Consider the following 72,089-nt stretch of genomic DNA (forward strand, 5'->3'; position numbering starts at 1 on the left):
TGCTGCCATACCCCTAACCTTACACCTTGAGGTGCTCCTGCCACTCTGGGTAGGGGGGGGGGGGCAGGGAATTGCATTACACTGTTCATGTTGATTTGGTGTGTTGATGCTACTCTTTGTGCTGCTTTGCCCCTTTATCAGTGCCTTAGGGCTTTTCTTGCCACCTTTTCTGCTTCATTCCTCCTTCATGTTACCTTAGTATGATGATGCCACTCTTAGTGCCACTTTGCCTCTAATGTTGTCTTTAAGGGTTCATTCCACTATTGTTGGTGCCCTCTTTTAAAGCCTTGGGATGTTCTACATTTTTGACTCCTACTAAACACGGAGCTGAGGATTTCAAATTATTGTCCACAAGGATTCCGTAATCCTTTTCCTGGATGGTGATTTCTAATATAGAATCCAGTTTTGTATACCTTTAGTAAGGAGTATTTTTCCCTATGTGCATCACTTTGCAGTTTTTCACATTAAATAATTTAATCTGCCATTTTGATGCCCAGTCAGAGTCCTGCAAGGTCTTCCTGCAATTTCTCACAATCCACTGCTGTTTTAACAACTTTCAATAATTTAGTGTCATCTTCAAATTTGATCACCTAACTCATTGCTCCCTTTTCCAGATCATTAATGAATATATTAAAAAGCACAGGTCACAGTACAGATCCCTGAGGTACTACATTATTGACCTGTGTCCATTTGGAAAACTGACCATTTAGTCTCTGTTTCCTGTATTTACCAATCCACAATAAGACACTACCTCCAATCCCACGTTTTTCCCCTCTTGTTGCTTTTTTTGCTCGACAATGACTTGGAGAGCTCCTGTCACTGCTGATACCCCTTTGCCCCTTCATGGAGCCTTAGGCTATTCATGCCACTTTGCCAAAGTCTAGGTACAGTGGAGTTCCTTCTTTCCCCCTTCTTCCCACAAGTTTCATGAAAATTGATAAGAAAAATCAAATTCTGGAGTCCAAAATAGACTGCCCTGCTTCCCCCATTGACTTTAATGGCAAACAAATTAAATGAATAAATGAATAATTTTTGGGGTTTGAACCTATAAAACTAATTGAGGTCTCCACAAAATAAATGAAAAACAAATGATATTTTTTTCTTCTGCTCGTCCATAGTAGAGGCTGATGAGGAGAAAGTGTTATCTGTTCAGAGTATTCGCTGAAAAAGGACTTGGAGTAGGACCTCAGAATGCAACTATAAATAGGAATAGAAGTGAGTTGGACATCAAACAATTTTCAGAAGACTGTTAGCAAGGAGCGTGCAAAAGTAAAAGTAGATATAGTGATGTGGCCAGATATGGTACATTCAAGCATATTAAGGTAACTTAGAGAAGTTCTGACAGAGCTCCTGTCTGACCTTATCCAATTTTTTTTTTTTAGAGTCAGTAGTAGTTGCAAAGAACTGGAGACAGGTATAGGTGGTTCTTCTTCACAAAAGAGCAAGTAAGGAAGAGTCTGAAAACTACAGGCTGGCTAGTCTGACCTCAGTGGTTAGTAAATTAATTGAATTATTGCTAAAATAGAGTTTAGTGCAGTTTCTGTAATCCAGTAGGATTCACGGCAGCATGGTTTTACCAAAGGCAGATCTTGTCAGACAAATCTAATCATTTTATTTGATTGGGTGACCAATGAGCTAGATAAAGGGAGAGCACTAGATGTAGTGTACATGGATTTCAGCAAGGCCTTTGACACAGTTCTGCATTGGCAATTTAAAAACAAACTAGGCCCTGTATTGATTTTCTGGGTTAGAAACTGGTTGAGTAGGAAGCAACAAAGGGTAATAGTAAACATAATTCACTCCAATAATTTAACATAGAAACATGATGGCAGAAAAGGACCAAATGAGGCATCCAGTCTGCCCAGCAAGCTTATGTGGATAAGTGCAAGGTGATGCATATAGGGAAAAATAACCCATGCTGTAGATACATGATGTTAGGTTCCATATTAAGAGCTATCACCAGGGAAAGATATCTAGGCATCATAGTGGATAACAGATTGAAATCATTGGCTCAGTGTGCTGTGGCATTCAAAAAAGCAAACAGAATGTTAGGAATTATTAGGAAGGGAATGGTGAATAAAACGGAAAATGTCTTAATGCCTCTATATCACTCCTTGAGTACTGTGTACAATTCTGGTCGCTGCATCTCAAAAAATACATAGTTGCACTGGAGAAGTTACAGAGAAGGGTGACCAAAATGATAAAGGGGATGGAACAGCTCCCCACCCCCTATGAGGAAAGGCTAAAGAGGCTAGGGCTATTCAGCTTGGAGAAGAGACAGCTGGGGTGGGGGTATAATAGAGGTCTATAAAATCATGAGTATCTAGAACAGGTAAATGTGAATCGGTTATTTACTCTTTCAAATAATAAAAGGACTAAAGGGCATTCCATGAAGTTAGCAAATAGCATATTTAAAACTAATTGGAGAAAAATTATTTTTCACTTAATGCACAATTAAGCTCTGGAATTTGTTGCCAGATGATGTGGTTAGGGCAGTTATTGTACCTGGGTTTAAAAAAGATTTGGATAAGTTCTTGGAGAAGTCTATTAACTGCTATTAATCAAGTTGACTTAAGGAATAGGCACTACTATTACTGGCATTAGTAGCATGGAATCTATTTAATGTTTTGGGTACTTGCCAGGAACTTGTAACCTGGATTGGCCACTGTTGGAAAAAGGAGGTTGGGCATGATGGACCCTTTGTCTGGCCCAGTATGGGAACCTATGTTATCTGCCACACTGTGCAGGTTACCTCTATGCTTATCAGTTTCCCAGATCGTAACAGTCAGGGCCCTCATTGGATGCTGTTTGAATCCAATTTCCCTTTACCCATGCTGTACAAGCTGAGAACAATGTTGGGGTTGCATCAAAAGTATCAGGCTTATTGTCTCTTTGAATTCCTTCACTGTTTTTGTCTTCACTCCCTCCTCTGGAAGGTCATTCCAGGCATTTACTACCCTCTCCATGAAGAAATATTTCCTCACATTTGTTCTGAGTCATCCTCCTTGGAGTTTCATTTCATAACCACTAGCACTAATGATTTCTTTCCAATGGAAAAGATGTAACAATTGGGTTGTGAAAAGAAAAAAAAGAAGAATAGAATAAAAGAGAAAAAGTTGATGGGATGAGTGGACTTTGAAACAACTGTGGAACAACATGAAGAAAATGTGTGGATGAGAGGAGCACCGTGAAAACAATGCTGGGGGTGCGGTCAGCGCCTCAAGAGGTAGCTCCAGCTGGTATAAGAACAGAGTAAAGACTGCTTGGGAACTTTATGTGTTTTGCAATAACTTATAAACAGCATGGTGGATGAGCACCGTGATTATTTGCAAACAACATCGGGGGCGCGGATAGCCCTTAAGAGTTAGTTACAGCTGGTGTTTAAAAAGAAGAAAAGACCATTTTGGAACAACGCGGGGTTTACAACAATTCATAAATATTGTGACATATAGCTGTTAAAGCAAAGATTTTGACTTTTACTAAACAGATCTATGAATAATTGATAAAACAGGGAAGCGGAGAATTAAAACACTGGCTACATGGTTGTAGTAAGGATAGAAATGTTTTAATTGTTTAAGATTGTGTATTTTGGGAGGGGTGTTGGTATAGTGAATGAAGGAATGTGGTGAGAAATATGTGAGTGTGGTTAGAGTGAATGTGTGGGTTACAAGGGGTGGGTTTGAGATATAAAAAAGTGCACTTTAATGATATAAAATTTGAATGAGCAATTTCAGTATAGTTAAACAGTACAGTTTGAGATGGTATAGTTATTCAACGATAAAGGAATAAAGCAATTGTGATATGAAAAACATTTTTTGGGAGTAGTTGCTGATGTAGACTGTTTACTTATAAAGGGAAGTGGTTTATTAGAGACATCATTAAAACCTTTCAGGTATCTGAAGATCTGTATCATAACTCCCCTACAACTCCTCTCTTCCAGGGTATACATTTCAGATCCTTCAGCCTCTCCTCATAAATCTTCTGATGCTGACCCCACACCATTTTGGTTGCTCTTCTCTGGACCGCCTCTATCCTGTCTTTATCCTTTTTGAGATACAGGCACCAGTACTGAAAGAAGTACTCCAAGTGAAGCCTCACTCAGGATAAGGGCATTATCACCTCTTTTTTTTCTTACTGGTTATTCCTCTCTAAGGGTAGCCCAGCATTCTTTGGCTTTAACTATAACCTTGTCACATTGTTTCACTGCCTTTAGATCACCAGACACTATCACACCAAGCTCCCTCTCCTAGTCTGTGTAAATTAATCTTTCATTACCCATCACATACAGCTCTTTTGGATTACTGCTCCCCAGATGCAATACCCTGCACTTCTTGGCACTTAATCCCAGCTGCCAAATTCTCAACCAGTCTTCAAGCTTTCTTAAATCATGTTTCATTTTCTCTAATCCTTCAGAAGGGTCCTCTCTGTGTTGCAGGTCTTAGTATCATCTGCAAATAGATAAACTTTACCTGCTACCCCTCTGTAATGTCGCTCACAAAGATATTGAACGGAATTGGTCCCAAAACAGATACCTGTGGCACTCCACTTAACACCATTCATTCTTTGGAGTAGATTCAATTTACCATTACATGCTGTCTCCTGTCAGTCAACCAGTTTGCAATCCATGCCACTACCTTGGGACCCACTACCAAGCTTCTCATTTTGTTCACGAGTCTCCTATGTGGGACCGTATCAAAAGCTTTACTAAAATCCAAGGAAATCACATTGAATGTTCTTCCATGATACAATTCTCTAGTCTCCCAATCAAAAAAGTCAATTAGATTTGTCTTACCAGACCTTCCCCCTGGTGAATCCATGCTGCCTCAAGTTGAGCAACCCACCAGATTGCAGATAGTTCACTATCCTTTCCTTTAGCAGAGTCTCTATTCATTTTCCCACCAACGTGATGATGAGGCTAACCGGCCTGTAGTTTCCAGCTCCCCTTTGCTCCCACACTGGTGAAGAGGGACCGCTACCGCTTTCCTCCAATCTCACGGCACCACTTCCGTTTCTGTGGATCTATTGAACAGGTCTTTCAGAGGACCTGCCAGCACATCTTTGAGCTCCTTTAGTGTCCTAGGATGTACCTCATCCGGCCCCATGGCCTTGTCCACTTTCAATTTTCCCGAACTCTTCCCATACTTTCTCATTTGTAAAAGGAGTTTCATCTAGTCCACCCCCATCCACAGCCTTGTAACTTTTTATTGATGTACCTAGGTTTGCTTTTTACAGTGTTGCTTAAGCTACTAGTAACATATTAATAAACACATTGTTGAAAATATGACATTATGGTTGTGTTATTGGCCATGGAAACCATCATCCCTGATCTTGCCAGTAGTTTAGCCCTATTTTGCTTAGGACAGCAAATTATCTTAATTAATAGTGTTTGGCCTCAGTGTGTTTAAATCTACACACTATAGATGAGAGAATGTACTGTATATACGTATGTATGATGTATAGGTTTGATTAAATGGAAATTTGAAAATCACTGATGTTTGCAACTGGAGCTCAGCAGTAAAGATGTGCAAACTGAAGCAAGAGAATTGCCTGATTATGAGATCAAACAAGTTTCTAATGAGCTCTTGAGTCCAGTGCTTCAATTTGCTTTAGGAAGTAAGAAGCAACTGGCAGTCTGGCACTGAAAGAAGTCTGATATTGGAACACCACATGAATGATTACAGGCTTCCTCACACAAAACTTTGTCAACACTTCTTAATATTACACTTGTAACTTTTGCTGATCCAGTAGCAGTTTCCTTGCACTTTTGCCAATATATTTCAATCTTGTCCTGCAGTGCTTTCTGCTATTTCAGAACTCGGAGCACCGTGCCAATGCATCTTAATCCTACCCTTGTTAATCCAATGTTGCGCTTACCGGCCAAAGAGCCCTGCGGCTGGCCTCACTCACCCGACGTCACGTCCAGACCAGATCCAGGCTCTGTCTTGGCAGCAGAGACCCTCCACCGATGCCGCACCTCCTCTTCGTGGCCTGGAGCTGCCGACCATGCTGCCAACGTCTGGTCCCTGCCGGCATTTCCTTAGGCATGCGCCTCTCTGCTTTATTTTAAGGGCTTGCGGCAGGAAATGACATCATTGCTCAGGGACTACTTAAGGCTGGTCCCTGCCTTCAGTCCTTGCCTCAGCAACAGGTCAAACTCCTAGAGAGTAGCACGGAGAAAGGCCAGATAAAGAGTGGTTGTTAAGACTGTGTCTTAGACACAGAAATGATGTATTTCTAGGTTGCAATGTCAGAGTATTCCCAGAGGCACTCCAAGAGAGTGCCTTTCTCCGTGCTCCTGACTCCGTGTTTCTGTCTCCTGGGCTTTGTCTTGTCTTCCCCTGGATTGCTTCTTGGCCTTGACCTCGGACCTCCTCTAGACTTTAATTGATTGCCGCCTGCCTCGACCCTTGGTACATCTTCTAGACTCTGCTGTTGGCTGCCTGCTCCGGCCCTTGGAATGTCTTGAATCTTTTTCCACCTAATGTCCATCTTGGGATTCCTCATCATCGGAGACCTGTGCCTGAGTCCAGCCAGCTCCAGCACTCAAGAGATCAAACTGTGAGGAATGAGGGCTGTTAGATCTCCACACCGGCCAGTTCTGCCTGCCGATGGAGTCAACCTCGTCTCGGTCCAAGGGTCCACCCTTACAACACCAGTAGTGGCACCCACAATACAGCTCTGTCAATGCTCCTCAATCCTTCCCTCCAGCACTCCCTGCAATTCTAAAGCTAACTAGACGAAGCCAATATCTCTGCTAATGAACCTCAATCCGCAACCAGCAGGATCACCTGATTTTTCCCTGCTATACCCCCAGAGAACTTTGCCAGTACACTCCATTACTAAACTTGAACACTCCCATAATGTTCGTCTACCAGGAGAAATATCACTGTTGTCCCCATAGTTCTTTCTTCCCATCTATTCATCTTAATCACCTAAAACAATTGCAACCTGTATAGTTAATAATGTTCATCAGAATAAAAAATCTGTTCCATGATCAGAAACGGAACAAAAACAGGCTCAGTTTGAGGGGATTTTTTCATGTTAGCATTCCGTATCACATGAGAGAAGAAACATGCTGTCTGTAAAACAGTTAGCAATATTATTTTTCAATTATATTGCCCATTCCCTTATGTGAACACTGGCTGCAGAGCACCAGAAAAGTAATAAATATTTAAACTGTACTGAAATGAAACGCAAACAAAAGACAATGTTCATACTCCAGACTCTCTTCCTGCTACTGCAGAATTAAGATGTCATTTTTTTTTCAATTGCCAGGAGTGGAAATCACAGTATTAAAATGGGTTTCAGCACCGACAAAGTTCCTTATTATTTCATTACTACAAGCAGATATCAGGAAGCCATGCATTCTGGTCTGCAGTGAGCCTTCACTGTCAGCAGAGGGCTGAAATTATTTTTTAAGGAAACCAGAATATTGTTGCTACCGTGGCTATTAAATATTCTCCTGAAAATGAACCGAATGCTGCTGCAGGGACTCATGGGCAGTCTCTCTATTTGCATACAAGGAGCATCTTTTAGAAGCCTCAGATTCCTTCTCAAAGAACGATATCCTGTTATGAAAACATTCTGAGGATGAGCCACATAACATTATTAATCAATCATTACCCAATATGTGTTCTCCTTTGTAATGTTTCTTTTCAGCTGCACTTTATCAGTGTAAAACACCAATAGCTGTCACTATGCCTATCCATCTGTATACTTGTATCAAGACATCTTATCCATGATGGACATAGCTGAAATTTAGTAGGTCTCTTACAGCCAAATCTGTCTATGAAGAATGCCCTTGCAAAATGTGCTGGGATACAGTGTCATGTCTGAATTGTCAGGAGTGAAAACAAACCTTTGTGCCATGCACTAGGCCTGCACTTTTTCACTTGTTGGGTTCTATTATGACCAGAACCTGTGGGAGCACTAGGTGGAATTAGGCAGCTGCCTAGAGCAGTGGTTCTCAACCTTTTTTCTATCAGGACACACCTGAGAAATGATACTCACATGTGTGTGACACACTGAACACATGACCATCATGGGACTAAATATAAGCATATGCTCTGCATCCACAGGACTCCCTTGCTTCCTAACAATGGGTGCAGAGCAGAACCAAGATATTTCCCTGTACAGCTCACCATACAAAAAAAGATATTCTGAGTTTGATGTCATCTTAACAACAGCATCACAAAATCCCTCTATTACCAGACTCATTGTAAAATAATACAAACAAACCTCACTCTATACATGTCCATCAAACCTGCCATACCTCAGCAGCACTAACTCCAAGAAATGAAACAGCAATAGTTCTACCTATGAAAAGACAGCAGTTCACCACCAGTGCAATAGCATATTGAGAAAATACAACAATTGAGACTGATACAAACCTCTAGTAAAGTACCTCATCTCAGTCATATACACACAGAGCACAGACAGACCTGCCTTCACCAAATATAGAATAGATGCCCACAAATTACAAATGGAATGGAAACCCCAAACCCAAAGACTAAAAACAAAAATATATTTATTTCCTTCTACACTAAACAAAGTTGAAAGAGAGAAGAAATGCATATTATCAAAACTGACATAGTATGGCCCTTGTACCCAGTCACTCCCCTCCATGTCCCCATCACCCCTCAATTATCCCAACTACTCAATCATCTCTTCACATGCTCATATCCCTGTCCAACATTCCTGACACCCCCACCCCTTACTGAATAAGGGGTAAAGCTAGCGAGTCGAAAACGCACGTCCAAATGCCACCTAGCACCCACCCCAGGAATGCCTCTGACATATCTGGCTAAATTCTAGCCAGATAAAGAGTTATCCGGCTAGAATTTAGCCAGTTAAGTCAACGAATATCATGGCTAAACTATTTAGACAGATAATTTTTCAGTTATCCATCTAAATGGCTTTTGAATATCAACCCCGCATAATCTGATTTTTTATTATTTTCCAGCTTTTCCATTTAACAGTTAGAGCACATTTATTTAAGCTGGTAGCTTTGGCTTAAATTTTCTTTGGCATTTAAAACTACCAACTATTTCTTTTTTTAGTTTCAGGAGTGGTAAGACTCCACTGATCACTATTATTAGGAGCTCAATTTAATTTGACTCTTAGGTTTTTTATCAGTATATTCGTTTCAGTATATTCTTACACTCTACTGTCACTTTTGTAAAATAAACAGATCATTACTTGTGTGCATTTCTGCATTTAATTAATTATGACTACACTGTTGCCTTACCTTTTATAGAAAAAATAAAACTTTCAAATCTTTTTTTGTGCACTAAAAATACATTCAGATTCCATAATTCTTTCAAAAGCATTTAAATTCCCTAACTTTGCCTTAATTTTTTGTGCTTTACACTCATTCACTAATGTTTGCCGCTGAAAAGTATTGGGGCAGATTTTAAAAGCCTTGCGCGCCGAGCCAGATTTGCATAGGCCCGGCGACGCGCACATGTCCCGCGGCTTGAAAAAAGGGGCAGGTCCTGGGCGGGGCCAGAGGTCTCCATAGGTCCTCTAGGTCAGGAGATCGCACGCCGGCCAAGTGCCAGAGGCAGGCGCAACTTTAAAAAAAGGTCAGGGGGTTTTAGGTAGGGCTGGGGGGGGGGAAGAAAAGTTCCCTGTTCCCTCCGGAGCGGCCTCGGAGGCAACAGGGAAAGCCATCGGTGCAAGGTGCACAAGTGTACATCCCCTTGCGCGTGCCAACTCTGGATTTTATAACATGTTATAAAATCGGGCGTAGATTTGTGCATGCCGGGTTGCGCGCACAAATCTACGCCCATGTGTACCTCTTAAAATCCGGCCCATTATGTTTTGAGTTCTCTGAGAAAGCTAACAAGCTCCCTCATTCCCTCCAAATATAACTGCAACTTTTGCAGCACATAGTCTATCACAGGTGACAGCAACAAAGCAGTTCTTAATTTAGACATCCCAAAATAGTTTTAAATAGGATCTCTCACAGACTCGCTATATCCTTCCCAACATGATGGTGATTAATAAAATTATTGTAATCATTTTATATAGAATCTAAATTAATTCAAAATCCCCAAATCATCATTCAATTATTCCTCCAAAGTCCTTCCAATCCCAGCATCTTATAAACAAGAATATTTTCCAATGCACAAGCCTCCCCTCAAGCTGAAACTATTTTTTATTTTAATATTTAAATTAGCCATGATCAGGGGAACCAAAATGAACATAGAATCCTAGAGGTCTAGAATCAGAAGCATTTAGGAAGGTAACTCAGACGTTCTCTTGCTAAAAGAATATTAGGGCACTTAGGGGGTCATTTATCAAGGCTTATCGCACGCGATACGGCTGTATCGTGTGCGATAAGCCTCTGTCGCACACGAAAAGGCCCTTTCCGCGTGTGATAGCATGTAAATTAGGGGGAGGAGAGGAGTCGGGGCAGGGAGGAGGTGGAGTTGGCTTCGCTGCCAGCAATGTTACTAACATTATTGTCGGCAGTAGCACATCGAATAGCACCACCTTTCACGGTGGTGCTATTTGTTGCGAAAGCTGGCAACCAAGCCGGCAACCAAGCAATTTCTCAAATTTTCTCTGAATAGAGTCCACAAATTGGAGGAGGAAATACATAACCTAAAGAAATATTGTTATACAAACAAGGAAATCCACAGTAGAATTTCAGAGACCAATTACTTTACGAGGCACTTGATACATCTAAACTGGTTCCTGCAGGCATCACAGGGGTCTTCCCTATTATAAATTGTGTCAGTTGGGGAGAGTCATAGAAAATATATGTATTAGCATGCTTCACCATGCATTTACATGGAAATTTCAGGAAAAAGACCCCCCCCCCCCCAATCTGCAATACCTATGGCCTCAATAGGAAAGTTTTCTTCCTCTTTTGAGTCTCACGTGAGACATAGACTGGGAATACTCTGACATTGCAACCTAGAAATACATCATTTCTGTGTCTAAGACACAGTCTTAACAACCACTCTTTATCTGGCCCACGTGCAAGAGTCACTATCAGCGTTGCTGGTACTGCTAATTCCGTGTCCGATGTTTCCAAGATCGCCGAGATATTTAAAGACTGTTCAGCAGCAGGTACTAAAGGTGTTATTCCTTCATTTTGTTCTGCAGATCATCTTAATTTAGGGAGGTAGAAAATCTTTGAAACTAGTGATATAGCACTATCTGCTATTTGCAACATTTTCCATTAGATATTTCTTAAATATCTCTCTAGGAGAACTTAGGGGAATTTGTGGAAAAGTTATAAATCTCAAATTTCTGTTTTTGATCATATTTCTGTTTTTGATCATATTTTCCAAATTCTCCACCTTCATAGACATATTTTTTCTCTCTCTTATCATTGCAGACTGAACCGGTTGAATTCCATTAGTTGTTCTCTGTTTAATGATATTTGTTGTTCCAGGTCACTGTTAGTATTCACCACCACTTTAACCTTATCTTCCAACTCTTTGACTTTTGCATTTATAGGTAGCATTTGTTGTAATATAGACATTTTCATCTCCACAATAGTCTCCCAGATAGTTTCTAGTGAGAAAACTGTTGGACTTACCACCGTCGGTAATCTCACTTCAGGGAAATCTCCAACGGCGCTTGGAGGCACTCCCAGTGCTGTATCACTTTCAACACCAGTCTGCCCTGATGAAACTCCTGGGCTTATTGCCATGCTTGCATCTCCGTCAGACCCTGCTTGGGTCCGCCCTTCGACTCCTCGGTCTGGCGGTATCCCCCTCAACTCAGGGGTGCTTCTCCCAGCAGCAGGATCGATCGGTGGCATTCCTTCTGTGGGGCTAAAGGGAGATAATGAGCCAGGGAGAGGGGGAGCTCCATTTCCCCTCCTCCACTCTCCAACGGCTGCGGTTCCGCTCTCAAGTCTCCACGCATGGGCCAGAAACGGGTGTCGTGGGGGGAGGGTCACAGGGTAAGGTTCCCCCCTCTGCTTTTGCTTCCTCCCCATCAAGGATAGTTGAAGCAAGAAATAAAAATGCTTAATCTGCCCAATAGAGCTCAACGCCAAGCTGAACTACTGTGCGGCCATCTTGGATCCACCCCCTGGGTGGTAACTCCTAAGGTGGAACCCAACATCATGTAACTACAGCAAGGGTTATTTTTCCCTATATGTATCACCTTGCACTTGTCCACATTAAATTTCATCTGATATTTGGAAGCCCAATATTCCAGTCTCATAAGGTCCTCCTGCAATTTATCACAATCCACTTGAGATTTAACTACACTACATAATTTTGTATCATCCGCAAATTTGATCACCTCACTCATTGTACCCCTTTCCAGATCATTTATAAATATATTAAAAAGCACAAGTCCAAGTACAGATCCTTGAGGCACTCCACTGTTTACTTTTTTCCCCACTGTGAAACAATTTAATCCTACTCTCTGTTTTATCTCTTTTAATCAGTTTATAGTCCACAAAAGGACATCACCTCTTATCCCGTGACTTTTTAGTTTTCTTAGAAGCCTCTCATGAAGGACTTTGTCAAATGCCTTCTGAAAATAAAAAATATACTACATCTACTGATTCACCTTTGTCCATATGTTTATTCACCCCTTCAAAAAATCTAGGAGATTTGTGAGGTAAGATTTCCCTTGGGTTATTCCATGCTGGCTGTTTCTCATTAAACCATGTCTATCTAAATGTTCTGTGATTTTATTCTTTATAACAGTTTCCACAAATTTTCCCAGCACTGAAGTCAGGCTCACCAGTTCTTAGTTTTCTGGATCACCCCTGGAGCCCTTTTTAAATATCAGGGTTACATTAGCCACTTTCAGTCTTCAGGTACATCAGATGATTTTAATGGTAGGTAACAAATTAATTGTAATAGGTCTGAAATTTCATTTTTTAGTTCTTTCAGAACCCTGGGGTGTATACCATCTGGTCCAGGAGATTTACTACTCTTTAGTTTGTCAATCTGGCTACTACAATTTCCAGGTTCACTGTGATTTAGTTCATTTCAACTGAATCATCACCCTTGAAAACTGTCTCCGGAACGGGTATCTCCTCAACATTCTCTTCAGTAAACACCAAAGCAAAGAATTTGTTTAGTCTTTCTGCGATGGCCTTATCTCCTCTAAGTGCCCCTTTAACCCCTCGATCATCTAATAGTGCAATTGACTCCCTTACAGGCTTTCTGATTCGGATATATTTTTAAAAGTTTTTATTATGAATTTTTGCCTCTACAGCCAACTTTTCAAATTCTCTCTTAGCCTGTCTTATCAATGTCTTACATTTAACTTGCCAATGCTTATGCTTTATACTATTTTCTTCTGATGGATCCTTCTTCCAATTTTTGAATGAAGATCTTTTGGTTAAAATAGCCTCTTTCACCTCACTTTTTAACCATGCCGGCAATCATTTTGCTTTCCTTCCACCTTTCTTAATGTGTGGAATACAACTGGACTGTGCTTCTAAGATGGTATTTTTTTTAACAATGTTCACATCTGTTGTACACTCTTAACCTTTGTAGCTGCACCTTTAAGTTGGTTTTTTTTTTAACTGTTTTTCTCATTTATCAAAGTTTTCCTTTTGAAAGTTTAGTACTAGAGCGTTGATTTACCTACTGTCCCCCTTCCAATCATTAATTCAAATTTGATCATATTATGATCACTATTGCCAAGCAGCCCCACCACCATTACTTCTCTCACCAAATCCTGCGCTCGACTGTGATTAGATCTAAAATTGCTCCCTCTCTCATTGGTTCCTGAACCAATTGCTCCATAAAACTGTCATTTATTCCATCCAGGAACATTCTTTCTCTAGCATGTTCTGATGTTACCCTTACCTAGTCAATATTGGGCTAACTGAAATCTCCCATTATTACTGCACTACCAATTTGGTTAGTTTCCCTAATTTCTCTTAGTATTTCACTGTCTCATCATTTTGGCCAGGTGGATGGTAGTATACTCCTGTCACTCTACTCTTCCCCAACACACAAGGGATTTCTACCCATAAAGATTCAATTGTGCATTTAGGGGTAGATTTTATAATGTGCGTGCACTTCCCGTCATGCATACATGGATGCATGTGTGTTATAAAATCCGTTGGCTGCACGTATGTGTGGGCGACGCATGCAAGGGGGGGGACTTTTGCAATTTCCATGTAGTGACGCATTCGGGCCTTCCCCAGCTCCCTCCCAGTCTACAGCAATTAAGGAGTGGACAGAGAGGGAACTTCCTTACCCTCCTACCTATACTCCCTCCCTTCTCCTCCCCACCCCCTAAACCCTATTTTTTTTTTTTGGTTGTTGTTTCATCACTTACATCAGCTCTCAAGTTGAAGTAAGTTGTGTGCACCGGCTGGCTGCCGGTGCACGAGTCTTCGGGAAGCGATCAATGGCCCTCCCCCTGTCCAGACCCTGCTCCCCGGCCCACCCTTTTGAAGAGGCCCAGCATTTGTGCGTGTACTGGGGTTTACGCGGTGGCCAGGCCTCTTTGAAAATTTGCCCGGTGCGCGCAAGACCCAGCCATGCACATAAACCCCAGGATTTACATGTGTGGGCCTTCTAAAATCTACCCATTAGTCTCTTACAGGATCTTTATTCTGTTGGATTCTATGCCATCCCGGATATAAAATGCCACTCTGCCACCAAGCTGTTCCTCTCTATCATTGTTTCATAATTTCTTCCCTGGTCTAGCACTATCCCATTGGTTATCCTCTTTGTACCATGTCTCTGAGGTGTCAATTAAGTCTGTCATCATTCACTGCTATACATTTTAACTCTTCCTTCTTACTTCTTAGACTGCTGGCATTAGCTTACAAACATTTCAAAGTGTGGTTTTTTGTTTTTTTTTAATTAACATTCTGCTTTTCAGTTGACAGGGATAAATTGGTATCTTTTAGCTCAGGTGATTCTTTACTTATAGGCATATGGACTATTTTTCTTATTATTGGAACCTCTCTGTTGGGATGCCTTAACTCTAATGCTTCATTAGTATCCTTCGAAGATACCTCCCTACGAACCATGCGCTGCTGAGTGACTGTCAGCTTTCCCCTTTGATTTAGTTTAAAAGCTGCTCTCTCTCTTTTTTAAAAGTTAGCGCCAGCAGCCTGGTTCCACCCTAGTTAAGGTGGAGACCATCCCTTCAGATAAGACTCCCCCCTCCCCAAAAGCTTCCCAAGTTCCTTACAAATCCCTCTTCTTCGACCTTCATCTCATCCACCCATTGAGACTCTGGAGCTCTGTCTGCCACTGGGGACCTGCACGTGGACCTCAGGGGAAGTGTCTAACCTGTTCTGTTCAGACTGTACGACTGTCTCTCTGAGACAAGGTCTAGTTATATGTAAATGTGACCTAAGTTCCAATTGGACTCAGGTTTTTGTTGTTATTTTGTCTGTATAATGTATACTTAAAATCTACCTTTATAACTACAGGTGGTTGTGTAGCACCATTAATCAGAGTACAGATTCAGGCTTGACTATGGAAGAAATCTTGCATAAACCTCTTTATTAGTGACAAAAAAACAAACAAAAAAAACTCAGCTATTCTACAAAATTCAACTATACAAAGATAGTACTAGAAAATACAACTGCACTGTAAGTTATTTCTCTAGGCTTCCTTCTCTCCCCTGGACCTCCTGATCCCTCCTGGGCCTGGCTAGTTATACATCTTCCCAGCACTGTTCCCTCTAAGCCATGTGCATGTGTGTGCAAAAACAGATCATGACCCCCCCACACACACAGCAAAACATAGGAGTAGATTTTAAAAGGTTGCGCGCAGACGTACATGTGTGCATGCTACCTGGCGCGTGCACAAGTACACCCGATTTTATAACTTGCGCGCACAGGCGCACGCGAGTTATAAAATCAAGGGTCGGCGTGCGCAAAGGGGTGCAAATTGTGCACCTTGCGCGCGTCGAGTCGCGCTGCATTCCCTCATTCCCTCCCAGGCCACTCCGAAATCAGAGCAGCCTGTGAGGGAACTTCCCTTCCCCCTAACCTGACCACCCCCTAGCTCTACTCTAACACCCCCCAAATTTTTGTTTTTCCTTTTGCGCCTGCCTCTGGGCAGGTGCAAGTTGCGCGCGCCGGCCAACTGCTGGCGCGCGATCCCCAGCACAGCACCAAATATGGCCGCTGTGCCGGGAGCCTGAGCCCACCCCAGCGCCACCCCCGCCACTTTTTTTGCAAACCCCAGGACTTACACGTGTCCTGGGGCTTTACGCACATCGCCAGACCTTTTTAAAATAGGCCCAACGCGCTTAGAGCTTTGAAAATCGACCCCATAGTGCGCACAAGAAATTCCAATATTATTTGCATTATAATGGTATAAGCTTTCCTAGGGTCACTAAATACTTCTAGAAGTTTTCTGGAGGGTCCTGCTCTTCAGGTCTAAAGAGAGTTTAGTAAGATGCCAAGGAGTTCTGCTACTGAACAGTTCTGGTAAGCTGCAACCCTCATCTCTATTAGGGAGGGGTGCAAGGGGGATGTAGAGAATTGGTGCTGGAAAAGATGAGGTGATTTAAGAGAAGGGGGGGAATTACAATAAGAGATAATTTTCTGCCACTGGGAATGAAAAAGGGGGGTAAGAGTCTATATAAGATGCCCCCTGGCATCTGTTGGGTTTGTTTGTGGGTCCTGAGAGGAAATAGGGCTTGCAAGGCATCCATAGCTTTCTGAAGCAAAGAATAGGAAAGAGTCTAAGCTGAAGAACTGGGTTTCTGGTGGTCTACTAGAGGGAGGACACCCTGTCAACTAAACAGGTGACTCTTTGTCTGGGAAAGCTCCAGTGAAAGAACTTTCTGAGAATGATGCTGCCCCAAAGGCCTTGGGGTTAGAGTGGAGAGTGAGTAGGATTCCTCCTGCACGGAGAAGAGTTAGAGAATTTTGAACCTGTTTCATCTTTGTGGGACTGTATCCAGTTATTTCATTCAAGATTATACTGTTGTTTCCTGCTATCTTGTCATTTGGATTTGGATTTACAAATAAAATTAAATTTCTATTTGGAACCTACTAACTGTATGGACCTTGGGCTTTGTTGTATGGTTAAGTCTTCCCTTAGGCCTCCCAGAGATAGGCTGGTCCCCACTTGGTGATCCCTGGACTTTTGCTCTTCCCAGGGCTTCAGCAGAGAAACTCACCACCTCTGCAGCCTCCAAAAGTCATCCCGAGGAAAAAGGGGTTACACTGGCTTGTAGCACACACATTTGAACTCAGCTTATAAAAAGTTGCAAAAAAGAAAATTTTGTGCACATAGCATTTAAAGAATTAGAAAGAACATTGCTGCATGGACTTCCAACCAGATCAGAATTTCCTACTCTCTTAGGTTTAAGGTGGAGCAGGCTAGATCTCTGGATCCAGTCCTTTAAGGTGTTTTGGGGTTTTCTCCTTTATGCGCCTTCACAGGTTGGTTCTGCAGTACAGGGTGGTAAGTAATTATGTGATTATACCTTTAAGAGAGTATGATTTCAGAAGAAACCTCAAGGGGATATATAATATTCTCAGTAATAGGAGTTCCTTATATTCTTTTTTTTTCCAATTTTTTAATCTGGTCTCTGAGTTTAAGAGCCAAATTCCTGTGTAAAGTTCTGATGATTGCTTCCAGCATAGCATTTATCGGTGTTGCCAGCCCTGAATGGATCCTAGAGTTTCTACTATGAACACTGAGGTTCCCATCTGCAATCTCCTGGTGGTACCAAGGAAGGATTCTGTTACCCTATCTGCAGTGCTGCATCAGTACAGAAATTTTGACACGGAAAAAGAGAAAACACAGGCATCACATTTAAAGACCAGCTAAACAAGATAAAAGATAATGAAGTCACGAAAGACACAGTGTTGGCTGTATTAGATACACAGAATGAATGCATAGTAATACCGTACCCAAAGGTGCAGGAAATAATATGAATATGAATTAGACTGGAGACAGAAAAGAGACAAACTAGCTACCCAATGTGTTTAGACATTAATAAAAAACTAATATTGGAAAGGCACTTTGAATTCAATACTATGTGATAACAACAAAAAACAAATATAGTAATGAGAAAATGGGCAGAATTTCCCATTAGCCATTCTGTATTTAGACCAGGGCTTCCCAAACCTGTCCTAGGGACCAGTGGCATAGCCACTGGTGGGCCTGGGTGGGCAGTTGCCCACCCAATTTGGACCCAGACCCACCCAACTGGAACCGGAAGTGGAGCACCGGAAATGCAAGGCCGTCACGGGATCCCATCCCGGTGACAGAGGAGGACCCAGGCATGGCGCGACTGGGTGTGCCATTCCGTGCATTTGCACAGCCATGGAGCAGCACATATGGGGAAGCGGTGGGCAGGTGGCAGGTGGCAGCTGTATGGCTCACCGACCTTCCTGTTTGGGGGGGGGGGAAGGGAGCAGAAGCGCTGTGCACAGCTTCCGCTTCCTCCCGCCCTCAAGCAAGAAGATTGGTTGGGCCGTACGGCCCGAAGATAGCAGGAGGACGGTGACAGCAGGAGAGGCCAATTGATCTTTCTGCTTTGGGAGGAGGGGGAGCAGAAGCTGTGCACGGGCTTGAATGTGTATGTGTGGATGAGAATGGGAGCCTGGGTATGTGTCTCTGTCTGGTGAGAATGGGAGCTTGAATGTGTGTGAGTGGGGGAGAATAGAAGCCTTGGTTTGTGTGTGGGTGAGAATGGGAGCTTGAATGTGTGTATGTGTGGGTGAGAATGGAAGCTTGAATGTGTGTATATATGGGTGAGAATGGGAGCCTAGGTTTGTGTGTGGGTGAGAATGGGGGCCTAGGTTTGTGTGTGGGTGAGAATGGGAGCTTGAATATGTGTATGTGTGGTAGGAATGGGAGCCTGGGTTTGTGTGTGGGTGAGAATGAAAACTTGAATATGTGGATGAGAATGGGAGCTTGAATGTGTGTATGTGTGGGTGAGAATGGGAGCATGGGTTTGTGGGTGAGAATGAGAGCCTGGGTGTGCGACTGAGTGCACAATAATGTGAGCCTGGGAAGGTGTAAAAAAGTGAGAGCTTGTGTGTGTGTCTGCAGAGAATGTGAGCTTGTGTGTGTGGGGAGAGAGAGTATATGAGTGTGAGAGCTTGAGTGTGTGAGGGAGTCTGTGAGAGAAAGTGTGTGCGTGTGAAAGAAGTCAGCAGTAGAAGAAAGACACTGAAAAGGAATTAGGAAATGAGTGACAAGGGAAAAAATAGGAAAAAGAGACCAGGACCAACTGATTAGAAAAATACAAAGATCAGACAACAAAGGTTAAAAAAATATAAAATTATTTTGAGATGTTAGCAATTTAATATGCCATCTTTGGGAATGTGCATTTCTTATATTTTTGTAGGCTCTTATTTCTATATTAGGTAAAGATTGGTCTCTGTTTTGCCTGTGTGTGTGACTGAAGTGCAGTATTTCTGCTAGCATGTATTTTTTGCTGAAGTGACACCAGAATTTGAATTTTTTTTCCATGTTAGTTGTAATGTGAATTGTCCTAGCTCTGCGCTGCACCTGTTGTGGTGATTAATTATATTTTATTGTATTTATGAAGATTTCTGGCTTTCTACAAAAATGGTTCATGAAAGAATATATTCATTTTTGTTTTATCTGATTGTTTTCTTTGCTTTTACATGATATACTTGTGCATTTATAAACTGCAATAAATATAAAATAAATTCTGATTAATAAGGAATTTTTAATGCTGGTAAGTGCTTGAAATAATTGAGGTAAATTATTTTAAAGTTTCATACATGATACACAATGATACAGAACCTTTTGCTCTGTCTATTGGTGTATTTATAACATGATATTGTATTACCTATGCATTTTATTGTGTTCACCGTTTAACACAGTTTCTCTGCTATGAATGATATTAAAAAAACATGCAAATAAATAAAATAAAAAGGTAGCAGGAGTTTATAAACTTTAATGGGGTAATTTTCAAAATGATTTACATGCATAAATGTAAATACTATTATAACAATTTTCAAAAGCCATTAAAGTGCCCTTATGCGAGTAAATCCTATGGACAATTCAATGGCATATATTGTAGCAATTTTCAAAAGCCCACTTACACTGGTAAAGTACATTTACACATGTAAAACTCATTCTTAAGCATGTAAATGCTTTTTAAAATCAAGCCCTAAGAGCACATCATCTCAGGCTCCACAAGGGGGAGCTACAAACCCACAAACTATTTATGTACTACTTACCCCTATAACAATGGAATATTTCTTATGGTTACTGGTGCTAGTAGAGATCTAAGGGGATCTCTACATATATTTGTGAAATTGTTTGTGACAAAGAAACCTGTATTTAAACTCCTCGTTCTCCAGATTATCTACCAACTGCCCAACATTTCTCCTATGGTTGTTAAAATATTCAGTGAGGTATGGGGGCTATCCATAGACTGGGAGTACAGCAATGCCTACCTGCACCCTGATGCTCAGTCCTCACTAAAGCTGCTGCCTGCCCCTGCCTCAGCCAGATCCCTCAATGTGTTGTCAGGGAGAGGTAAGCGTGAGTAGCATTTGTGGCAGTTCAGATGTTGCTGGTGAAATGCACGTTACTCCCCTCTGCCTTAACCAGTAGTACCAGGATGTGACTACAGCACTGATGATTGTTCAGGTTGGGGATGACTTTCCCACTAAATATGGTCCTGGAGGGGACTTTGTAATTTGGCGCTAACACCTGCAGCAGACTTGTAAAGCCCACATTCTTCACTATTTGCAGGGACTGGCAGAGTCGGATTTCCCATAAGGCCAACCTAGGCCATGGCCTAGGGCATAGCAGTCAGGGGAGCGTATACACAGCAGAAATAACAAACATTTACAAATATTTCAGTATTATTTTGAAAAGGCCATATATAATGCTGATTTTTAAATTTACATCCATATTCTTTAAATAAATTGAGCGGTACATTTACGTTGCCCATCTCTACGGTTTGCGCTGTCTTTGCAGGCAAGCATTTGCTATTTCTCTCTCACTCACTGTTACACTGGTACGTGGAACCAAGGCCGGTGACCGCTTACCTTGAGTAGTTGAACTTCTTGGAACCGGAGGCTCGGAGAGTGGCGTTGGGTAGGACACCCCTGGTAGTCCAGGTAGAGCCAGCAGCGATGACAGGAACCAGAAAGAGTAGTCCAGCGGCAGGCAGCAGGTAACGCAATCCAGTAACAGTCCAGGTCAGGGCAGGCGGCAAGCAACAGGAACCAAGGCAACTTATCCAAAGGCAGGCAGAGTAATCCAGTGACAGTCCAGGTCAGGGCAGGCAGCGAGCAACAGGAACCAAGGCAACTTATCCAAAGATAGGCGGCAGGCAGAGTAATCCAAAAAGCAGTCCGGGTCAAGCAGGCAGCAAGCAGCAGGAAACACAGCAAAGAAACTCCCCAACACACTTGTGGCCGAAGCAACACAGAAGAGAAGAAGCTCCCTTAAATAGGGCAGGTTTCCCGCGCTGCCCAGCACTTCTGCCGGCGTCTGATGTCAAAAGGGGGCATGGCTAAGCCCCGATTTGCGCGGAGCCGCGGGGGACGCCAGCGTCAGGGGGAAATGCTGACGCCATCGGGAGAGTTCCGGTAGGTAACACTCACACAGCATAAACCACGTGTTAGAGGAAAATTCCAGATTTGGCGTTACAATAGTGGTTCCAAGTGATTCATTACGCTCATATCGCTTGCCTTCTACATATCTACTGATAATAGGTATGTAAAATATATCGTTACTACTTTTATATATTGTTTTGTTAACTCAGGGCCGAAAGCCGTAAACAGAAAAAGTTGATAGGGGTGTTCACCAAATTAAAAGGGGGATACAATTTTTATTACAAAACATGAAACATACACAACTTATGGCTTGTTTATGCAGCATCATTTAATGTGGTGTAATGTAAGTTTGACACAAAATACAAAACATGTCAATAAAATTCTATAATGTCAGATGAGAATCGATGTAAATCTTCTGCATTTTATGTCAATTTTATTCACTGTTTTTTGTATCGAATACACCATCTGGGTGAATAATTTGAACTAACCAAAGAAGTAATCATCGTACCTCGTATGGGTTACATAGGCAGACGTCTGCATTTTGCGGGCTGAAAAAATGATGAAAAGTGCTTACATGTTTCAAAAATAAACTATTACATATTAAATTGCAAATTATAAATCAACTTTTGAGGGGGAGGGGGCACAGAATTGTGCTTCGGCCTAGGGCGTAGAAATGTGTAAATCCGGCCCTGAGGACTGGTCATCAAGGGCAATCTCTTTCCCAGTGCTCCTCATTACAACTTTTGATGCTGCCTGTCTCTTACCCTTTGACAATGCTACTGAACACCACCCCATTTCCTCCATGGTGGGTTGTTGCTTCTTACACATGGCAGGGGGCTGATGGTCTACCACCTGATTGCTGGACAAGGCCATGGGTGTGGGATCAGCGTGGGGAACACACATCCTTTTTTCAATCACTTTCCTGTGACTGGAAAAAGGGGTTCCTTATCTATTTATTTATTTATTTTTAGATTTTTATATACCGGTGTTCCTATATGAAATAAAGATCACATCGGTTTACATTGAAACAGAACATGAAAATTGCCAAAAGGCATTACATAGAACAAGGTTATGAAACTTGGAATAGTGTACATAAGTTCAAAATTTAACAATAACGTTGTAACATTGATGACCAAAAGATAAAGGAGAAAAAAAAAAAAAAAAAGACTTAAACAATTAAGTTGACAGGTCTTATTGAGCATAAAAATTATAACGTATAAGTGAGAAAGTCTCAAGTGTCCTGCAGCAAGAGATTAGATACCGAAGTAGGTAGTGGTATGGAAAATGGGGGTTTGTGAAGAAGATATGTTCTTGCTGGTTGGAGGGGAAAAAATGATGATCATGGTCCTGGAAAAGCTTGGCTAAAGAGCCAGGTTTTAAGTTTTTTTTTGAATGAAGAGTGGCAGAACTCAAGCCGAATGTCTGGTGGGAGCGCATTCCATTGAATGGGGCCTGCTGTAGATATGGCACGTTTATGATGCGAGGATTTTGTTGAAGGTACATAGAGTGTGCCTTTATATGCTCCTCTGATGGGTCTAGAGGAGGAGTGAGGGCGTAGTTGGTTACATAATTGAAGAGGAGAGATATTGTGAATGGATTTATGAATTACGGTGAGTACTTTATATAGGATCCTTTGCTTTATAGGCAGCCAGTGGAGGAGCTTGAGAATGGGGGTGATGTGATCTCTTTTATTCGTATTGGTAAGGATTCTGGCTGCAGAGTTCTGTAGCATTTGGAGGGGTTTGATGGATGAATATGGAAGGCCAAAGAGAAGCGAATTGCAATAGTCGACTTTTGATAGAATAATGGCTTGTAGGACCATCCGAAAATCGTTGAAATAAAGAAGAGGCTTCAATTTTTTTAAGACTTGTAACTTATAAAAACAGTCTTTGGTGGTTGTGCTTATGAATTTTTTAAAATTGAGCTGATTGTCTAGCATGATACCTAGATCTCGAACATGTGGTGAGTGATTTAATATGGGAGTGGATGAGTTGAGTAGGTCAGCTGGGTTTAGAAGTTTGATGTTGATGTCTTGATTGATGAATAGGATCTCAGTTTTGTTGTTGTTAAGAATGAGGCAAAGGCTGGAGAGAAGATGATTGATCTGTTGCAAACAATTGTTCCAGTGAGCCAAGGTTTTTTGTAAGGATTCTGAGATTGGGATGAGTATCTGGATGTCATCCGCGTAGAGATAGTGAGTTAGGTTTAGTTTAGTAAGTAGATGACAGAGGTAAGAGGTAAATGTTGAAGAGGGTAGGGGAAAGGGAGGAACCCTGAGGGACCCCCCGGTTGGAAGGGATCGGTTGTGATTCTTTGTTGTTAATCTTTACTTTGAATTGTCTATTTGCTAGGAAGGATTTGAACCAGCTGAAGACTGTTCCTTTAATGCCTATATCTGCCAGACATTTTAATAGAGATGAATGGTTGACAGTGACAAAGGCTGCAGAGAGATCTAGTAGTATCAAAAGATGTGGTTGTTTTTTGTCCATATTAGATAGAATAGAATCGGTAAGAGAGATAAGGAGAGATTCAGTGCTTAACGATTTCCAAAAGCCATACTGGGAAGATACAAGAATGATGTTTTCTTCCAAATATTCAGATAGTTGTTTATTGACTATCTTTTCCATAATTTTGGCGATCAATGGCAGATTAGCTATTGGGCGGAAGTTAGCTGGATCTGTGGTTGGAAGGTTAGGTTTTTTAAGTAGAGGTTTGAGAATGGCTAATTTAAGTTGGTCAGGAACTAGACCCTGGGAGAGAGAGCAGTTAATGATGTCTGCAATTGGTTTTGATATGGAGTTTCTTATTGCGATGAGAAGGTTAGTAGGAATTGTGTCTAAGGGATGAGATGATGGTTTCATTTTTTTAAGTATGTTTTCTATCTCAAGTGCTGAAGTGGTCTCGAAAGTTTCCAGCGTTGTATTTAGTTGAGGTGAGGTAATGTGAGGGAAAGGGGGATATGAAAAAGATGATGAGAAAGAGATAGTCAGTTTGTCAATTTTATCCTTAAAGTATTCTGCTAGTTCTGATGCTTTGTTGAGTGCTTGATCATCAGGAATGGTAGGAGGTGATGGTTTAGTGAGAGCTGAAACGTAGGAGAAAAGTGCTTTTGAATCAAATATGAAATGATGTTTTTTTTTTTGAGAAAAAAATCTCTCTTTGTTCTCAGTATGGTGATCCTATAAGCATTGAGGGAGGTTTTATAAATAGCTAATGTTGTGGGGGATAGGTTTCTCCTCCAAGTGTGTTCTTTATTTCTTAGCTCTTGTTTAAGCAGCTTCAGTTCTGGGGTGAACCAGGGTTTCCTGTTGTCTGGCGAAGGTTGTACTACTTTTGTGATGGAAGGGCAGGTAATGTCTGCGATCTTTTTGGTGATGTTGCACCATGAGGTGGTGGCTGTAGATGCGTTGGAGAGATCGAGATGTGATAATTCATTAGTGAACTGATTGATGAGAAGGTCTGTAGAACAAGGTTTCCTGAATTGAATAGTGTTTTTTGGGAACGAAAGTGGAGGATGTTGTGAAAGCTTGAAGGTCGTGTTGATGATTTGATGGTCCGACCAAGGGACAGGTGAACATGTGATTGTATTTGTGTTTGAGATGCACTGATTAATGAAAATAAGGTCTAAAGTGTGACCTGCTTTGTGGGTAGGGGCTTTTATAATTTGTGTGAAGCCCATGTAGTTGAGAGCCGAGAGTAGGGTAACACAATTTGGGGATTGTGGTGAAGCATCGACATGTAAGTTGAAATCACCCAGTAAGATGGCAGGTTTGTCTGGGTTGAAGTATTTGGCAGAGAGTTCAATGACTGGTGAAGGGTCAGAATCTAAAGATCCTGGTGGAGCGTAGATTAGGCCAATTTGTAAATGATCAGATTTAAAGAAAGAGAGCTCTAATTTTGATGTGGTATATGAATGTTGTAAAGATATTCTTAGACCTTTCTTGGCTGCGAGAAGCAGACCTCCTCCCTTTCTTTTGGTTCTAGGTATGGAGAAAAAAATCATAAAGCTGAGTTGGTAGTTGATTTAACAGAGCTAAATCTGAAGGTTTAAACCACGTTTCTGCGATTGCACAGATATCTGGGTTTACTTCAGTAAGGTAGTCGTTTAAGATATGAGTTTTTTTTGAAAGTGATTGAGCATTGAATAGAGTAAGAGATAACAGAGAAAGGCCGAGGAATTGTGTGATTGGTGAAATCATTATTGGAATTAGCCTTTGATGACGGTTGTAGTGTTGTGGGAGAGGCTTAGTTTGATGTTTACGTTGATTCTTGATGATTGGTATGGAGTATTCGCCATGGCAAACATGGTGATGTATAGGGATAGGGAAACCAAGAAGCATGTTGATCTGTTTGTGTGGTATAGAGAGAATATTAGAGGCTTACTCGAGTGCTCCAAAGAAGATGAAGATTCAAGGGCCAGTAAACTGGCTTATTATTGACCCGAAGCTGGCTTTAGGATCAGGGAACACTATCTGTTGAGGTTCCAGGGTTTGTGGAGATTTTGGATTACAATTTCAATTTGTTTTCCTGTTGATGAATAAAGCTTGGGATCTATTCTCGTCTCCCTTACACGAATCAGCTGACTTGAATCTTGTTGCCAATGTAATTTATAGATTTAAAGATGATATGCTGAATTCTAATCAAGGTATGAAAGGAGAATTAAGCAGATAATGAAAAAGAGTATGATCTCAGGGGCTGCACGAAGGGGCGCACAAAGGGGCAAGCGCCTTTGGCGCGCGACGCCGGAGAGATGTGAAATTTAAAATCCCTCTCGTCTCCCCGATTGGATGGTAAGTCTGGAGGGAGGGACTTAGCTGTTGTGCTGTGAGGCTGTCTGTGCGATCGCAGATCAGGCTCGCCGGGGGGAAGGGAACAAAAAGGCCTTACCCCGACGGGTCTGGGCGCCGATCGCGCAGGCCTTCCTCTTGCAGCGGCAGCAGAAGCGGTAGCGGTAGTGTCAGCAGCAGCGGCGGCCTCAGGTTGTTATTGTCAGCGGCGCCGGAGAGAGGTGAAATTTAAAATCCCTCTCGTCTCCCCGATTGGATGGTAAGTCTGGAGGGAGGGACTTAGCTGTTGTGCTGTCTGTGCGATCGCAGATCAGGCTCGCCGGGGGGAAGGGAACAAAAAGGCCTTACCCCGACGGGTCTGGGCGCCGATCGCGCAGGCCTTCCTCTTGCAGCGGCAGCAGAAGCGGTAGCGGTAGCGTCAGCAGCAGCGGCGGCCTCAGGTTGTTATTGTCAGCGGTGCCGGAGAGAGGTGAAATTTAAAATCCCTCTCGTCTCCCCGATTGGATGGTAAGTCTGGAGGGAGGGACTTAGCTGTTGTGCTGTGATGCTGTCTGTGCGATCGCAGATCAGGCTCGCCGGGGGGAAGGGAACAAAAAGGCCTTACCCCGACGGGTCTGGGCGCCGATCGCGCAGGCCTTCCTCTTGCAGTGGCAGCAGAAGCGGTAGCGGTAGCGTCAGCAGCAGCGGCGGCCTCAGGTTGTTATTGTCAGCGGCGCCGGAGAGAGGTGAAATTTAAAATCCCTCTCGTCTCCCCGATTGGATGGTAAGTCTGGAGGGAGGGACTTAGCTGTTGTGCTGTGATGCTGTCTGTGCGATCGCAGATCAGGCTCGCCAGGGGGAAGGGAACAAAAAGGCCTTACCCCGACGGGTCTGGGCGCCGATCGCGCAGGCCTTCCTCTTGCAGCGGCAGCAGAAGCGGTAGCGGTAGCGTCAGCAGCAGCGGCGGCCTCAGGTTGTCTAGTATTGCCTCTCTCCCCAGATGTCAGTGCTAGTGGGTGTTGCTTCTGCAGGTGATACTACATACCAGTGTTTTAGAGCTTCCCCACTTGCTTCCTTCAATTGGCTTTAAAGTGCCTCCAGATCATGGAATTTTTCCACCATCCTCACTTTGCTCCATCTCCCCCATCAATAAACTGGATGCTAAGATACTACTACTATACTCCTCCCAAATTTTTGTTTTCTAGTATCCCTTCAGTGTCTTCTGATTCAGGCAATCCAAGAAAAGATTCTTCATTTGAATCAGTTGAGAATATTTCCTTCATAGCCTGAGTGGTAGCGAGTAAAGAAGAACATGCTATAAATTATTGGTGTTGCACTTCTGCTATCCCTGCTGCCTTACTACTCTTGTTATGTTTTCTTGTTTTTAATCTATCCTTCCATACTGTCTCTGGTTAACCCCTTCGCCCAGTTCTCCTTCCCTGTTGAAATGTATTTTCCAAGCCTTCAGTTAAGATGTGAACCGGTATGATGTCCCCACTAATACCGGTATATAAAAGTTTCTAAATAAATAAATGATAATTCTCCCACTTTTTGTCTTTTTTCGAAAACAGAAAGGATAGAAACAGGTTTGGCAGTCTGTAGTGGTGCATGCTCTCAATATTTCAATTTATTTTGGGTAAAGCTGCTTTCTGCTATTTTAGGCTTAAAGAAGTCCTGCTTTAATTTAGGTGCAGGACTACTTTTGCTGTTAACCTTGCCAACATTTACTTTTCCCTAACATGATAGAATTTGTCACTGGGGTTTTGGATATTGAAATATTTTATTTAATTAATGGTGCCAAAATTGACTGCACATACACTGGCTGTACCATGCTAATGTGTGTATGTGTGCATGCATGTGTAGAGAGCTATCACAGACACACACACAGACAATGCAGTATTACTAAGAATGCTGACATAGGCTCCACAAAACATTGGCAGCCTGGTATACTTCAATCTATGTGCAGTACTGTGCACTGCTACCTGGCTGGACTAATACCTACTGCCCAGGCAGATAGAAACAAAATAAGTAGCACTGCTGCAACTCTCTCCACACTCTCCCAACCACACCCAGACCCTCCTCCCCTAAGGGAGAGAAAAAAGAGTAGCAAAGTGCTGCTGCCTGTATTTCTCTGCTGACTGGCACAGTGGGCGAAACCCATGCAGCACAGACTATAATTATTAGCAGTAGTCAAAAACTCTGTGAGAGCTTAAATACTATATTCTTCCAAGAAATTCACAGTAATTCCCACACATGCTCAATCTTCAGAATCAGTGTCACCGGATCCAGAGAGCAGTGATAGGCTAGCTAAGAAAGATGTATCATTGTGAGATGTTCTCTGTGGTTTCCTTGACAACATGTACTACCTAGGTTCTGACAAGAAAGTGAGATCACACATGACTCACAGGGAAGGGCTGGTTGCTATAGTTACCTTCCATCTATTCCTCATTGACTTCTATAGCCCATAGACGTCAATGGGCTATAGCAATAAATGGAGTACAATATGAATTAAAAGAATAGGGTACTGTGAAAGAAATGAATGGAGTTTCATTCATTTCAGAATGGCTTTTCATTTTAAATGAATGCACATTCCTAGCAGTCATTTTTAAAATTACCCTAATTAAAGTTAGTTCTATAACCTAAAATTTGTTTTTTGACCTTTATTTCTATGTATCTAAGTGGACTAATGCGGCAACCATATGGCTTTATTTAAAATCCATGGATGAAAATATCAAGGGCTAAAGAGGCCTACCCTGATATAATAGTCTTTAAATTTACAAAACTTGCCCAAACAGGCATTCAAATTATTTAAAAAGTTTCACCCAATACTCAGAATTAAGAAATATTGAACTGACAAGAGTTTACAAGAGTATAAAGTAAATTGCTCCAAGTAAAATGTCCAAATTATGCAGAAGGAACTGCAAAATATACCTTTGGATAGAAGGCACTTATAACATTAATTAATAGTATGAGTTGACAAAATGAATGAGGGAAAAAGATCTGAATTTTGCCTCACCTCCCATTCTCCTTGCCCCCACCTGATATAAACAGATGCAAGAGGTGAAGACAATGTATAATATTACCCCAAAGAAAAAGTGAAACCAAAGGGATGACAAAAAGAGAGTGAACTAAATGACTTTTTGAGATCTCTAACATAATACTTTTCTATGAGACTATGACTCAATGACAGCACAGAATATTAACTTTCTTATAAATGAAAAGGTGGAAAAAGAGCACTAAGAAATGAGAATAGCTATACTCAGAGTGGAATACCATAATTTAATGAATAGAGTTGTAACAGAAGTTTAATAATGATTTTAATTAATAAGGAGGGCAGGCTGTTAGCTTTTTTTAAATGATTGTTTTTAATAAATCGCATTGCAGTTATTTTAATAAGATTCTTGACTCAGATTCATTTAGAATTTCATAAAGAGATTGTTGAAAAACTATATACCGGTAGTTGAAGAAGGGAATCAGAGGAACAAACATGGTAAGTAGGAAAAACTACCGGAGGCGTAATAAAATGAGGAATATTGAAACAGTCTCTAGTAACAGAAGTGGGTTGTAGAGGAGAACAAATTTATTGGCATATGATTAGGAGGAACGTGTAACAAGCAGCCAGTAATTATTTAATAGTGTAGGATGTATTATGAAAAGTAATTAGATAGTAGCACAATTTTCAATATGACAAGCACTTTCAGGATACTTAGCAGTATATACTTTATCTGTTTTCACAGACTGTAGCAAACGTAGATCTGCATAAGACCCCGGTGAGACCTCTCTTGGAATACTGTGTATAAAGTTCTGGAGACCACATCTTCAAAATGATAAAACCTGTTAGAGTCGGTTCAGAAGGTGGCTGCTAAAACAATCAGTGGTCTTCATTCTAAAGCATATAAGGACAGACTTAAAGACGTAAATCCCAGAGGAAAGGCAGGATGGGGAGATATAGAGACATTTAAATACCTCCAAGGTTTCTATGCACAGGAGGAGGGCCTCTTTCAAAAGGAATGGAGACTCTAGAACAGTGGTTCCCAGCCAGTCAGATTTTCAGGATATCCACAATGTATGTGCATGAGGGGAAATATGCATGCACTGCCTAAGCCCTAAGCGATTTACAGATCAAATGTACATTATAGTTACCATCTAGACAGCAATACAACAATGACACAAGATCCTAAATTAAGTTAACAATCAATCAATTATCTGTAGAGGCATGATTCAAAAGCTATAGTTTTACCAAAGTTCTGAGCATATTATTTTTACTGGAGCTAGTCCCGAGCATCAAAAGGACTTCAAGAGTGGCTTGAATGTTTTGGTAAATTCCATCAGTCTGAATACTATAGACAAAGTGTTCCAAATGGCAGATGCAGTCACCGAGAACGTGCAGTCTCTTGTCACTGAAAGACATGCTGATTTCACAGATGGCACTTCCAGAATTCCACTTTCTTGAGATCTTAAATTTCTTGGGGGTTGGTGTATATGTAACAAAAGAATTTGTCCAGGGTAAAGAAGTGATACTAAGAAGTTTATGGGTTAAAACATGTACCTTCAAATGAACTCAAAGATGAATAGTTTACCATTGAAGCTGATAAACAGTAGGTGTAATTTGATCAGCGTGCTTCCTCCCACTGCTCAGATGAGCTGTTGAATTTAAGAGTAGTTTTAAAATCTTCAGTGAAATGTCAGGAAATTGTCCAGGGAATGGCAATGCTATTTGAGCATCAGAATGTTATAAACTTAGTTTTTTTTTATATATTTAGTGCTAATTTATTATGATGGAACCATTGTTTAATGGCTGACAAACAATGAGAAATTACTGCTTACCTGAAAATGTCCTTTTCCTTAAGGTGGATAGATGGATTCAGGACCAGCCAGCAGATGGAGAAAACTGACGGCACAGTACATATACTCCTGCAGTGACATCTGCCTGCCAGTATTCTCTTCAAAAGCAACTGTGGACAGAAAAGCAAAAAACTTGATTAAAAAAAACTTGATTTCAATACTCAGCCTGCATGAAACACTGAGCTCAGACAAGAAGCACATTAACACTTGTCTAGGGACTTGATGAACACTTACCAGTAATCCCGTGCAACACGTAGCCACACAGAAGGACCATCACATAATCATTTGGCAGCCAAGGGCAGGTAGCTGAATCCATCTATCCACATTAAGGAAAAGGAAATTATTAGGTAAGTAGTAATTTCTCATTTCCTAACATGTGGATAGATGGATTCAGGACCAGTGGGATGTACCCAAGCTACTCCCAAATAGGGTGGGAGGCTGCCCATGGTCCAGTCAACACCGCATGTGCAAAGACTGTGTCCTCCCAGGCCTGCACATCCAGATGATAATACCTAGAAAAAATGTGTAAATAGACCACATCGCAGCTCAGCAAATGTCGAGGGGAGACAACAATCTAACCTCCGCCCATGACACTGCCTGAGCTCTTGTGGAATAAGCCCTAACCCGAGTAGGAAATTTCTTTTCAGCGTCCACATACACAGCCTTGACTAGCTCCTTAATTCAGTGAGCTATTATAGCCCATGAAGCTGGTTCACCCTGTTTTCCTCCACCATGAAGGACAAACAAATGATCCATCTTTCGGAAAGGTTTAGAAAACTCCAGATACCGCATGACATGTCTCTTGACATCCAAAGGCCGCGATGTTTTTATTTATTTATTTAAAATCATTTATATACCGCCTATACAAGTGTTTTGTGAGATCTAAGTGGTTTACAAATAAAAAAGGTGAGTACAAAAATTCATAAAACAGAAATAGTCAATATTCGTCCGCATCTCTTTCCTTATCCAAGGACAGCAACGAAATGGACTGATTCAAGTGAAAATCTGAGACCACTTTAGGCAAGAATGAAGGAACAGTATGCAGCTGTATCACTCCTGGAGTCACCCGAAGAAGTGGCTCCCGGCAAGACAAGGCCTGCAGCTCAGAAATTTGACATGCAGAACATATCGCCACCAGAAACACTGTTTTCAGCGTCAATAACTGCAAGGAAAGGCTATGCAGTGGTCGAAATGTAGGGCCTGCCAAGAAATCCAGCACCAGGTTAAGACTCCACAAGAGAACCGGTAACCTCAAGGGAGGACGAAGATGTTTCACTCCCTTAAAGAAACGGGAGTCTGTTCAATTTGGGGAACCAACAGATTTTGTTGGAGCATTGTCGCCAAGTGGGGCTTACAGGATTAGTGTTTGACTGGCTTAGTTTATTGTTCACCACAGATCTTCTGCTGTTTGGGTAACAGGAAAGAGGTCAGGGTGTGGGGTTCTTCAGGGTTCCCCACTGTTATTATTTAACATATTTTTGTGCCCTTTAGGAAGGCTTATATGTTTCTTAGGAATAGTGAGGTTCCTCTATGCAGATTGTGGTACCAGCTGGAAGGAATCCAACTGGTACCATGGAAGATTTGAATAAGAAGATGAAGGTGGTTGTGGATTGGCTGATAAGTAATCAGCTAATTTTGAATGGAGAAAAATTAGAGATTTTATTTGTTAATGGTGTAATGAGGTAAGAACTCCTTTATCCCTGAAGTTGGAGATGGATTGGGTCTCAAAAATTAAAGACTTAGAGGTCAGGTTCTCTTTCCAGTTCAATTTGGAGTCTTATATTTCAGGAATTGTGTAGTGGACATTTTTTCAGTTTAGATACAGAAAATAGAAATTGTGTCCTTTTTTAGATGTTTCTGCGTTTCAATTGGTGGTCAAGACCTTAGTATAGTCTTGCTGGGTTGTTGTAATAATTTGTTTTCTGGGCTGCCAGAGAGGAGTATGCAACGCTTACAAGTAGTACAGAATATTGCACCTTGGGCTGTCTTTGGGTTTTCCAGGAAATACAGTATGTCCCCTTTGTTTTGTTTGTTATATTGGATGCCTGTTAGAGATTGTATACAATTTAAGATCATAACTTTCATTTTTTGTGTAATGAGCGATGATGGTCCTAAGTAATTGTATATTTTGCTAGGATAGTATCAACCTAAACATAGGGATGGTAACTTTTAAACAGCCATGTGGGCGCACATGTAGTCGTGTATGCTAGCTCACATCAAGGACATACGCGAGTATATGCGTGCATGGTATAAAATAAGCTGTATGTGCACAGGAACCCCTATTTTATACCATGCCTATTTTATATCAATTCATTCCCAGTTCACCCAGGTAACGGATAAGATTTCCTAAACCCCCTTGTTAACTAGCCTACCTTTTACTCTGTTAGTCCCAACCCTTAAAACTCCACTAAGTTCTTTAGGTTTTTTTTGTTTCCAGACTTACATGCCATTCATAGCAGAAGTAAAGCTACGTGGTAGGGGACCGCAGCAAATACTTATGCGCAGATTTCATTGAGCTATCTAGGAACACCCATGCCCTGCACAGACCACACCCACTCCTTGCCCCCTTTTTTGCAAAAAAAATGCTTGTGCGTGTACCGGGAGATATGTGCATACTTGTGCGCTTTTTAAAATTCAGCATCATGTGCCAGCCTGACTTTGCATTGCACATATCTCATGGCTTCGGCACATGTAGAGCTTTTAAAATTCACCTTAATTTGCATGCACCTCAAAGGGCTCTTTTAATGGTGCCTGCAAAGACTGAGGTAAAGAAAGTAGTGGTTCATAGAAGGCTTTTTTCTATTGCTGGCCTAGAGCTGTGAAATTCCGCTCCTCTGGAGATTAGACTGAAAGTGAAATACTTATCTTAAAAAAAGAAAAATTGAAAACCTGGCTCTCTCTTCCAGGTTAGTATGTTTGGAGTAGAGTTTTGAAATGTTCTGGGGGTGCTGGAAAAAAATAGAAAACAAACCCATATGATGAAAATAGATACGAACATAAACACTGGTAAGTTAGATGTAAAACAGTAAACTGACCATAACAGAATTTGAGAAGAAACTTGCCAGAGAGGCAAAATCTAATAATTTTTTTTCAGGTACATTTGAAGCAAAAACCTGTGAAGGGGTCAGCTGAGCAGCTAGATGACTGCAGGGTAAAAAGGGGTGCTCAGGAAGGACAAAGAAACAGCAGAAAAACAATGAATTCTTTGCCTCAGTCTTTACTGAGGAGGATACTGGAAAGATACCCATACCTGAAAATTTCTTTAATAGTGGAGATTTTGAGCAACATTTGTGACAATGGAGAATGTAATAAATCATATTGACAAACTAAAGAGTAACAAGCCGCTGGAACCAGATGGCATCCACCTCATAGTCTTAAGAGAACTAAAACATGAAGAGGTGAATATTCAAAGCCATGTATCCTGATAACTCGCAAGTTATTCAGCTAAACGACAACTTTTTGAATACTGAGCTACTTATCCAGCTAAATCAATGTTTCCCAACCCTCTCCTGGAGGCACATCTAGCCAGTCAGGTTTTCAGGAAATCCAGAATGAATATGCATGAGACTTGGAGTATGCAAATCTATCTCATGCATATTCATTGTGGCAATCCTGAAAACCCGTCTGGATAGGTAATCCTCCAGAAGAGGGTTGGGAAACACTGTAAGTCATTATCCAGCTAAATTTAGACAGGTAATAAGTGTTCCAGGGACATTCTGGGGCTAGTCTTAGTTAAACTGCTTTAGAGTAGGAGTAAAGTTATCTGTCCTTGTTGGCTGGATAACTTTCCACTTAACCAGATAGCATTGTTAAATTTTTAAAACGGGCCTTGTGGGGTTGGGGCTCGATTCATGACCCCCTCCCCAATATGTCAAGGCAGAAATGGAAACGCCAGGAGAAGTAAGTGAATACCTGGCTGGGGAGATCTTGGAGGGGGGCAATCCTGAACTACAGAGGTGGGTGGAGAGAGGGGGCAGGAAAGAGCTTAAATTAAAATTAAAAAAATCAGGAGAGGGAGTGAGAGGACTGACCTGTGTACTGTATCTATTTGTAAACATTGGAGGGGTGGGGCGGCCCAGCAGGGCCATGTATTACATATCACAGAGGGATTCGGAAATCAGGCCACAGGTTTGCAAGGCACTTTTGTTATTGGTTTTTTTTTTTGTTTTTTTTTAACAATGCCACTTAATTGGATATCTTCAAAGATATCTGGTTAAGTGGAAAGTTATCTGGCCACATAAGACCAGATAACTTTAAAACCTAACCAGTTATACTTAAACATAGCCAGTTAGGTTTTGGTGGAATAATTTTCAAAGGGAAATGATACTTATTTTTTTAAAATCGGTGTGAAGTCTGCCACATAACTGTTTTCAAATTAACCCCATAAAGCCCATTTATCCAGACTAAAAGATGATAAAACGCCAGTTCTCCTAAAGGCAAATATAATAGAAAATGCATGTTAAATAACATTTTGCTGTACAAAGCCTATTATCCTTAATGGGACACCAGGGTCCTCTGTACCCTGCAAAAGGAATATGTCTTTAATTGTTCTGTGCATGGCTATATGACTCAACTAGACTCAGTCATCTGCAGGTGGCCCCCACCTCCTCCCCCACGTAGAAGACAATGTTTCCTATCACTGCTCTCACACTCCCCCCCTCCCCCAGCAGCTCCGCTGGAACATGGGCGTCTGTGCAACGCAATCGCATGCAGGTAAGGATATAGGCATGAGCAGGTCTTGCAACAGTCTCATATTTGATATATATGGCATTTTGTGAAAAAAAACATAAAAAAGGGGGTAATATTATTAAACTGGAGTCGTCTATGGCTTCGGATACAGCCATACATCAGACGACCACAAGTGTGATCCAGCTTTCTGAGATTAGCCCTTGCGGCTCGTTTGTTTCTCTAGAAAATAACACAGTCCCCTCCCTGAGGAAGGGGAGACCAGGCAGGCATTTGGAGGGATATTCAATAATATATCAGTGGTGGCAGTGATTTTTACATTCAATTCAAATACCTCAGAGGAAGAGAAAGAATGAAATAAACCTGAACATAAAAAAATAGAACTCTAGTGTGCGAAAGCAATTCTGGTTGCACTTTTTAACTCTTTCTTTTTCCCTTCTGTCTCCAACTCCTTCCAGAGGAAGCAAAATGCATTTTTTACATATTTTTATTGCTGCTTGCACCTCCCTTGTATGCCTGCATGTTCTGCATCAGGTTTTGAGGAAGGATTTCTCTCTTTTTGCCCCACTCCACTCCAGCTACTGATTTCAGATGCCAGGTTTCATTCCTTCTGTATACCTCGGTGTAAAGAACGGTCTTTGGGCTGGAGCGGGGTTTGTTGCCAGAATAAAATGCAGGGCTGGGGCAGAAAAATCTCCCCTTCTCTCTCACCCTCTACATCTTGCTCTCTTTAGTACCCCGTGATCTGATTTTTGCCACAGCCCCTTGCTATGGTTGCCAATTGAGGTTCCTTCTAAAAAAAAAAAAAAATCTATCTATATAAAAGATGCCCAAACCATCCTCAATACAGGTCTTCCCTCCCTGTACTATCACCCTGCAGACCCCCATTCCTCCCCTATCCCTGCTCTCCTACCTCTCGCCCTCCCTCCCACTGCAGGCCTTCACATGCTCTCCTCTCGGTTTTTTTACATGGGAAAGCTACTGGAGCTGGTCTCAGGATCAGGTCTGGCCTGCTAGGAGAGGAGGGAGGATGTGACATCACTACATGTGCGCAGGGAATGAAAGCCAGCATGTGCACACAGTCCCCACGGTGGGCCCATGCCTGAGAGGGAGGAGGGTTGCTGCAGTGCATGCGCATTAATGCTGGCTCACTGATGCCCTGCTGCCAGCACCAATGCCAATTCTCTCTTAGCAGCTAGATACAGGACCAGACTCAGTGGCTTTCACACTGGTGTAAAGTAGGAGGGAGAGCCTGTATGGCCCTCCTTTGGCCAGTCCCAATCTGGAGCCAGTTCTTCAGACCAAAATGGAGTGACAACTACATGGTCCTTCCAGCTGTGGGGTTTCGTTCTGTTGCACCATTCTTGCCTACCTGAAAATGGCCCTGCTGGTTAACTGAAAGTACCTGCAGATCATCATTTTGTCAAAGATGGCAGACTACTGTCTACAGGCCTAGATTTGTCAATAGGCACACTAGGCCTGTGCCTAGGGTAGCAGAAATCAGGGGGCAGAAGGCTGGTTGAAAAATTGCTGCCTTCCTGATATGCTCTCTGCTTCCTTATCCAGCTGCAGGGAACAGGAGGGCAAGGGTGAGTCTGGAGCAGACAGCAAAGGGAGATTATTTTAAGAAGTTAGGAGGGGCTGAGTTGGGGATTGTTGGGGTGAGGAGAAGGGGTTGGAGATGAGAGAGGATTGACTGGGGTGCATGTGTCTGTGTGTGAGAGAGAGAGGGACATGGGGAGGAGGAGGAGGACAGTCAGTGTGTGAGAAAGAAGAGATTGATGCTGAGTGTATGTATTTAAACACCAGATGTGATGGGAGGTTAAGAGAGGATGCAAGAGGAAATAGGACCAGAGCATCCACCAGAATTCAAATCCTCCCTCCTACAATCTCAGATTCTATTCCCCAGATCCTGTAAAATTCCCTTCCTTCCTACCTTTCCTTTTTCTTACATCCTGGAATTTATCCCCTCTATCTCTTCAATCCCAGATCCTATATCCTTTCATCCCTTCCTACCTCTTTTTCTCTCCTCTACCCTCATCCCAGATCCTCAATTCTCCCCATCCCAGTCCTCTTTCTTCCTCTCCTCCCCCCATCCTCAGTCATTTAATCTTCTCATTTTCCTTTCCCCAGTCCTCTCTCTCCTTTCCCCATTTCTTGTCCTCTCGCTCTCTCCTTTTCCTCTTCCCCATCTTCAAGACCTCCTCCCTGTGCTAATACATGCAATATCTTTTTCACACCCAGTAAAATCAAAAGAAATTCTACAGACACAAGCAAGGTTGGAAAAATATTTTGATGATATAATGTAAAAGATGGAAATATTTCCCAACGTGCTTCAGAGTTTTCTAATTCTTCCCCCAGGAAACTGGGAAGCTGTGCCTTAGATCCTAGTGTACTCCCTTCTGTCTGTCTTGGAGAGGAGTGGGGTGAAGGGCGAGAGCACCAAACATACTTAGAGACAAAAACTTAAATCTGTCACTGCCTGTCTAAAAAAAAGGAAGATATGCTACCTCCTCAAAAAGCAGTGTTTAAGGAAGTATGCTCATAGAATGCAAACCATCAAGCTGCAACCTGGACCAGCTTGCTATGTTTGCAAATAGCATTCGAACAGCTATGCACCCTCCTTTGATTAAATACAAAATGAGGAATATCCAAGTACATTGTAGAACAGATGGCAACTGAAAGGTTGACCATCTGACCTAAACCAAAGATGCTGTCTAGCATTCCTCCTCCACCCTCTCAAAGCAGGCGCTACCTAGCCTCCTAGATGCTAACTGAGCCTGTCATCAGCTGAGCCCCGGCCCCACCTGTATCGTTGAAATCACTGAGGATCCTCGACAAGAAAAGTCTCACTGGAGGAATGAGAGGACCATGTGACCTAAACTGGAGGAGTTGTGTAGGGATGAGTTTTACATCTTCTCCTGCCAGCAGTGGAGCTGCCTGCTCTCCTGGACACTGTCCTGGTCCATCAGTGGCTGAGCAGTGCCCCATCTCCTCCTGATGACATCATCATGGGTCCTCTACAAGAGAAGTCCCTCCAGGGGGGGTGGGAGCGTGGCAGATCACTTCTGGGTGCATTACTCTTGGAGGGCAAACCAGAGGGTTCACTCCTTCGAGATCTTTTGGGAAGGATGAGGAGGGACTCAGATTACAATTTTGATTTGTTGGGGTAGCAAAGAGATTATATGCTTGAATTAATGGAAAGATTTTGGTAAGGGGGTACATTTATTTATATGCTACAATGAATTGCATAAGATAAATTTGCATACAATGGAGGCAGTGTATGCAATTCTATGTCATGCATAGTGGATATCCTGAAAACTAGGGCTATTTGTGGCTCTTGAGGAGTGGAGTTGGCCATCCCTGTTCTAGTGAGTGTGTCGGGGAGGGCAATCTATATTAGGAATTGTTTTTATATATTTTATTATGTATTGTATTTCTATGAGATTGTAGACATCTTTGGGTCCATTTTGTAGAAAAAAAAAAGCATTATAGAAGCATTAATAAATTAATGAATGCTTACAAAACCTGTAAAATCACCAGATGGCATCAAGGCAGACCTGGGGTTTATCTACCTGGGTGAGCTTCCAACCACTGCATTCATTAAGGTCTACGTTGAGAAAGGGAGAAACACACAGAGTTTGCAGCATAGCTGAGATGCACAGAATGTCTCATTTTTTTCCTCATAAATCCTCCATCTCTAGGAATGGTACAGTTTTATTGTCAAAGCAGTTAAGTGGCTGTCTTCAGAGCATGACAATGGATATGCTGGGCCCATTCAAGTGTTTAACAATATAGCAATAAATAGAACAGAGTGTGAATTAGCACTTTTGTTTAAAAATATATGAGGGTTATCTCGCATCTTAATTGGCACAGGATGTGCAGTTAGACAAAGACTGAAAGGGGTAATATGTTGAAATCTATTCAAGGTGTTAGAAAAATAAATCCTGTCTCACAGTCAAAAGACAGAATATGCCATACTGAGCCTCAAAGTATCATATGCAATGCGTTTTAAGAGAAGTGGGGGGGGAGGTCGGATTTTCATAGCCTGTTTCACCCATACTTTATTCTGCAGATACTTATTATCTTGGTGGGGTTTAGCATTTAAAAAGCCCAAATCAAAAATTAAAAATAAATATTCAAAGTTAAAATGTTGACTATCTGATGCTGAGGAGGAGTGTGGATTCTGTTCAGGTTGTGCTCTTTTATTGGACCAAATGAAAGAATCACCCAGATGTTGACATACATGAACTTTGGAGACTGCCATCGGTATCTGCCATTCAATCACATGTAGCCAGTCCCCCGGATTGGTGCTTTATCCTCAAGTAGTGGTGTTACAAGTCTGGGTTCAAGTCTGTATGGGGAGAAAGTATTTTGGGGCCCCTGGTGCTTTCACTAACAATCAGTGTCCTGCCTCACACCCTAGGCAGAACATCTCCAAAGGTGCCAAATTGTCAAGAAAAGGATCAAGGAATTCAAAAGTAATACAAGGGGGAAATACAAAGACTCAAACCAGTGTCCAGCCATTCAATTCGTGCAGTGGGATTAGTAGGAAAAAAAATCAAGCAGGAGCCCAAAAATGGTGTTCAAAATAAAGTCTTTACTGCAACATAAAGAAAAGGATCCAAGTTTGATTACAAAAAATTCAAAATCAGCAAACAAAAGGTCACCAAAATAAAGCAGATGGTTTCCTTGTCCATTGTAAATGTTCTCACAACTCTCCTATCCCTTACACCTTCAGCCATAGAGAATATAACCTCACCAGTGGGCAGATAACTAGAGTGTAGCTCTAGCTCTGGCATAAGAACATAAGAAATTGCCATGCTGGGTCAAACCAAGGGTCCATCAAGCCCAGCATCCTGTTTCCAACAGAGGCCAAAACCAGGCCACAAGAACCTGGCAATTACCCAAACACTAAGAAGATCCCATGCTACTGATGCAATTAATAGCAGTGGCTATTCCCTAAGTAAAATTGATTAATAGCCATTAATGGACTTCTCCTCCAAGAACTTATCCAAACCTTTTTTGTACCCAGCTACACTAACTGCACTAACCACATCCTCTGGCAACAAATTCCAGAGCTTTATTGTGCGTTGAGTGAAAAAGAATTTTCTCCGATTAGTCTTAAATGTGCTACTTGCTAACTTCATGGAATGCCCCCTAGTCCTTTTATTATTCGAAAGTGAAAATAACCGAGTCACATCTACTCATTCAAGACCTCTCATGATCTTAAAGACCTCTATCATATCCCCCCTCAGCCGTCTCTTCTCCAAGCTGAACAGCCCTAACCTCTTCAGCCTTTCCTCATAGGGAAGCTGTTCCATCCCCTTTATCAATTGGTTGCCCTTCTCTGTACCTTCTCCATCACAACTATATCTTTTTTGAGATGCGGCGACCAGAATTGTACACAGTATTCAAGGTGTGGTCTCACCATGGAGCGATATAGAGGCATTATGACATTTTCCGTTCTATTAACCATTCCCTTCCTAATAATTCCTAACATTCTATTTGCTTTTTTGACTGCTGCAGCACACTGAGCTGACGATTTTAAAGTATTATCCACTATGATGCCTAGATCTTTTTCCTGGGTGGTAGCTCCTAATATGGAACCTAACATTGTGTAACTACAGCAATGGTTATTTTTCCCTATATGCAACACCTTGCACTTGTCCATATAAACTGGTCAGATGGGAAAAAATATCCCCAAGTAAATAGTTAGCAACTGGGTTCCAAAAAAAGTCAAAACACTTCAATGGTAAGCCAAATTCTCAAAACATACAAGGCTCTTGAGTTCTTGGCTCAAAAGGCTCAATTCTTCTCTTCACCCAACTGTTAGCTGCTTAAATGGGCAAAACGATCAATCCAAACAACTTCTCCAAAGCAATCAATCCAAACATCTTCTCCAAAATAATTTCCTCAGTATCTCTTGCTTAAATGCTTAAATTGCCTCAGATATTGGTGAAATCTCCAGCTTTTCAATCCAATTGCTTAGAGATCCAGGAGGAATCTCTAGCATTCCACTTCCTCCATGCCTAACTCACTCTCCAACTCCTCACCCATTCTCCAACCCAGTGGTTCTCAGACTTTTTTCGGTCGGGACACACCTGGCAGATGGTTCTCACATGCGTAACACACTGAACACATTACCATTAAGTGACTAGGAAAGATATTCTGATTCTGGTGCCATCTCAGTAAGAGCAAAACAAACTCCCTCGACTGCCAGGTGCAATAGCCCTTCTTATGAAAAGACAGTAATTTACCACCAATGCATGTCCTATTGAGAAAACACAACAAATAAGATTGATACAAATGCCTGCATGCTAGTAATATACCTCACCTCTGTTACACACACAAAACCGACCTTCACCAAGTACAGAAGGACCAAAAATTATAAATATGGAGACAGAAACTGGAATGGAACGAAAAAAAGCCACTTTGCATGAAGTGCAAAACTGGAGAAATGGAAACAAATATAGCACCTAACATACTCCCAGGGTCTGCAATAATGCCCACAAACTAATTTGCATAAAGTTACACCTGCATTGTGGAAACACTCAAATAGTAACAAACCTATCTATGAAAAGGCAACACTATAAATATTAAACCAGGCCCTAAACACCAATACACCTTCAATTAGGAAAACAGAACAAGCCAAGCTGCTATAAATCCCCACACAGAAATAATTGTAAAACTATATTAATAAATGCTTCAAAGCAGCTGAACAGAATAACATCCAACAATTAAAAACTCATTAAAATTATTACAAATTGTCAAATACCAATTAAATATTTCAAAACAGCAGACATCACATAATACCCAACAATTAAAATGGCAGATAATCAAGAAAAATAAACTTTAAAAGCCACCTTTATTTACCCTCTCCAGCAACTCTCCTACTCCTTTCCCTTGCAGGCCAGTAGCATACACCAGAAGAGCAGTGGCTGCTGAAGCTCTGTCCTCATGGTCTTCTTCCTTAGGACCCACAACCAGTCACTTACACACACACCCCAATTACACCCCACGACCAGTCTATCTCTTATACACCAGTGACCTCCCCAACCAGTCTCTCTCTCTCTCACACATACCAGTCACATCCCTGACCAGTCTTTTTCTCTCTCTCACACACACACACACCAGTCGCCTTCCTGACCAATCTTTCTCTCTCCCTCACACGAACCAGTCATCTCTCTGACTGTTTTCTCTTCCTCACACATACCAGTCACCTCCCTCACAAGTCTCTCTCCCTCTCACAACAGTCATCTCCTTGTCTAGTCTCTCTCTCAGAAACATGTCAAGTCCATGACCAGTCTCTCAATCACACACATGCTCTTTCACTTAGACACATACTTCCAATCACACTTGCACAAACATACTCTTACATACAAGCTCTCAATCACAGACACATGCTCTCTCTCCCTCTTGCTCGCTCTCACTCACGACCTCCCCCCCACCCCTCCCCAGCACAAATGGTGGCTGCAGTAGCCTCCTCCTCCAGCTCCTGTGGCCCAAGAATGAAGAATCCCATCAGCTGTGGGGGCTAACTCTGTTCTTTCTCCCATCACTGATTGCTTGATGCGCTTCATTTTAGTCTGGGCCCTGCTCTGCTGGCACTTTATGCAGCATGGTCTTCTCTTCTTCCCATGCGCTGTACTGTACATCACTTCCTGTTCCGGGCCATGGGGCGGGAAGAAGAAAGAGCCATGCCACGGATGTTGCCAGCTCCCACTAATGCTGCTCTCATTCCTGCCTGAACGGAACAGCAGCAGTGGTAGCAGAAGAATATCTGCATCTCGCTGTGATGGAGGAGAGGGAGGGAAGCACAACCGGGGCAGTGGGACACCGGGAAGCTGGGACACACCTGCCGCTGCTTGGAGACACACTGGTGTGTCACAACACACCGATTGAGAATTGTTGCCCCAACCCACTAAAGCACTGAGCATGCTCCAAGGGATTAAATACCCCAGAAGCAATGCTCCTTCCAAGAATCAACATGTGAGCAACAATTTTTTTAAGCCAACACTAGCATTGCATTTCTGTATATAGCACAAAGAAAAATGTATGTGAGTGACCATGTGAAACCTGTGAGCAATGCTCTGAAATGTACGAGCAATCACTCATGCTCTCATGTCCAGAAGCCTTTCCCCCCAGAAAGTTGTTTTGGCAAGGGGAGGATTAAAAAAAGGAAAACTGATGGAAAAATACTGGGGAATGCATTAGTGATGGGCAAAGCCCCCGTCCCACACAGAAGAGGCTGATGGTGATTTTAGTGAAACAGGAGTATTTACTGTTAACACCAATATTCACAATACAGCTTGGCTCTGAGCTGCTCTTAGTAACCCCCTTTTTTTGGGGGGGGGAGGGGTTCATTTTCCACATTGAATATCACAGCATCCACTTACTAATTAGTTCTATCCTGAGCGAGTGCACTTATAGATTCCCTTCTTCAAATGTCCTACGCACAAGAACTTTCTGGACCATATCATTGACCTTGGGTAATTCTTATATTGAACCAATATAACTACTAGATGTGTGCATTATAGAAAGAAAAATATGTGATTTCAGGAAGAACATTACAATTTCATGGATCTATCATAACTCAGTATATACATAATTGACCTGTCATAGAATGTATTGGCAAGGCATTTTGGAATGTGCATGATGGGCATGAGGTATGACTTCCAAAACCCAACTAAAAGAAGGGCTTTCATTTGTATTGGCCATAAACCTCTGGGATCCGCTACCCATTGTGGCCTGCTCTCAAGTGAGGAGCAGTCTAGTGGTTAGAGCAGTGGACTATAAACCAGGGGTCAAATCCCACTGCTGCTTCTTGTGACCTTGGCCAAGTCACTTCACCTTCTATTGCCTCAGGTACAAACTTAGTACCTAATTCACCAAGGGTTTTTCCCATAGACACAAAATGGAAGAAAAACCTTAGTAAATCAGGCCCTTAGAGTGTAAACCCTCTGGGGATAGGGAAATGCCTACAGTACCTGAATGCAATCCGCTTTGAAGTGCTTGATTATAAATAAATAAGATATATGTATACCAGAAACTTGCTAGGACTTATATTTTCAAGCAGGCTGTTCTTGGATTTATTAGAACTTTATTTTTCTGTGATTGCTTATGTTTTTAGGTATTTTTTATTGATTGATATTATTGTGCCATTATGGCTGCCTTTTCCATTGCAGTGACCTGCTCAGATTGCTCATGTACATGGACAAAAAATGCTATAAAGTACATACATTATATTAATCCTGAAATCTGCAACACTGTTTTTCCTCCTCTTCTTGCATAACAGGGTGAACAAATTGATTTTTTTTTTTAATGGAAGGTGGGGTTGTCCATCAAAAACAGGACAATTTGCTACTAAGCAGCTTAGTAAGTCATGAACAGCTTATCTCAGTTAACACCCTAAATTAAAATGACAGATGTATAGATTTTGTTTCTAAACAATTAATAGGGAGAGGTTGTGAAACATGTTAGCCCTGGTTCCCCCCTGAAAGGTATCATCCCAGGAATATATTGTTGTCATAGTTACACCCACAGAGAGAATGCTGAAAGTTCATTAGGTAAAATGATTCCTTGCTGGAAATATTAAACTGTTCAAGCTTAACAGGTGGAGACAAATTGGTCAATAGTGCACTGAAAAAGTGAAGCATCTATGAATTGGGTTGGGGGATTTTAAATAGGATGAGTCAACTTGTCTGCCTGCTGTTTATAGTAAAACATAGTAAATAACAGCAGATAAAGACCAAAATGGCCCATCTAGTCTGCTCAGCAGGGATTTAATGTGAAACTACCCAAAATAGATTAAATTCCCAAATAGGACCCATTTCCATTGTTCCAATGCATACAGAGTCTGGATTGTTGTGCTTCCCAGTTCATTTTTCGTCTACAGGTTTGTATTTATACTTTAGGGTCTCTATATTCTGTATTTGGTGAGGGTCTGTCCTTGTTCTGCATGTGTGAAAGATGTGAGGTATCCTGCTAGTGTGTAGTTTGTGTAAGGATCTATAGCAGGCTGGATTGTTATGTTTTCCTAAAAGAAGGGGTTTTGGTGTTTTTGGCTCTCTTATAATATTTGCAGTGTTTCCTTTTCATAGTTAATATTTTTATTGTTTGAGTGCTGGCAATGAGTGCTCTTTTAATACTGGAGGTTTACTATATTGCAATTGTAATTTAGTTTACTCATGGCTTTCTGAGGTCAAAGCCTACACCCAATTTACACTACAATATGCCTAATACCATATGCATTCTAAAGGGTCGATGCAATAAAGGGCACTCAGCCTAGCACACAGGTTAACCCACGGTTGGACACGCTAGACTAACAGCCGATACAATAAGGGGAGATTATGTATTTATTTATTTAAAACTTTTCTATACCGTCGTTTAGTAGAGCACCATCACAACGGTTTATAGTTAGGCACAAATATGTTTGGTTTCTAAATTATCCAAAAGGTGCCAGTATTATATGGTTACATAGTTCAATAATATACTCTAAATGGGGAATGGGTGTGGTTACCATTTATGATTGTTAGCGTAATCCAAAACCCGTGTCCAAACAAACGCGTAGTTAATAGCACTCATGTGTAAATGCCATGTAGTAGAGGCTATTAGTTATTACCCCCGTCCCCCCCTCATGCAAAAAATCGCCAGTCGACCAACAAACCATTTTTAACATGGCAAATTTAACGCCAGCCCCGGAGCTGACTACAGTCATTCTGCAAGTCAATAGCACATGAAAAAAACAAAATAAACTGGTCTCTGTGGCTCCTAAACCTTAGTATCATTGTGATACTGCTTGCAGTGCCTAAGTTTTGAAGGATTTTTTTTGGCTAAAATAGCCCCTTTCAGCTCACCATTTAACCATGACGGTAATCGTTTTGCCCTCCCTTCCACCTTTCTTAGTGTATGGAATACATCTGGCCTGCGCATCTAGGATTGTATTTTTAAACAATGTCCATGCCTGTTGAACACTTTTGACCTTTGCAACTGCACCTTTCAGTTTTTTTCTATTTTTCTCATTTTATCAAAGTTTCCCTTTTGAAAATTTACTGTTAGAGCTGTAGATTTACTTATTGTCCCCCTTCCAGTTATTAGTTTAAATTTGATCATGTTCTGATCACTATTGCCAAGCGGCCTCACCACTGTTACCTCTCTCACCAAATCCTGTCTCCCACTAAGAATTAAATCTAAAATAGCTCCCTTTCTTGTTGGTTCATGAACCAATTGCTCCATGAAGCAGTTGTTTATTACATCTAGGAACTTTATGTCTCTAGCAAGTCCTGATGTTACATTTACCCAATAAATATTAGGGTAATTGAAATCTCCAAATTGGTTAGCTTCCCTGATTTCTCTTAGCATTTTTTCATCTGTCTGACCATTTTGTCCAGGTAGACTGTAGTATACTCCTATCACTATACTCTTACCCAACACACATGGGATTTCTACCCATATAGATTCTACAGAGCATTTAGTCTCTTCTATGATCTTTATTCTGCTGAACTCTATACCCTCCCGGACAGTGTCACACCCCCACCAAGTTGATCCTCCCTATCATTGCGATATAATTTGTACCCTGATATAGCACTGTCTCATTGGTTATCCTCCTTCCACCAGGTCCCTGTGATGCCAGTTATGTCAATCTCATCATTTACTGCTATACACTAACTCTCCCATCTTACTTCTTAGACTTCTGGCATTGGAAAGGAGGAGGAGATTATTAGAGAGGCAACTATCTCTGAAGTACTGCAAATGTAATGTTTGACATGAGTCAGTCAGGATGCAGGAGATCTGTGTCATTGTAAATCTCTACTATGTGGTGCAGAGTCTATTCACTTGCTCCTCTTCCTGCTTGGCTTGTGAAGAGTTGCTCAGCCAAGCCTTTCCTGCTGAAGGTTGTTTTAAAATGACAAGTCCAGGCTGAGCAGGCTCATAAGTACCAGGAGAATAAAATACCCCATGAATATGGTTGGAATGGCCAACAGCCAAGGTGGTAGAGGCCAACACTGTGACAGAATTTAAACATGCTAAAGGGCAGGGGGAGGAGCAAGGCTGAGACACCGGGAGGAGCTGGTGTTGGCTTAAATATGGGAATTTTTATGCTTATCTAAGCAAAGTGGCAGAGTACTAGAGAGACAGACAACTGGCCAGAATGAATGGGACAACTGATGTCATTTACTAAGCTTCTATGAATAAAATGGAGGCGGTCATGTCCCTCCATAGTACTTCAGTGTCATCCAGAACTAGAGCTGATCCAAACCACATTTATTATAGAATTTCTGATGGCCACCTATTCACAACTTTGGACCACAAACACTCTAAACCCCAGGATAGGAGGCAGCTTTTTTTTCTTAATGCAGTGTCCATCTCTAACCCGTGCATGTGTGTGCTAAGATATAGAAGTCTACAGGCCTAAATAAGGTTTTATGTAGGTATTCTTGGAAATGATGGTCTACGGGCCTGTATTTCACAGAATACCTACACTGTAGACCTCATAATTAGAAACTATAAAGGTTATTTTCCCTTTATGAATGAAGAAAGAGGGAAAGATAGCAAAGGAGAGAAAAAAGGTTCTTACTTAATGTAGCCCCCTTTTCCTAGTCACTCCCTAGAAATGGGCACTGTCAGATGTTGCAGAGGTTAATTAAAACTTGGTGTAAGCTTGGGCCCTTGTGTCCTACAGTGTATATAAGGAGTGATGTTTACAGGAGGTGTAGTGCACAGTGGAGATTTTCCACTTTTGGGAGGTCTGCAAAGGCTGCAAAAGATTGCAAACATTGTAAAGATTTCAAGAGGTAGAAAGGTTGCATTGAGGGGAAGTGAGAGGATTCCAGTGAATAAAGGTCATCTTTTGGTCAGAGGGTGTTGCAGAGAGCTCCCTCACTGACAGTTCCGTGTGGCTCCTAAAGGCTTGGTTTAAGGAAAAGGTTATAAAAAAAAACCCTGACTGCATCCCTCCAGGGATACAGATATAAAAAGAAGATGTAACTGTGACCTTCTCCCAGATTACAAGGGGGAAGCCAGGAGTTAAGGCAGAGATTCTCAACCAGGGTCTCAGGAAGCCTGAAGGAAAGGGAACTAAGAGTTTTGCAATACAGTTTATGAAGATTTAAAGAAACCTGTACTTAACCGTGCGAGGAAACTCGCTCGGATCAGGAGGCAAACTCTGCCAGCCGTGACTCTCTGCAGGGCTTGGTGGATTCCTGTCTGCAGAGCCAGAGGGATTTCTTCCTTGAGCTGATCAGGACATGGAGAATAATTAATGTTGATTATGGGAAGGAAAAGAGGGCCAGAGTAGGCCTAAGGAGAAAAGAAGTACAATAAACACTGATAAAGCAGTAATGTACAATTAAGAAAAAGCAAGGATAAAGAAGTAGCTATTTTTCTGGCTGTGAGCAAATCTGTATTTTGTATTTTTAAATAAAATGTTCTATAAAAGAAACTTTATTTATCTTTGGATTGTTACTGTTTATGCTATTTTTATTCAGAATCTTATTCAATAAGCTTTTTTTTTTTTTTTTTTGTTGGAGCACAGATCTTGAGTGGACAATGGTTTATTCCTTTGGAGTTTCCCTGGCCCTGCAGGTTATGCTGCACCCCCCCCCCCCCACCTGCCAGATCATGGCCCCAGAGATATTATCTCCCACCTTAGGAGAACAACCCCGATGCTCCCCAAGCCTGGAAAGGTGACTGCAGAGAACATGGTGGGTTACACCTGTATGACCCAAGGAGATCATGCACAACTGGATCTTCCAAAACCAGAGAAGAAAAATGCTGAGATGAAAAATAAAAACCGGACAGTAAAAGAAAAAAAAAATAGAAAAACAACCACACGTTGCTGCATGGCTTACCAGCACAATTAAATAGATTCTCATGCTATCTGAGAGCTTAGTAGAAAAACTGGGTGCGTTCTCCCCTCCTGGGTGTGCTCTCCCTTCCTATCCCTCAGAAACAAGAGCTACCCCTTCTCCCTCTTTTCAAGAATTCTCAAATACCTTGCTGGTGAACACTGCAGCAAGGAAAAAGTCCTAACCCCCAAGACTTTGGCATATTCTCCCTCTAAGACCTGGCTCTGAGGCCCCCTCCTGAGCACCTGTCCCTTCTTAGAGTTAGGAGAACCACAGCTTTGGCTGCCTCTCCCTGGCTCCCTCCGTCATCGACTCCTTTATAACTTCTGACCGCTAAATCATCTTCAGTCATTTCAGCACACCCACTGGAACCTCCCGTTGCTAGAATTTTCCTTCATTATAAGTGAGGCATGACAGCCATATACTTAAGGTAAACAATTGTTGCTCATTTAAATTCATGTAGGGTTTGTGGTCAAAGCATTTAGAAACATATTGAACAATTTAAATTGGGCAATATTTTGTACTCAGGTGTTGGAGATTATGGCAGGTTCTACAACATCCTTTCTGCTCTCTTAATAGCTCCTCCTTTCTCCACAAGGGTAGGGGAGAGAGTCTCCTATTCCTTCTCAGATATGGGAAAAGCAATGACATCAGTATCTGTCCTTGATGGAAGGTCAAGAATACTTGCCATCAAATGCCAGGCAGCTTTGTAAAAAGTAAATGAAGAGATGATTTAATCTACTCTGGGGACCTCAGGCTATTATAGAAGCTAAGGTAAACAAGCCTTCAACCTCAGGAACACAAAGCATTAATTTAAAGGAGTCGATCCTACTGAGCCACATGGAGATCAGGTCCTGAGTAGCAGTCAGTGCTCTGGCAGACCTGTTGTGGGGGGGGGGGGTCTCAGTACTGGCAGGATAGGAATGAGGAGCATTGGTAGAGCTCAGTATGTGTGTGTGGGGGGGGGGGGGTCTCAGTACTGGCAGGATAGGAATGAGGAGCATTGGTAGAGCTCAGTATGTGTGTGTGTGGGGGGGGGGTCTCAGTACTGGCAGGATAGGAATGAGGAGCATTGGTAGTGCTCAGTATGTGTGTGTGTGTGGGGGGGGTCTCAGTACTGGCAGGATAGGAATGAGGAGCATTGGTAGAGCTCAGTATGTGTGTGTGTGGGGGGGGGGGTCTCAGTACTGGCAGGATAGGAATGAGGAGCATTGGTAGTGCTCAGTATGTGTGTGTGTGGGGGGGGGGGTCTCAGTACTGGCAGGATAGGAATGAGGAGCATTGGTAGAGCTCAGTATGTGTGTGTGTGTGTGGGGGGGGGGGTCTCAGTACTGGCAGGATAGGAATGAGGAGCATTGGTAGTGCTCAGTATGTGTGTGTGTGTGGGGGGGTGGGATCTCAGTACTGGCAGGATAGGAATGAGGAGCATTGGTAGAGCTCAGTATGTGTGTGTGTGTGTGTGTGGGGGGGGGTCTCAGTACTGGCAGGATAGGAATGAGGAGCATTGGTAGAGCTCAGTATGTGTGTGTGTGTGTGGGGGGGGGGTCTCAGTACTGGCAGGATAGGAATGAGGAGCATTGGTAGAGCTCAGTATGTGTGTGTGTGGGGGGGGGGGGTCTCAGTACTGGCAGGATAGGAATGAGGAGCATTGGTAGAGCTCAGTATGTGTGTGTGGGGGGGGGGGGTCTCAGTACTGGCAGGATAGGAATGAGGAGCATTGGTAGAGCTCAGTATGTGTGTGTGGGGGGGGGGGTCTCAGTACTGGCAGGATAGGAATGAGGAGCATTGGTAGTGCTCAGTATGTGTGTGTGTGTGTGTGTGTGGGGGGGTCTCAGTACTGGCAGGATAGGAATGAGGAGCATTGGTAGAGCTCAGTATGTGTGTGTGTGTGTGTGTGTGGGGGGGGGGTCTCAGTACTGGCAGGATAGGAATGAGGAGCATTGGTAGAGCTCAGTATGTGTGTGTGTGTGGGGGGGGGGTCTCAGTACTGGAATAGCAGCGGGTGCTACACGGCTCTGGCAGAACTGTGTATGAGCAGGGGGAAGGATAACTGTATTTTAATAACAGAGAGCACTGTACTGGCAGAGCTTTGTGCGTGGGGGTGGTCTCAATACTGGAATAGCGGGAAGTATTCTAGGATAGGATAGGACTGTGATGCATTTTTTTGTATTGGTACCAGCAGAGCATACTTGACATGTGATTGCTACCAATTATGTGGAGTATATTACAGTCACAGAAGCATCCTGTACCCTAGTCCGGTCTGTGCAGTGCTGTGGGTACATAACATTGGAGTTCACTAGCAGAAAAAAGTGTACCCACAGTTAAGGAGGAAAGAAAAGAACTGGGATGGTTTTCAAATCTTCATCAAGCTTAAGACTCTTAAAGCACCGTCAGTGGAGTTTTCAAGTTATGGTGCCTGTAATACTACACTAGTGTTGGAAGAGGGAGGCTTAGAAAGACAGAACTTGGCCCTCATGAGTGGCTGATCAATACTGGCGACAGTCCAGCACCTCCAGTGGGACGTGAGGAGAAGATAGAATACCGAGAAACTCCAAGTGAGGCTCCGCCACAAGGGACCTATTAACGGGACAGGAAGAGAACAGCAGCCACTAATGTAGCTCTCATTCCACCGGGGCATGTTTTTTATGCATTAAAACCCAGTGCAACCTTTACCTGGTTACTTTGTAGTGGTTACTAATGGCCAGGAACCACTAAGAGAGCTTTCAAAAATAAATAAGGCAGACAGCACAGCAGGCAAAGCACATGAAAAAGAAAAAGATATATATAAGTTCTGTACAAAACAAAAACTGTTGGGCTGTGTGAAACTTTCTTCCTGTTTTTCTCTTATAAACAGAGTCCTTAAAGATCACAGATAGTCACAGATGCCATTCTTTCCCCCGGATTCTGTGGTGGCTACAATGTGTCCATGAACAAGGGTGTCATTATACTTTAATAACTGCACGCCAAAGGTGCACCAGGTGCTCACCATTCAAAAAAAGTCATTAAATCATAGCCTGCAAACCTCCAATTCTCTCATTTCTGTCTGATGTTTGATTTACAGCTGGTACTAAAAACTCACGGCAGAGGATGCAGCCAAGAAAATAAGAAGAAGGGAGTAAGGAAAGGTAGGGAGATAAGAGGAGGAATATGAGCAGCCTGGTTAAAGTAGATAGGGCTGTCCTATTAGCTCAGCTAAGGGAGCTGATCCTTATTCAGCTCCGTGATGGAGTCCCTGATTTGGAGGTTGCAGGTTTGATATCCTGAAGGCTCCCAGTTAGACAATATAGAATGTTGCAGAAATGTGGCAAGTGGACAAAAATGATTACCCGGATCCAAGGAGCAAGGATCTCTTGTAGCCCGAGCTAGGGCTGCTGCGGGTTCAAATCCTGGAGACCCTTGACTGGAAATGGAAGCTGTAACAGGTCAGTTGAGGGCCCATCAGACCTGGGAGGTCAACTAATTGAGCAGAGTGGATCTTGATTCTAATCAAAACTAGCATGCCCATTCCTGTACTGCGGCCGATATGCAGTATGACCTATCTCAGCAAAGTTGAAACCAACCACAGATCAATCTGATGACAATTTTTAACCTAGGTCATTGAACCTGGACAAGAGAGGCTCCAATGTTTTCTTTGTGGCTGGCATGTAAACGCTGGCAGGCTGCAACTCAAAAAAAAAAAATAGATTAGGCAAAGGAAGATCTGCTTCATGAGAAATGTTCATGACTGTCCTCTTCCTCCTTGCCCATATCCCTTTTGCTCTGGCATAACCTGGCAAGGTTGACAACATAAGCTGGCTGCCTTAAAACATTTTAGAAACCCTTTTCAAATTTAAAGTGAATTAAGTCATAAAATTTAAGCCATGATTCAAATTGGGTTAGAGCCAACTTGGAAACTGGGATGACAGTTTGATTTGGAAAGCACAATCAACCCTCACATCCTTTCATTAAAATACATTAAAAGTGATCTATATCAAGATCGTGTGCATGGAAGCAAGACACAAAAAGCAAGACAAGAAAAAAAAAAGCCCCAAATCAAAATGACCATAGCTCATCAGGGATCAGGAAGATGGTGGAGAAAACAGAACAGTTAAAATACCAGCAAAGAGGTAGGCAAGCCACCATTTGTTCACTGGTTAAACTCTGCCAGGATACTGCTTACCTCTTTGCTTGAGTATCATCTGCACTTTAATAGAGGGTATTGGATTTTTTTTTCCTTCATGATTTCTCTCCCTGGTGTGGCACACTTTTTGTGCTTATTTCCTTGCTTTTCCCAAAGCTGTTTTTTTTTTTCATATTTTATATTCTCATTTACCTTTGTCCCTTTTTTTCCCCTTTCAGTTGTGCATATAAATAAAATAATATAAGCTGGTGGAGTAGAGAGAGAAGACAACCTGCTCTGTGAACAGAATGATTAATGGGGATGTAATCTTGCAATTACAGATTGTAGATCACCTGGGCCAGTGGCATAAAAACTGTGGTCAGCAGAGGTGCAGTAATAACATGGATTGTCTTTTTTTTTTTTTAATTGGTATTTAGATAACTCTTTTGATTCAAAACTGTCTTTCAATATCAACCCCTATGTGCCTGGAATAGGAGAATGAAGCACCTTGAATCCAGTGCAAGGTTCTGTGTTAAAATGGAAGAGGACAATAGAGTTACTATTAGTTTAAAGCTGACCCTAAAGCAGGAAGAGAAAAAGAGCAATTTTAGTTTAAATGTGTGTCTAGCTTATGCTTGATTATTGGGGGCAAGAGACAATTTGTAAGAGGGCTGCATCAATACAATGAGGAAAACATAAATCTGCATATCATTTACAAAATAAATCCTTGTTACACAAAAAGAGTAGGGGGTTGCAGTTTTTCTAGTCCAGTGATGGTGTTCACCATGAGCCAGTAATGAATGAAGGTAAAGATAAGAAGCAGCAACTCAGATGAGTGAAGGAATAGCCTAATGGGCTATAGACCAGGGAAACCAGAGTTCAAATCCCCCTGTTGCTTCCTGTGACCTTTACCCTCTGTTTCCTCAGGTACAAAATTAGATTCCTATCCTTCAAGGAAAGCTCTTTCTGAGGTATGATAGAGCAGATACTCCCTCCCAACAAACTAGGCTAGCAGTGGTTCTTCCCTGTAATGTTCAGTCAAGGTTCTTTTAAGGAACTGTCTGCCCCCAGTTTGCCCCTAAAAAAAAAGCCTGTGGAGAACTAGGGGGAAATGATGCCTATAGAGTGGCTGTAATGAATTCAGAGAAGACGGTTTTGATTAATAACAAAGGGATGTTTCCTTGTCTCAAATCCCCATTTAGCAGCACTGTCTTGCACAGATCTTAACTGGGCTCTCTCTCTCTGGAACAGCGAAGGACCCTGCTGGAACCCTAAGGTTGTTTTCTAAAAGATAGGTGTCTGTGCTATAGTATTTTGTAACATTGCAGTCTTACCTCCCTAAGAAAAAGGCTGTGCTGGATTTACTGCATGTAGCTCTTTGATGTCTGTAAGGCCTGGATATCCTTTTTTTTTTTTTTATGCTACTTTTGTTGCAACCCACCTCTAGTACTGCAAGGAAAAGACTGTCCTGGAGTTGTCTCTCTTTGCAATGCCTATAGCGTCTTTATATAATGTCGAGGGCTAAAGCGTCAGAGGCTGTAGAAACGCTGATTAGGGTTTAAGGTAATTTGTCCCACCTGTTTTTGAATGGAGTCTTAGCATTTGCGTTACATTTAAACTCTCATTGTGGCTAGGAGCCAGCATGCACTTTGTGTTTCACTTTGTTCTTGAGTTGGTTTTGGTTTGCAATAACCACTGCTTTGATTCCAGCACCAGTGGCCCCATCATCTTGAGATCATCCAGTCCCTTGGCTCCCTTGCATGAGAGTGCTGAGCAGCATTTTACCCGAAAATATCACGGCTTTCTTTATTGCCCAGACGGCCTGAGGGCACAACTGCATTGTTCTACAGCAAGGGCACTTTCACCTGCTGACTGAAGAGGCGAGCCCAGGGGTGGACATCGGAACTAGACGTGCTCTTTTGTTTATTATTGTTTTGCCCAGGAAAATTGCCTGCAGAAAAAGCAGGTGTAAATCTCTAAGAATAATTACTTGCAAGTTAAAATTGGCCCATGGGGTTTGCAGGAGGCCACGGAGACTGATTGATTATTGTCCCCTAAAGGAGTGCAGTACCTTGGACAACTTTGGTCAAGTTTCAACCCGCATGCACCTCGCTGCTGATCTGAGGCTTTCCTTCCTTCCCTCTCACGGACCGTGGAAGAGCAGCTGTATTTCAATTAGCTGGCCAAGCTGAAGTGTATCTGTCTCTGCTGTGCTACCATCAAACTTAAATCAGGATTCCCTTCCCTGCCTCCCCGTACTGCCCCCCCGCGCTATCCCCGGTACCTCTGTCCGCAGACTTCCAGTCTTTACCTGCAGCATCACCTGTTTTTGCTGGAAATCCACATAGAGGTCGGCCAGCCTACCCGAGTCCTGACCTGCAGCACCACCTGCTGTTCCTCTGCCGAGTCCTCCTCCCTCTTCCCCTCAAAAGCTTTACTAATATCGCCAGCTCTCGCCTTGCTGGCGATATTTGTTGCAAGGAAAAGATAAGCAGCATGGAAGTCCTCAACTGCTGCTCTTGCTAATGGGCCTGAGAACCCACCGTGACGATGAGATGACTGCTTCCTTAAGCAGGTACTGCCTGCAATGCCACACAATGATCAGGATCATAAAGGAAGAAAAGACACCCCCCCCCCCCTGAAATTGGGGAAGGAATGCCAAACAAATCCCAGAAAGAGTTTGCTGATGATAGGAAGCCTGGCTGTGTAAGATAGAGAAATATACCAGGCACTGGGGGGGGGGGAGGGAGCTAGCTCCAAGGAATAGACACTTTGTTCTTCCATATCCTGTCTCCAGAGTCCAAGACAAAGCATGCTTCCCCCTCTGAAGTGCTCAAAGATCTGCTGCAATCCCTCTCCTCGCTGCCAATCACGACTGCTCAGAGCCTGGAGAAGCAAGAGTTCAAACCCTTTCTGCTACAACAATGTTACAGCCAAAAGCCACCGGCAGGTCCCGGAACAATGCGTTTCACTTTCTTTACACTTATGGGTATGACAGTGCTACAGCAAGGCTGTTTTTAAAAACTACTTAAAAAAAAAAAACAAAACTCCCTATGTGTTTTAAAGCAAGCTTTACCCTGCTGTCTTTGCAAACTAGCCTACTGTCCCCTCAGCAGGGAGCCACAGAGGGCCCTTCAGGGCCCATAATATGGCTTTATGTGTCACTGTGAAAACAGTGCATGGATTGGAAGGAGTATGTTATGTACATGACAGGGCGTGAGACTAAGCCCATGGCTAATCTTGTTCTCCAAACGCCAAAGTTGTATCTTTTAGGGGGATAACTACAGTATCGGTTTACTGCTTTCCATCACAAAAGTACTAAGGGATTTGTAGTCTCCATTTCCTTTGGAGATCTAGAACTATGCTTTGGGTTGGAACCAGAGAAAACTGCCCAGTTGTTCATAAAACTGTGATTACCTTAGATTAAAAATTAGGCAAAAACAATCACTATCTAGAGGAAAAAGGAGATTTCTACAGTCATCAGGCACATGAGCGAAGTGACCTATAACCATGGGGATGAATGGTATCTGTACGCAGCATGCTTGGGAAGATCAAGCGGGTTAGGACATCAGATACCCAAGGCTATAACCTTGGCTGCCAAGGGTTAAAATATGTACCATATGCTGAAATGCACCAGTTTCCGCAGAGTTTTCATGTCTTGCAGTGTTACAATTTTCATCACTCAGAATAAGCAGCTTTATCGTGACATGATCATGTGACACCGCACAGGTACCAAAAGAAAGCTCCTACAAAAAGGTTCTTATATATGATATTTCAGACCACATGATAGGACTCTTTTTCCTATGTCAAATTTGCAGAGAATCCCTTGTCATGCAGGGCCAATATGGCTACTTAAATGTTACAGTTCATATAGGAACAAAGATAGGAGCCTCCGTCCTAGAGGACTATGCAAACTAGTCATTTCCACGAGATAACTGAGAAATCTTCATTCAATTGATTTGAATGTTAGCCATTTGCATATGCATTTATTCATTTGAAAATCTAACTGGTATCTTTTATTTAAAGGTCGGTGATGCTTACAAAGGATGTTCTGAACAGATCCATAGACTGGTCAGCATGCCAGGCTACCAGTTTGGGCACCTGTGCTATGGGTGTAATGGCCTGGTAGTAGATGGGGGCAGCCATTTTCTATGAAAGCCAAGAGTGATAATTAATTACATGACTTCCCCTTCACAAAAGCTCACAACACAATTTTTTGAGTGTAAGGAAAAACTGTTGAAGGTGGATCTCCAAATTTTACAGTTCTGGGCTATATCATTCATCAAGTTTCACACATTACAGATTGCCACTCCCATAGTGCACCAGTTGCAACCCAATGACTTCCACAAATATGCTGCAGGTTATAGTATCACTGTCTTTTTTCCACTGAAAAAAAAGGTTATAGGTCCCAGAATACTTTAATGCAGAGGTGTTCAATCGTGGTTCTCAAAGGTCACAAGCAGTCCTGATTTCAGGATTATTTAAACTAAATATTCAGTCAGGAATGTTGGCACAGCTATTTGGAAAGGGTTAATAATTTATAGAGCCTTACTCCTTGAAAAAAACAGACTTGTCTGCAGCTCTTGAGGTTCGGGATGGTGTTTCTTTGCTTTAAAGAAAGGGATTTAAAAAAATATGTCAGAACTAGGTCTCTGCCTCCAGTAGCGAAAGGAGGAAACCCCAGCACAAATCAGCATATTCCAAATTTATCACTTGCTGGCAAGGCAACACTGGAAATAATCAGAACCAAATACTATATGTGGCAGGGTAGGGAGTCTTCTACCAAAACTTATGACTGGAAAAGCTGAGTGCACAACATAGCACAAAATATCGTTCAACCATTGCAACAATGTTTGTGTTCCCGTGTGGCACTGAACCTTGCTGCTTCCAGTAGCCACTCTAAAGCATAAAACATCTGCAAATTACTTCTCGAAAGCCAGCATGAACAAACCCTGATGAGAAAATGGACTTTGCAGGAATGTGGTCAATTGTTTGTCACCTTACAAAAAAAAAAACACAAACCAAATACAAGCAATAGAAATGGCTGTGGTTGAATCATTGCTAGCAGAGACAAAAGGAATTAACCTTTGCACCTCTTCCTCTTGTTCCCCCCCTCACCGTTAAGGCTCAAAAGATCTCATTTTAAGCACGGCACTCAGAAAGATTGGCAATTTTTATTCAATAACAATGTAACGTCTCCTGGTCAATAACAGCCCGCCCCTGTTCAGCGGTCAGAATGAAGACCACCCCAGCAGCTTCCCACAAATGGCATCTGTTACTGCCATCTGCGGTTTTTCCTGACACAGCTGTGCATTCTACAGATGTTAAGTCTCCTTGGAAGGGGAGGGAGAGAAAGGGAAAAGGATGAAAGAATGATGCATGCAGCTGAAATTCCCCATCCTTCTCCTGGAGGCATCCCTATTCAGTCGGGTTTTCAGGCTTACTACAATGAATATGCATGAGAGAGATTTGCATACACCAAGCGTCCAGTTGATGCAAATCATGTAATGCATATTCATTATGGATATCCTGAAAACCTGACTGGTTAGGTCTGCCTCCAGGAGAGGGTTGGGTTAAAGCATAAAGACACTGCAGAAAGGTTACGTCGAGTCATGCTAATGTGCTATAATGGATTCTCTTGCATGAGGTAGCGCTGAACAAGTACCCTGGTGTGGCCGATCTGCTTTACTGATATTTATAAGTTCAATTACTGAGTATGATAACTATTAATATTGTTATTATGTGCACAAATTACTTTTCTGCTATTGTGAAATAAAAAGAGAGACACACTGGTCTCTATAAAGAGTTATATCTGCTAGAGTGTTGGGTCTGATATAATGCCTTTTTAATGTTTAAATGCTAATTCTCATTCCACCAACATAAATTTTCATACACAGGATGATAATTCAATCAGAAACTTTTAGAGTGAGTTAATTCATGGGGAGAAAAGGCGGCTTTTTTTCTCAAAGGTAAAATAAATAACCAGAGGTCTTGTGGGATTACAAGGGACATCCTGGTTCAAGCCTTATCACAGTGATTTCAGATCTTAGGACTCCAGCTTTCCTTGAGAAATGCTCCACCCACATTACCCCACATTACCGCGCTTATCCTGGTGGATAGAGTCTCCCACTCCAATTCAAACTGCTAGCAATAGTCCTGATTCCCATGATATCTCCCTTTTCTAATACATTCTGGAGTCAGTAGAGTTTAGTATAACAATGATTATTGGCAATCATACACATACCACACTTTTGCACTGAAAACAATCTCCGGGTCTTTTTCAGTCAACACCTCTGAAAGCCTCTCTCAAAAAGTTCTTTTTGCCCTCCTTTGGTCCATGTTTCCCCAAGTTTATGTAGAAATGTATTTTAACTGTTTGTGTTGCTAGCCCCAAATTGAAAATCCTTAAACTCTACCTGGATGGCACTTAACTTCTACCTACATAGACCACGGAGTTATATTTTGTGAGTTAACATGCAAATGTTCAGAGGTCATTTCTGCTCATACCAGTGTATAACTAGGGAGAGTGGGTTCTTTCTTTATCTCTTTTGGGTTAGGAGTTGTTAAAAGAAGATTTGTGAGTGCCACAGGCTGGTAATAAGCCAGCTTTACCAGTTACTTCATGGAGAGAAGTAATTGGGAGAGAAATCTCAATAATCTTCTCCTAGGCATTTGGCCTAGCTCTCTGACAGATCATGGAAGCAACTCCCATGAGAATCTAACCATGGAAAATTTCATCTTTTGATATTTTCATCTGCTATTGTTATGAACTGAACTGAACTGAACTGGTTTTTGCCAGCAGCCGAACTCTTTATTCAAAGTGGGTTTTGTTTTTGCTGCTTTTACTGTGCTGTCTGCTATACTTTTATTGTGAGCCCGTGGCTTAACTTCTGCAGTACCTCTGTCAGTTTTTCCACTTATATGAACTGGAATAAATCTTGTCAAGTTGGAACCACCACTATATGGGCTGGACTGAACTCAGTTCAGCATTTGAGTTTGAAAAAGTGTGAGTGCCTAGAGATTGTTTTTTCTAAAAGCCTTTATCCAAGGGAAGTAACTGTTGAACCAAGCATGCTTTTTTTTTTCTCGTTCCTTTTCTCTGTCCATTAAGATAATTTACCATATCGTCTGCTCAACTATTTTCTAAGGACTCCATAGCTGATGAAAGGTTTGGGTTCCCAGCAACTGATTATAACTTATAATGTTAAGTTTACATATTCATTTTAGATTTGATTCTTTGTATACATGATATACCATATATACGTATAAGTCGATCTCAGGGATAAGTCGAGGATATTTTTCGGTCAAAAAATAGTTAAATTGCTGTGATCCATGGATAATTCAAAGGTAAAACCTAGTGGGGCTTATGAAATTCTTTGAATTTCATAATTTTGCTAGATTTTATCTAGGCCCAGTTCCTGGATGAGCTGATAACTAATCACACGTGTTTAACGAATTACCTTGAAGTCTACAGTCAAAAAAAAATTGAAGAATTTTTTTCAAGGTGAAATCATAATAAGAAACATGTTCATGTAATAACTTAATAAAATCTCTATTATTTATTTATTAAATGAAGAATAAAGTGTCACATTCAAATCATTCCAATTCCTCATCATCTGAATGTCTGAATAAATGGTGGAACTGTTCTTGAATGATGTCATCAGTGTAAATATCATCTTTGCTATTGCCATCTGTTGAATCATTATCTGATGCTAATTTGTCTTTGTCTTCATAGATCGCATTGTCTTCTGATCCATCCATAGCATTGCTAATGCTGCATTTCAGGAATGACTTCTTGACCATTTCTGGTGGAACTGAATCCCAGGCATCCTTTACCCATTTTGCTACCAAATCAATGTCTGGTTTCATCAAGTTCCCTCCTTTCGTTAACTTTGCTTGACCAGAATACATCCATTGTTGCCACATATGGTGCAATTGGTCCTTGAAAGACTTGTTGAGACAAGACATCTAATGGCTGGAGCATCGATGTTAGACTGCCTGGAATCACCGCTAATGTGGTTGCCATTTTCTTCGCATCGTCCTTCACATCCTTTGTTATATGCGTGTGGAACATATCCCATACCAATACCAATGGGTGTTTTCTTAGGCCCGCATCTGGTGGCCTACCCCACACATTGCACAGCCACAATTTCATTCCCTCTTCATCCATCCAGCCTTTAGGGTGAATACGAACAGTTATGTCTTCCAGAATTTTTAGGTTCTTTGTCATCGTTTTCCTCTTGAATATTACCAGTGTCGCAGTTTTGTGCCTTCTGCCAGGCAAGACAGGATGACCTAGTGTTGTGCTTTGAACCACGAGGTTCTAAGTGTGCCAATCAGGCCCTGGCAGGGGAGGAGGGAGGATGCGTCTGAGCAATTGCAAGTCCTATCTTTGTACTGCGAGCAGTGGGTGAGTTAAGGGATCTGGAGGTTATGTGAGGGAGAAGTTGTCCTACTGCTACACTGGGATCCCATGGGGGGGGGGGGGGGAGGGACTCATCTGAGCAGCCACAACTTCCATTGTTGTCCTGCTAGCAGCGGGTGAGTTAAGGGATTTGGAGGGGGCAAGAGGGAAGGCGTGAATGACCAGGGATAGTCATCAGATTAATTATTGGGGGGGGGGGGGGGGGGGGGAGAGGAGGAAACTAGTACTGACCCATGGATAAGGCGACCCTGTTCTTAAAAATGAATTTTAAGACTAATTTCTCGACTTATACACGAGCACAATTATTTTACTTATTTAATTCATACACAGAGATCTATATATATGTATTCTGAATTAAACAAACGTGTTTAATTAAAATAGTGAGTAGCTGATATGCAAAGGTATTTTTCTGGTCAACCTTTCCTGTGTTACTATAGGTTTTCTAGGTAAATACCATTTTTTGAATAATGCTGGAACTTGTCCAGGAAAATTTTACCTGCATAAAATTTATCTGGATAAGTGGGAGGCATTTCTGGAGCAGAACTGTGTTAGCTGAATAACTTATTCAGATGACTCCAATAATTGGATTTAGCTGAAGGAAAATATTGTCTACCTCTTTACATAGGTAAAGTAGCTTAAAGCTATCAGGGAATGTCATAATAGAATTGAAACCAAAGATCTCCCTTCCCTCACCAACCCAACCCTAATCCCCCACCCCCCAAATCGCTTACCATTACTGACAGTCTGGAACCCTCGTCCAGCTCCTCTTAGCATACCCAGTGATACTCTGACAGCATAAACTACCACCATTGTTGTCAAGGCAGTACTCTGACTTACCAGGAGCTGGACAATTGCTTCAAGGTGTCATGGAAGGGGTTTGGGAGTTTATGGGTGGGTCGGGAGGATTCAGTTGGTTGATGGGGGGTGGAGAGGCTGTTGCAAGGGACCTTTGGTTTCAATTCTATTCTGCCAGTTTGGGGGGGGGAGAGGGGCTCAGCCCGTCAAGGACAACATTTTATTGCACTTAGATGGGGGGTGGAGGATCAAGACCCACTCAGCTGCTTCCTTTTTTTGTATTTTCTAAGGCACATTGCTGCTTAACCAGGTGTATTCTTTTGACTATGGCCAGTTAAGGTTACAGTTATCCGAGCACATGTACCTAGCTAATTTTGTATCCTAATCGGCTATATTTAAATATAACCAGTTAGATTTCAAAGTTATCCAGTAAGTTTACTTGAATAATTTTATACCAGGATATTTAGCAGGATACTTAAACCGCTGAATGTGCCTGATAATTTATGCAGCTAATATTAGTTCACTAGGTTACCCATTTGAGGGCTTTTGAAAACTAACCTCTTAACAGATTTCAGGCATGCTTGGGGTAGTGCTCTGCTCACAGCTATGGAGTGAATGATGGAATCTCAGCAGGCACCAGGCAGAGACAAGTATACAAGCTGTTTTTATCTACTGGTATCTAATGTGTTACAGGATAAATTTCAGCAGTTGCCAGACTGCACAGTGTGTGAGACTTCAGTCACAGAACTGGAATTAAACAACTTCTGTTTTGCACTATTGTGAAAATTCATCATCAACCATGTCTGCACAGGAGGCAGTAACTTGGCTTAGCTTCTTATGCAAAAAGAGAGCTTACAGCAGCAGAGTGCGCCCTTGTTCTCACTTACTATACCCTCCAAAATGCTCCCATTTTCACCCTCTGCATTTTTCAGGAGTATTGAAGGCATTCAGAGGCAATTTGGGTCCGAGTCTCCTACCAAATGGGCACATTTCTTGCAAGAGCCCTGACAAATTCCTGCACAACTCTGAAAACACCTAGACAGTACGTGGAGTGGAGGGGAGGGAGGGGGTGGGGGGCATAGCTCAGAGGGAAGGGTGCTCGTCCAATCAACCAGCAGCGGCAAGTCCTACTGCAGCCAGCTGTCAATGCCACCTACCCAGGCAAAACAAACAGGCGAATCCAGTCCTGCTTTTCTTTAAAACTATATCCCCAACTGGGCTGACTGATTCAGCTTAGGTGATAGCGCTATGTTTGGTGTACCTTGGTAGTTGGCCTTCCATCCCAGTACAGATTAAGGCTAAGCTTGCTTCTGAAGCTTTGTGGGATCAGAACTGCAGGTGGACATGGCTACCTTTTGGAGTGCCCTTTGATCACTGATGAAGGATTGTTAGTGAGAGGAGCCCATCACAGCCCACAGTGCCAGCATCCCAGCCAGACTGTATGTCACAGTTAATGCCACTATCAGAGAGACTGCCTCACTCTTCTGAGGCTTCAGGCTGCCACAATAACTTCAAATCTATTTTTAATACAGTGTCTTCATCCAGCCGCCTTCTGTCAAGCACAGATTCTGCTCTCCCCTGTCAGCAACAGTGAGTGATGGCAGGAATGAAATTGCCTTCAGCTTTGTGCATGCCCGAGAGAGAGAGAAATAGAAAGAGAGAGAGAGAGAGAGAGAGAAGGGGTGGGAGGAGGAGGCGGGAAGTGGAAAGAATTGAGCATGTGCATACACTATCCCTGAAAACTGATTAAATTAATTAGCTCAGGCAAGTTTCTTTGTATAATTTATTTTTCAAGTATCTTTGCAGAGTGAGGCCCGTAAACAATTTAAGCAAAATGGAAAATGTATTTAATTCACTTTGAATTAATTTGAAAGTGAAAACGAACAATTACGAACATCTAATGGAAGGCGATCTCAGCTGACCCCGATACAAAAGTGGAATTGCAGCCTTCACAGCTTAACTATTATGAGAAAACATTCCACCATGATGGAGAAGAAATGATGACCTCAGGCTCCTAAAGAAATTAATTATCACTTCCTCCAATGGATAACGCATCTACAATATGCCTGGCAGTAACATTATCCTCCACTTACCAGCCTCTAGACATAGTTATATTTATTCCTTTTTCTGCCAAAGGGTGGAAAGTTTAGGGAGCTAAGAAGTAAAAAAATTCCCAGAAGTACCCTGGTACTTATGGTCACCCTCTCACCCTGCTGTGCTACTGTATAACCAATGAGTTTATGTTCATCTGCAATTTCTGGCTTCTTTCACCCTTTAAATGTGGAGGCGGGGAGGTCTCACTATTCTTGGTTTTCAATTATGAATGGGAGAACTCAGATGTTCTAGGTTTTATGAAACGTCTAGGACTCTGCCCCTTGTCCCTTGGACAAATAGCATCCATGTGAATGTTCTATATGGGTTGATTAATAAGGAATTACCCTAGATTTAGAACATGTGAGATTGATCATAGCTCAAGTAAAGAAGCAGTAGTGTCAGAGAAAAAAGGGATACCCAGCGAAGGCGTTTGTGCTGTATGATGATCATGTGCGGAGCCAATATATAGGACCGGCAGTTGTCCATTTGTATCCACTCCATGAATTTGGAACAGCATCCCAGTATGACTCCTTTACATTGTTGTGGACCCCCAGTGTGCCCTCCTCAAGTCATGTTCACATTAATCAAGGTCAGTATGTTGTAAATGAATTTCATTGGATAGCTCTTATTCTCTGCTATCCTAGTGCTGATACCTGCTGGGAATCCCTTGGCGTAAGGGTCACCAACATGGCCATGAAAACATCTTCTTACTCCCTTCTCTGAGAAAAAAAGAATGAATAAAAATGGATAACTGCAAAAATCACTAGAGAGATCTATTACCAACTACTGGGTGTTATGTTTCTTTCTTTCTAAAGCTCCTCAGCCAAGGCTTTGGGCCTTTACTTTACAAAATCAAAGGAACAAAGGAAATAATCCTTCTCTCTCCAAACTAAAAACTCACACAGACACTAGGGGGTCACTTGCTTTTATCCAAACAGGAATAAACCAGCACAGTGGCCTATAGTGAGGATGCTGTGGAAAAGATGGGACATTTCTTTACTCTATATTGCTCTGACTTACAGTAACTACTAGGCCATACTCCTTTGTTGGGTTACCATTCAGGCCCTACATTTATTTTATCTGTTTATTAGATTTTTATATTCTGCTTTTCAGCACTTCAAAGTGTATATCAAACCATATTACATTCAAGTACTATAGGTATTTCCCTATCCCCACAAGGCTTACAATCTCATTTTGTACCTGAGGCAATGAAAAGTAAAGTGACTTACCAAGGTCACAAGGAACAACAGTGGGATTCTGAACTCTGGTTTCCCTGGGTGGTAGCCTACTGCTGTAATCACTCGGCTCTTCATCCACTCAAATCTGTCAATAAACCGCAAACTCACATTACCCACATCAACACAAACAAATAAATCTAAAATCCAAATGCATCTCCTACTGACCAAATTCAGTCTATTTCCTTAAATGAAAGGAAAGTTGTTAGACTTGTTTAATTCTATCCAATCAATAACTATCTCACTTTCAACAACAATAGCAGTAAATATATATAAAAAAAAATTCTATCTCCTCCCCATCTCTTCTAGGCTATATGTATTTAGGCCTTTACAGTAAGTGTCAGCTCTTAAGGCTTATGGTGCCTGGATTCCTGGATAGTTTTCTAAGTTCCATCTCTAGAGAATACCCTCTATTAGACAGTAGATCACAAAATAAAATCAGAAGAAAATAATTGGCGCATGGATCTGACCATGTTTTGATATATATTCACATATATTTGTATGGCAATAATAGCAATGTCTGAAGTTTACTGGGATTGTTCTACCACTGAAAGTATCCCTAAAGTTCACTAATTATACTTGTAAAATGGAATCAACAAGGAGCAGAGTTAATCTGACTGAGACCAAAGAAGGCCAAGTCTAAAGTCAAGCTCCTTATTGTCATTGATCGCCTAGATCTATGCTGAACAGTTTTCTCATCTCTGGATTCATGGAACTCCGGTTCTGATGAGATTAAGGTGATTGGAAAATGCATTTTTTTTTTTTAAAATATTCATGTATCTACTGTAATGCCAAAGAGCTGATTTCAAAGCTAACAGAAAATCTTTTTTTAAATACTAGTAGTTACCCTCCTGGAGATAGCTGTTGCTTCAGTTCAGGTTTGTGTATGTGGAGGGATGGGAGGGAGAGATGGAGAGGGTGATGTGGCCTCCTTTTAAAAAAATACCCTGCTGGCCCTCCACATCTTCCCAAATGTATTCTTTTAAGAAATCCTTTGATGATGAGTCTTCATCATTTTTATTAGCCTAGGTTCTTACTGTTTTGCTACTGTTTACTTAGTTCTTTTTTTGTAATCTCATTTCATTTTAGTCATTGTTTTTGAGATTTTATTTTATGTACTTATATGTGCTTTTATTTTTATCTGTGTTTTAAATTTTATTTTTATTGTTTTTGTTTGTTATTGTTAATGTGCATGATTTATCCACATTCTTTTATTATGTATATTTTTATGTAATCCGCTTTGAACAGTAGAATATGCAACAAACAGATAAATAAAATACATTCATCCTTTTTGTGTCCCTTCATAAGCAATCTTAAGCTGTACTCCCTTCACTCCATTCCCATTCCTCCATTTAAAATCCACTCAAGGCTTTTGTTTTAATGGAAGAAAAATTACTAATTAGAAACAAGAAAATAAAGAAAGTGGGAACAAGAAGAAAAGAAGATAAAGAATCAAGAAGAGAGAAAATGTTATTGAATTAAGTATGAAACATCGCAGCATTGAAAATGTTCAAAGGACTACAACTTGAAGAAGTTAAAACTGAAGTAAAGAAATATTAACGCAAGCACAAAATAAGAGGTTAGATTACTGCCAAACTCAGTGTACAACTTCGAGCATGGTAACTATAGGTCTTCATATCTCACAGCTCTGTGCTTTAACCCACAGGCTTCACACTGCTAACACAGGCATGGTAAAAGGACAGAGGGAGAGAGCTGAGAGGTGAGAGACAGGAATGAGAAGCTGATAAAAGCTTTCAGATTCAAGAGACCTTACCAGCATGACAATGTATGCGCGTGTTGCCAAAGTAATATATTCAGCAGTACAAAGGAAAGAATTGCAAAGTACAGGAGAGAAATAGCAAAGACAATTCTTAGGTTATAGTGATGTTCTGATTTATCTCTGTCATCTATAATGCTTCTGGCCCTGTCACATGATATAACATATTTTGCTGCTGTGTGTTCTATTTCTCCTGTTTTCCCAAGGATTTCGACCAGGCAAGGGGACACCTTTAAATTACTGTGATGTAGGATCAAAACTGGCCACAGACCTGATCAGGATTCTTCCAGAGGTCGACACCTTCTGCTGTAAGAACCAGTGGAATCACATGGTATGGATGAGCATTCATTTGCAATAAATGGGTAAAATGGGATGAATGAGGCCATTTTTGCTTTATTTGAGGTGCCCCAAAACAAATGGAAGGTGTGGCCAAAAGTCACTAAACTTTCAGGGTAGATTTCAAACGATTACTGGCTAGGAATGTTTGCTGGATTTATTTATTTATTTACACATTTTAGATTCCATGATTCCGTCAAAGTTCAGCTTGGATTACAACAAAATATGCATTAAAAAAAATCCCAATAAAACAATAAAATAATAATTAACAAAATATGTAAACATGACATAATTAAAACACATAAAATATGTTTACAATTTATTTATTTCCAAGTTATTTCTACCTGTTCATTGTAAGACAATTACTTGTCACTGTTAAAATTCAAAATGTAAACCGAATTGATCAGTAATTCTGTTATTGGAAAGTCGGTATAGAAAAGCTATAAATAAATAAATAAATAAATACAATCAAGGGAACGAGCAAAAGATGATGATATGCTAGATTTGCCAGCTAAAGCTGGCCAGTCGCCACTCCCGCCACCTTCCCTTAGGCACATGTGCATATGCATCCATTATATAGGCCCCGCAGTGGGTGCCCTCCCATGAAGTCAGGCCAACCGGCCTATTTAAGCAAGGGTCTCGCAGCATTACCTCACCTCAGCAATAGGTCTAATGCCTTAGCAGCACATGTTGCTTTCGAGTTTCTGGTTCCTGGGTCCTGCATTCCTCTTTCCTCATCCAGCCTTTCTTTGTTAGGGTCCTGGGTCCTGCATTCCTCTGCCTCATCCAGCCTTGCCTTGTCCAGCCTTGTCTCTCCAACCTTGTCTTGTCCAGCCTTCCTTGTCTAGCCTTACTTTGTATTGTCTGACTCATCCAGTGTCTTCATCCATCCTTGGCCTGACTTCTGGATTCTAACTTCTTGCTTGGACTTGACCACAATTGCCTGCCGCCTGGACCTGACCTCTTGCCTAGACCTGACCACCCTTGTCTGCCGCCTGTCTCAACCTTGGCCTGTCTCTGACTCAGTCTGCTACCTGCTCTGACCCCAGTATGCTATTGGACTCTTGCTCTACTCAATGCCCTAGGGACCTGCCTAAGTTCTGCTGGCTGCAAGAATTGAAAGGCTGAACCTGCGGGAGAGGTAGCTAGCATAGGTAAAGCTTCAGACTGTCCTACGCATTTGTCAGCTGTAGGCATAGGCATAGGCCTCATAGGTTCGTCCATGAGGCTGTGTCAACTATGCCGCAGCACAAAGGGCTCACACCCACGTCACCCATCATACCTGCTCAATAGCAGATTTAACTTATCTGTCTGACTTAGCTTGAAAAGGCTGAATATCAAAGTAAATCTTCCACATTATGCCCCCATTCCACCCACTACTTACCCAGGATAACTAGGTGGATATATAGTTATCTGGCTGAGTAGCAGCTGCTGAACATGGTAGGATATTCAGCCACCACCACTTAACTCGCTAAGTCCTAATTTATCAAGCTACCACATAAAAGACATGATAGCCCCATGGCTATGAGCTCAACCATTTCCCTACACAACTCACACTAAAGGAATGCCCTCTAATAGAATGGGAGCACACAACATGACACACAATTGCAGCTCTCTTTACAGATGACAACACTGCATCACTGGAGGAGGAGGAACAGGAGGAGTGGGAGGAACCCAGAGGCGAAGACCCAGCCTCTGACCCCACTGTTGCAGCAACCACTGCTGAGGAGGAGCTTCTCCCTTATCTCCTCCGCCATCAGGAGAGATAGCGGTGGTGTGCCAACCCCTCCCCCTCCAACCAGCACACCCCAGGTCACAAGACCTACAGCACCCTCTCCCCAACCAAGTAGGACCTCCTTCCCCTTTGAACGAGGGGATGCTGGGACTCCAACAGGCCAGCCATTGCTGGCCAAAAGAGACCCGGATTCCCCTCTACCTCCATCACCATTATCGGCTTTCCTTGATGCTGAACCAGGCTCATCGTCTGAGGGATACAGGGAACTAGATTTCTGAGTGAAATGCTTGCAGTATAAGCCAGGACCAGCATGGTAATATGACTAGCATAAGGCACAATCATCACATCATCACATAAGCTGATTGTGATATATTTAATTACCAGCAGGCCTGCAAGGGGCTCTATGTGATGCTGAAAGGAAATAATTTTTATCACAGGGGCTCATCAACATTTTGATTCCTTTCATCAGCCAAAACTTATGTTTAATTAATTGTTCCCTTGAAACATTTCATGTGCATTTCAAAAAGAGGATATGGGGGAGGGGAGAAGGGGGATTGTCATGCCATGCAATCCTTGTCACAGAAGTGCCAATGGAGGAAAAAGATAAAATGCAAGACAATAAAAGGCACAATTCATAAAAGGACTTTACACCACCATGGGCACAAAAATACCGAGGATCAAAATCTGCCTCAAAGAGACATAATACGGCCAAGAAGAGCAGGCCCAGATTTAGGCATAGGCAAATGCTTCCGGTGCCATGTTTTGATAGACACCAGAGCATTGCCACAATCTTGCCATCATCCAGACCTGCTGCTTCTTCCCTTCTGTTGGGCATATCTGGGAACTTCTGAGCTGTGACTACCCTGAGATTGCTGATCATTAGTGGAGGAGGGAGGAAGGAGGGAAAGTAAGAGGAAGGAATGTGCATATCATATAAATGTGATGTCTTAACTAGTCTGCCCATCCACATCAGCCATTCAGCTTTAAAATTCCTACCATTCCCTCTGAGAACCTCTGTGTTTATCTCATGCTTTCTTGAATTCAGATACTGTCTTTCTCTCCACTACGTCCACAGGGGTGGCTGTTCCATGCATCTACCACCTTTTCTGTAAATAAATATTTCCTTAAAGTACTCCAGAGTGTAGCCCCTTTCACCCCCATTCCATCAACTTTGTCTGTTCCATCCCTAACCTAATTCACACTATGTCTGTCTGCCATTACCAGCAATTTTTCTCCTCTCCAGGGATGACCCCAGCATTCTTTCCCTTCCTCCCTCCCTCCCTGACCCCAGCACTCTCCATGCTCCCAAACCCTTATAAGTCACAGCTCTCAAACGTGTGCACCTGTATTCTACCCCCAGCTGAGCTCCATGTCCTGGAATCAAAGCTGCAATTTCTACGTACATGCTGCTGCCTACAGTGTGCGCATGCTCCAGGCTTACCCCATCCCTACCTCAGACTTACTGAAGAGGAGTGACTGGAGCAATGAACATAGAAGCCCTGAGCTTTTTAGTGGGTTTTTTTTCCTGAGACCCAGCAATTAATTCCAATTTCCTCTGGGGGATGTCCGGAGAGTTCCCAGGAATGCTGCTGGGCCTGCAGCACACCTGGGAGCTTCCACAAAACGTTGTGCAGGGCTCTGAGGTGGCTCCTCCCCACAGATGAGCTTCGTGCCGCAAGGCCTCTGATGTGCCCCTGGCTCAAAGACCCTGTGCAAAGTTTCCCAGGAGTTGTTAAGACTAATCCTGCAGGCCTGGCAGAAGAGGACAGGTGAGAGGATAAGGGTAAGATCTGGGCGGAGTATCTGAGGAACTGCTGACTCCCTCCTCTACCAATGATTTCTAAGGGGCAACTTATCTTCCCCCCAAACCCTCCAACCGCCCAAGTGTCTATGGGCACCTACCTATTAAATCCATCCTGAAGGAAAGCAGGACATTCTTGTAGGATGTCATAGTTCTACATGTTTATATCA

General features: G+C 42.1%; 1 long non-coding RNA gene across 1 annotated transcript; it reads right to left on the bottom strand.

Moving 5' to 3' along the window:
* Positions 1-29,699: 29,699 nt before the first annotated feature.
* Positions 29,700-31,123, bottom strand: LOC115074455. The gene is made up of 3 exons (XR_003852246.1): positions 31,069-31,123; positions 30,822-30,885; positions 29,700-30,706 (listed from the first exon to the last, which is right to left on the bottom strand). It is a non-coding gene; the product is annotated as an uncharacterized LOC115074455 (long non-coding RNA).
* Positions 31,124-72,089: the final 40,966 nt, after the last annotated feature.

Source organism: Rhinatrema bivittatum, chromosome 12 (genome assembly GCF_901001135.1).
Source record: "Rhinatrema bivittatum chromosome 12, aRhiBiv1.1, whole genome shotgun sequence".
Taxonomy (NCBI): domain Eukaryota; kingdom Metazoa; phylum Chordata; class Amphibia; order Gymnophiona; family Rhinatrematidae; genus Rhinatrema; species Rhinatrema bivittatum.